At 34.2% G+C, this 72089-nt stretch overlaps 4 protein-coding genes and 1 long non-coding RNA gene across 6 annotated transcripts; 2 read left to right on the top strand and 3 right to left on the bottom strand.

Moving 5' to 3' along the window:
* Window positions 1-10769: 10769 nt before the first annotated feature.
* Window positions 10770-13834, bottom strand: LOC126702819 (uncharacterized). Its single transcript, XM_050401679.1, has 4 exons — window positions 13481-13834; window positions 13105-13250; window positions 11123-11241; window positions 10770-11036 (listed from the first exon to the last, which is right to left on the bottom strand). Exons 1-4 carry the CDS (start codon window positions 13693-13695, stop codon window positions 10935-10937), a joined length of 582 nt encoding a protein of 193 aa, XP_050257636.1. The 5' UTR covers window positions 13696-13834; the 3' UTR covers window positions 10770-10934.
* A 15876-nt stretch (window positions 13835-29710) lies between these two features.
* On the top strand, window positions 29711-32504 carry LOC126701374 (UV-B-induced protein At3g17800, chloroplastic). Of its 2 annotated transcripts, none has more exons than XM_050399429.1 (4): window positions 29711-29873; window positions 30024-30169; window positions 30687-30985; window positions 31494-32504. In XM_050399429.1, exons 2-4 carry the CDS (start codon window positions 30032-30034, stop codon window positions 32329-32331), a joined length of 1275 nt encoding a protein of 424 aa, XP_050255386.1. In that variant the 5' UTR covers window positions 29711-29873; window positions 30024-30031; the 3' UTR covers window positions 32332-32504. The 2 variants fall into 2 exon arrangements, with proteins under 2 accessions (XP_050255386.1, XP_050255385.1); XM_050399428.1 differs by having other exon boundaries at window positions 29718-29928.
* Window positions 32505-34976: 2472 nt separating this feature from the next.
* On the bottom strand, window positions 34977-36837 carry LOC126701376 (purple acid phosphatase 3-like). The gene is made up of 7 exons (XM_050399430.1): window positions 36606-36837; window positions 36370-36526; window positions 35948-36055; window positions 35723-35850; window positions 35498-35626; window positions 35337-35408; window positions 34977-35246 (listed from the first exon to the last, which is right to left on the bottom strand). Exons 1-7 carry the CDS (start codon window positions 36789-36791, stop codon window positions 35037-35039), a joined length of 990 nt encoding a protein of 329 aa, XP_050255387.1. The 5' UTR covers window positions 36792-36837; the 3' UTR covers window positions 34977-35036.
* Window positions 36838-37512, top strand: LOC126701377 (uncharacterized). Its single transcript, XR_007647309.1, has 2 exons — window positions 36838-37017; window positions 37132-37512. It is a non-coding gene; the product is annotated as an uncharacterized LOC126701377 (long non-coding RNA).
* A 15929-nt stretch (window positions 37513-53441) lies between these two features.
* LOC126702133 (purple acid phosphatase 17-like) lies at window positions 53442-56098 on the bottom strand. Its single transcript, XM_050400779.1, has 7 exons — window positions 55775-56098; window positions 55163-55319; window positions 54960-55067; window positions 54715-54842; window positions 54169-54297; window positions 53931-53998; window positions 53442-53854 (listed from the first exon to the last, which is right to left on the bottom strand). The coding sequence occupies exons 1-7, from the start codon at window positions 55967-55969 to the stop codon at window positions 53641-53643; spliced, it is 999 nt and encodes a 332-aa protein (XP_050256736.1). The 5' UTR covers window positions 55970-56098; the 3' UTR covers window positions 53442-53640.
* Window positions 56099-72089: the final 15991 nt, after the last annotated feature.

Here is a 72089-nt window from a genome sequence, read left to right as displayed (position 1 = left end):
CTTTTATGCTGAGAGATGTTTTGAGAGCTTAACATGTTAAGTGGATTTTTGGTTGAGTTGCTTGCTTGTTACATTTATCTCTTTTTTTTTTTCCCTTGAAAAACTCCTTTTCTTCAAGCTCGACAGCTTCTCGACAGATCCTCGACAGTTTCCATTTCTATCGAGCTTTCTTTCTTTAGCCTCTATAGAAACCTTGACAGATCTTTGATCCATTGAGGAATTTTCCTGTGCTCTCTGCCTTCTCGATAGAATCTCGACGGATCTTCGATCCATCAAGATTTTTGGGTCGCTTCTCGATAGAAGTTCAACAATTTCTCAATCTAACAAGAATTCTGGGTTTCATCTCGACAAAAGCTCGACAGCTTCCTTGATCCATCAAGCCAAATTTCTTTGCTCTCTGTTTTCTTAATAGATTCTCGATCCATCAAGACCTTCCTTTTGTCGTTGACAAATCCTCGATAGCACCTCGATAGATTCACTTCTATCGAGATTTAAAGCTCGACAGATCCTCGATAGAAACTTCGATCCATCGAGCTGCATTTTTTTATTTAAAGGCAAGGTGCAATTCAAATTTCATTTTTCACTCTCTTTCTTGATAGAAATCTCTCTCTCTCTCTCTCAACCCAAACTCTTCACTCTCACTCGAATCTTCACTCCCAAGTGTTTATCGGCCTAGATCTTGCTTCAAACACTTGGTAAATGTTCTAATCTTCTTTCTTTTCATGCATTCAGACCTAGGTTTTGGGGTTTTTGAGTTTCTCTTGAATTTTTTGGGATGGGTGTTATAATGTTGTTGCTATATGATCATTCATTGCATTCCATTAGCATTATAACAATGTTTCATGCATTTGTTAAATGTGTGCTTGATTATTGTTGTGAGTGTTGTTAGGTTTGGATTGGGTTTTACCTATGATGCTCTTTGTGAGAGTGCCTTTTTTCTGTGACACTCAGGCCCAAGGATCCCGGGCCTAAATAAAAGGTTTGGTGAACCGGGCCTTGACTCACCGTAGCTAACACGTTGTTTAAGAATCAAGTGATATACAGGGGATGCTCCTGACAATAAAAAAAAATGACAAGCAAGGATATTCGTATTGAAGAATGCCAAAAAACAACAAGGTAAATTCAAAAGGAAAGAAGTAGGATTAGCAAAGTGGTACAAAATTAATGCTAAGGGGATCCTGGGATTAATGAGGCATATTTCATTAATACGTTGTCTGTTAAGTCACAGATAGCTCACTAGGACGTGATACAAGGTTCAATCAAGCTCAAAAATTACAGTCTTGAGTGGCTATTTCAGCCTTCAAAACTTGCAAAGTTTGATTCTCTTTGAATCCGAGTATGTGCAATAGTGGCTTTTACAGGATACCGGGAAGCAATATTCGTTTTCCCTTAGTGTTTTCTTTCTCTTCACCACAGATTTACTGATAGTTTTTTCTCTAGAAAATCTCTTCTTTTTTCTCTCTTTTTTCGCTGCCCTTTCTTCGCAACCCATCCCTTCCTTTTATAATGGAGTTCTGGTCTTCCCGGGGAACCGTTGGTTCCCCTATTTTGCCTTCTTGCGAACAGAGCATGTTCCGTACCTATTACTCGGTAAGTCCCATTTCCTGTTTTTCTCATTCTTTCCATCTTTCAACTCTGATTCTTTTGAAAGTTCCTGGTTGGCCACCTTCTTTGAGATGTGCTGAGGTATGCCCTTCTCGGCATCCCCGTTTTTTGGCAATTTCCACTTTTCCCTTTTCTTTCCCATCTAGGCAGAATCCTGTTCTGCCAACTTGAAAGCCACTTGTTATCATTCTTTTTTTTGTGCTTCCCTGTTCTTGTTCCCCGAGGTTTTTTCTATCTGTGCCATGAGAGGTCGCTGGGTTCTACTGGCGCTTGTGTTCTTTTCCTTTTGTTTCTTATTTTCTTCTTCTGTCTTTTTCTTTCTAGCTGTCCTAGTCTTCCTTTGTCTTTGTGTCTAAAAGGATCCGAGCCTCTTGATGGTTGCTGAGGATCCTGACTTCTTATCCCTTGCCGTGGTTTTCTTTTTTTTCTTTTGGATGCTTCTTCGTCTAGGCTTCAAGTCTCCTGGGCCTTTTTATTCCTTCATGGTTCCCCTGCATCTCCTACTTTGGACTTAGCTTGATTTTTCCTTTTGGGCCTGACTCATTCTTTTGGGCCTCCTTCACTATGATCCTTTTTAGACCTCAACACTCTTAAATTTTCATGTCACATGTTCATGCACTTTTCATGCATACATACTTCTCTTTTTCTCTTTTTATGGTTTGAGATTGTGTTTCTGTTCTGTCCTCTCTCTCTCTCTCTCTCTCTCGAATAGAACCGCTTTATGGCACCCAAACAGAGAAAATCCATTCCGACTCGAAACCCTCTTCAAGGCTCATCCTCTTCGTCTCTTCCTTCTATTCCATCTCACATCCAGTTCCATGATGAGAAGGCCAAGACGGACTTCTTTGAGAGCTTCCAAGCCCATGGCGTTCATTCGAAATGCTAGGTCATTCTGTTGGATTTCTACGACACTACGCTACCCGATGTAATTCTACTCAGGGATGGGAATCTCTATCGTGCGTTGTCTTGTCGTGTTTATACAGGAGTTCTACTCCAACATACACGGCATCAATACCTTTGTGCCTCAGTTACCTACGCAATTCCGAGGTACATGTATAGTAGTTACCCCAGATCTTGTTGCCAAGGTACTATAAGTCCCTAGGGTAGCACATCCTGACTACCCTGGTTGTGATCGTCTCTGGATCGTGTCTAGAGACGAACACGTCTCCCATTTTTGTGGGACTCCTTCCATATGGGGTGGTATGCTAAACACTCCATGCTTAAGTTTCGCAAAAGGCTCGAGATTCCTTAACATGTTGATGACATTCATTCTCACACCATTGTCTCACTATAACTCCATCATTGAGCCGCGTGCTCATTTTCTTCTTTCTTTGATGGAGGATCTTACCATTGATTTTCCCTCTCATTTCATCACATCTATTATTGATGTCTATCAAGATACCGCTACTCGTGATAAGCTCATCTTTCTTTCGACTATTATGTGGGCCCTTTAGCACTTCTCCATTCCTATTCCTCTCTCTCCTCTCTTCACTGTCATGGATGCCATCAGCACTAGTTCTGCACAATGAGGCTTAGCTTTAGTCAAAGCGGCCACGCATTGAGACGACCAATCTTGTGGCTCCTACAACTCCACCATCTTCGGCTTCGTCTTCTTCAGCCCCTTCTACTTCCGTGGCTGGTGGTGTGACCCTCGAGGCTATCATGGAGTAGCTCTAGAGGATGTAGGCTAACTTTGGTGGTCATCTAGACTATCTCACTAGTGAGATATGTCAGATGAACACCTGAGTGGGTCGCATTGCTCGCCAGCAAGCTTGCATGGCTGGTTTTGCTCCCTTTCCTTCTCCAAAGCGTCCCACAGCTTCTCCTTTTAAGGACGACAACAATGATGATGAGGATGGTGCTAGCTTTTCTGATGATGACAAGATGACGACCTCTCAGTGACTTGCCCTTTGTCATTCGTGACAAAAAGGGGGAGTAGTTTTGGTTTTTAGAGTAGTCTTGTACTTAAGGGGAGAGTTAGTGTAGGGCATTTTTGATAGGGGGAGTGTTCATAGTTTTTGAGGGATGTAGTGAGGATGCTTATGTATTTTCTTTTTACATTAGCTTCCTATACCTTGGTTTTGTGACCATTATATTTACATACATTGTACTTATTTTCATATATGATGATGACGTATGTTTCTCTTCACCTACCTTTACATGTGTTGTTTCTTCTCTATCTTTATACACGTGTTTCTTTATGTACGCAATCTTTATTTCTGTTTCACACATGATGCCTTGATGAGTTTTGTTTAAGTATTTCAGAGAGATAGGTTGTGAAAGTCTATCTTGCCATAAACTCTCTTCTTACAAAGTTTTTCAAGAGTTTGTAGTAGTGATAGATTTATTTTTGTAATACAATAAGTGGTTATGAGTTTAGTGATTTAAGACTTCTCTCATGATTATTTGTTTTGTTGTAGTTTTTTCATGAATTGCCAAAGGGCAAGATTGTTAGGAAAATATTTTATGTAATTGGCTAATCCTTTGACAAAATGCACTTTACTTGTAATTGGGTAGATCTAGGATGGGTTTAGTACTTCAAGAAACAAGAGTTCAAGTCAAGTGTTAAAGCCATGAAAATCTGCCCAAAAAACAAGTGAAGAAAGAGCTGTTCACTAAAGCTCGATAGAAATCCTGACAGAATCCTTTCTATCGAGAATTAATGTTGAAGCTCGACACAAGCTGTTTCTATCGAGAATTACGAAATCAAACTTTTCAAATCTGATTGAGTGCAAATTCTTGTATATTTGTGTTTCTTTTCTTACAACCCTAAACATATATAAGGCTTATTTTAAAGGCCATCACACATGCAAACAGTGACCTAGTACCTTATTCTCTCTAAAAGAAGCTATTGCGTTTTTATGCCAAAGGGTTTTGTAACCAAAAAACTTCCTGATCTTCATTCTGCATAAAGTGAAGAACTTTGCAGTTAACAACCTTCTTCAAATTGCTAGAGTTAGTCACATACTGGGATTCGTGCATTAAACGAAAAGAGTGCCACTACAAGATCAAGTCCACTTGGGTATTGGAGTGAAGATTCAACTGTAGGTTGGTAATTTAGTTGGTAAGATTCCTTTTACTTGTAATCGCTTGATTATTGATTAGTAGATTCTTAGAAGTGGTGATCTTAAAATCACCCAATGAGATTTTTGCCTTGGTGGTTTTCCCCATTCGTAAACAAATCATCGTTTCAAATTTAATTTCCACTGCATTTAGTTTAGTTGGTGACTTGTTTGTGCTATCACGCCATTGCATGTAATTGAACCTAATTAGTTAACTTGGGTAATAAATTAATTTGTAAGAGGTCAATACATTTTTGCCCTATCAAACCCAACACAGGGAAAATTGGGTTCAAACTGGGAAGAACCCCTACAAAGTCAAAGAATACACACGAGAATGAAGTTATTGTCTAACAACTATGAATGAGATTGATCTATCTCATTCATGGAATGTTGAGCACTAGTAGTTATATATATATATATATATATATTTAAACCATAGTAGTTTTATACTTTTATTAGTGGTATTTGATGGAATGAGAATGTTAATTAAATAATTATTGAATCTAACAAATTAATCTTAGACCAATGTTGCAAGTCTATTTTCAAATAATGGTAAATTTGTCTATTTAAATCATTTCCTCTCCTTTTCATCATAATTTTTAAAACATCCAAATAAGAGAAAGGGCTAATTACTCCCTTTCCCTTTACTAATTTTAAAAATATCCAAACAAGGTGGAGAATATCCATTCCCCTCTACTCCCCTCTACTCTCCTCCCTCTCTAAACTTCCAAACAGGCCATTAGGGAAGACGGAAGAACTTCGGAAACCTTTGGAAGGGCAAATGAAGCCGGAGTATTTTCAAAATGATGCCTCTTATTTTGAAAATTAACTTCAGGTTGTACTTCCTTACCTCCCCTTTGCTTTAGCTCTGCGTATCTATCTTTGTTAAATCTGGTAGTCATCCTTATATATGAAAGATATCATAAAGCAATCATCGTAAATACGTTCAAAAACAAAAAGAAGAGGAAAAGGATTAACTCTTTTTATTTGTCTCAAGACATTTCAAGACAACACCTATAGGGCCTAAGAAGTGAAGGGACTAGCTATTGGGACTGATTAATTCGTCAAGGTCCTTTACTTCACCAACATAGTCCAAGGCTCTCTTTAGACGATCTTTATAGCGACTATTCAAGTGAGGATGAGTTTTAACTAAAAAAAAAATACAATAAATTTATTATAGGTACAATATGAAAAGACAAAAAAAAAGGGGCACAAAAAGATGCACTAGACACCAGAGTCCCCCACTAATGAAGAAATTTGGGAGCTTCGTCCAGGTTTTCATTTTGAAGGAATTCCCAACCTTCACCCGAGATGAAGAAAAAACGTTCTTTCCAATCTCGATGAGAGGAAGGAGAATCCAAAACCATTTTTAGCTTCATATTCCAAGGCCTAAATTCCCAATAACCCTTAAGTTTCCATTCCATCAAATGATACAAATAAAAAAACTTGTCCACCTTAATGAAATCTCCATCATTCACAGTAGACCTAATCACCATACAACACACCATTGTCCTCCAGGCATTCGGAACAAGTTGTGTCGGAGAAATTTTTAGACGAAAAAGGACTTCCCTACCAAATGGATGGACGGGAAAATGCAACCCACATTGGAAATATGCTTCGTAGAAACATACCTCCTTAGGAAGAAAAGTGCAAGCCCTTTCATCTAACTCAGGGAACCTAATTATAGCAGAAGAGGGAAATTGGTAGTTATTGCTAATCCTATCCCTAATTTTGTCATAATCTTTTGTCGAATACCCATAAGCCTCTTTCCAGGCTTGAAACGTTAGGAAATGAGATGAAGCAGTATCCATTTCTTGAACAATGGTTTTTTCACTAAAGGATAAATCGGTTTCTAAATCACTAGACCTCACTCTATCCCAAGACATTACCCTATTTTCTAACGATTAAGTGAAACCTATAGAAAAGTGAACTAAAGGGTATAACGACAATAAAATTTCTCTCAAAGGAGTTTCCTGAGTAACACACACACCCGCTTGAGGACGTTTTCTATCAAAAGTTTGAAGTAAGAAACACAATTGATTAAAGAAAAAAGAAATTGAAGGGGAATTGAGTCAAACAAGAGAGAAATCAACCATTAAGATTGAAAAAGAAAAACTCACCTGGAAGTCAAGGAGGTAAGTGGATTGCTCGAAGTTAAAGCCAAAAAGAAATGAAAGAAGAAAGAAAAAAAGACAAAGGTTTAAAGAAGAGGCAGACGAAAAATCAAACCCTTGAAAATCGAAGAGTCACAATGCATGAACAACCAATCAAAAAATGACATGTGACAAAAATTGGACCAAAAAAGTTGTGCATCATAAGTGCAATATAAACAGAATTTGAAGCTATATGGCTGAATATAATATATTCCTAAAAAATTGTCCTTTTCTAGACAGACAATTTCGGAATAAGGGGGCAACAAATGAACCAGAAAATATATCGTCCAAACAATGATAAATGAGCATTACATCTAATGTATGTGTGTTAGAAACGAAAGAACATTACCATAGGTTCTGTAACTGCTGATCATTAAAGATGATTAGCCCAAGCAACTAATACTTTACAAAGGTAATAAAGCCTGGTTAATGACATAATAAACAACAACCTATATGCAGGGGAGTCAATTTCATACCGTACCGGCCGATACGGCCGAAATTTATCGTACTGGCCGGTCAACCGGTATTGAAACACCTTTGTTTCGTATCACTCAAAATACCGGACTATACGAGACCATACCGGATATACCAGCGAATACTGGACATATCGGCCGGTACAAAATATTGAAAAAAAAAAAAATATATATATATATATATATAAAATAAGTTAATGGCAAATAACTCATGATCTCTGCCGTTGTCACTACATTTCTAGTCATCACTCCCACGTCGCCGATCATCTGCCCCGCTTGTTTTGTTCATCTCCCTCTTCTTCTTCTTCTACTTCATCTTCAACTTTGAGATTTAACTATTTGCCTTCCCTTCCCTTTCATTTCTTTTTATTTTGGGCATTTTAAGTTTTTGTGGCTATTGTTTTGTGTGCCATTGGCAACTCATGTGAAGTTACTGTGCAGTAAAAGTAATAACTTTTGAATTTCAAATTTCAACTACACCACTTTGGTTTTAGAATCTTATGCGCCCATCTGTTAACAAAAAGATTTTATGTATTATTATTATATAAAATAGTAGTAAATCCGAAACGGTACACCGGTATTGACCGGTATCCGAAATATATCATACCGTTGGCCAAATCGGTACAGTCTCCGATACGGTATTGACTTCCTTGCCTATATGAGTCAACCCCTATAAAAGGGAATTAGACAAATTAAGGAAAGGTACACAAAAAACTCTAGAAACCCAAAGAAGCATTGATTACTTAATTATTACGTGGTTGAGCTATAATTCTAACTTTACAATCAGAGGGTTTTAAAAAAACACCCCACTAGTGTTTTCTTCACCAAAATCTTTCTTTCCTTTTTTGCAGGCATTGGAAGAAGGTGTTGGCTCCGTTGGATGAATAACAAACCAAAGACTTCAGACATCATCAACTACATCTTAGAAATTTGAAAGAGCAAAAATCTAAGGTTTTAAAATTAAGGGACCAAAAATTAAACATCATATTCGCAAGAATAAAAGTGCATAAAAATGATAACTTAAGTCAAATTTTTTTTTTTAATTATCTTCATTTTGTAATTGAATTACACACAATAAACCTGTAATGTTGTGGGCTTGGGAACCCATGAACAATTAGAGACTTTCACTATTTGGTGAAGAACGAAGATCCCAAAGTCTTGTTTCTTATGGATGTTAGACTTGTTCGAAATGTTAATAGACTGGAGCTTTTGAATTCTTGGACGTGCGTAATTCAACTCACCCACCTGTTTGCCTACAATTTTACTAAATCCTCCATCCTAATCTTCAATGATGAAAATTAATTTAGCAATTTCAAAACGGAAAAGGTGTTCAAGTTTTGGATCTGGGATATGTAGTCAAAATTAGTAAAGGTGAAGTCATGGTTACTTTTTGTGGTACTCTTCTTTTGGGACAAGATTTTCTATGGTTTAGATTCTAGAACACAAGCCTCATGTAAGCAATCACAACAGCTTTTGCAAAACTTTGTAAAATACAAAAGGCAACCAGTTTTATCCATTTTGCTCTAAAAAATTTTTGCATAAATTTACACAGTTACTATAATAATAATAATAATAATAATGTATATATACATAATTACTGTAATTTTGTATTTAATATTTTATTAATCTCTCTCTCTCTTCTCCTCATCTCTCTCTCTTCTTCCTCATCCCTCTGCTTCTCTTCGTCTTTTCTTCGTCTAAACAACAAAGAACTTTTCTACAAATCTGCCCACACTGTCTAACCACCACAACGCATTATACTACATGATAATCAAATCACAAAATCAACCCAAAATTAAAGTGAAATCAATTCCAAAATCAATGGAAAATCAAAAAGTAGGTTCTTGTAATAGACTGATGTGGGTAATTTTGAAAAATATTGTGCAAAAAAAAAAAAAAAAAATAGGTTCTTGTAATAGACAGAAATTTTTAAACGGACCATGGTGATTGCTTATGCGATTCCGATTGGATTTCGGAATGTGGCTTTGTACAACTTGTGGTTAAGACTGTTAAGTGCACGATTAGCGAAACTTGTGGGCCTGCTAAGTGCTAAACTTAGACAAGACATGTACTTCAAAAAGCTTGCTTGAAGTTCTGAAAGCATACTGCTCTTTCAACAATTTGGGCTAGTCTAATTGATAGTTACACCATGTTGTGTTTTATCTTTAAAGTTAAAATAGTTAATCAAAAAATCTTTAAAGCAAAAACAATGAGGTCAGTTATAAACACCACAATGCTGCTCTATATTTAGAACGATGTTATCTATTGCCATGAGTTTTATAGCTCAACTAATTGATACCTCTTAGTGTTTCTGATGGAGACATTTTAAGTTCAAATCTCTCACCCTCAACTATTATAATAAGAAAATAAAGAACAATTTTAGCCGTTAAGTCCACTTGATCATTGTCCAAGCTTATTATTATCCTTTTTGTTTTTTTATTGGTTAATCACAAGCGAATTCAATAAGTCTTGAACGCACATGCCACAACCTTACCCAACACCTAAACACTTATAAAGAGATTTTCAATAACTATCCATTATTTTTGAAACTCCTATACCTTTTCAAGTACCAAAAAATATTCAATATAAATAAATAGCATAAGATTTATTTGTCAATTAATACTAAAATGCACCAACAAGGGGCTTTGCAAGTTGAGTTGGAGCTCATTAGCTTGATAGTATCCTTTAAAAAATAAAAAATTCAAATTAAAAATTTTTTTAAAAAAATTTGTAGTATTTTTGTCTAAGCTACAATAATGTTTGGATAAATAATAACGAGTTTTGATCTTTTTGTGGAAAGGGGTTGTTGGCTTCTCTAATTATGGCTATGGTCCCTACTGACTAGAATTGCTTGGAGATTTATTGCATATAAGACGTCTTTTGAAATGGTTTTAGCAACGGAGGAGCGAAAAGAAAGAAATTTATTCCTAAGAAGATCGGTCATGGACCTCGTGGTTGTGGGTGCTCAAAATCAAATAATTTGATTTGAAGAAATTCAAAAGAAAGTTCAATATCCTGCAGAAGGCATTGCCTGTTTTTTGTCAGAATGTTAAAAAAGAACAGAATATTAAAGAGCAACTCAGCTAGCAAGAAGAAGAAGACTAAGAATAGACGACAGTAGTTTTATTATGTCATGTACATACGACTTGTAGTTGTATCATTTCTGTTAGTATGTGATAAGTGTGCTACTGCTAGTCAAGTGATATACACATACAGAACGACAACTTTTTTCATAAGCCTCAGTAACAAGCTGCAAGGTTTTAAAGGAATTAATGAAATTTCTTGTGCCCTTTCAAGAGCTTCCAAATATTTTCCCTACTCCATAAACACTACCAAGAAGTTGATTGCACTACTGTTTCCGTACTTTGGAGTAAGCACTAACAACTTATTACAATGCACAAATTCTGGACATGAAATCATACCTGCCACCTATCCTCTAACGGACGCAAAGTAGAACAAGATCAGAAACTTGTAAGTTTCATGCAAAACAGAATATGGAATTTCACTGAAAAAGGAGTTAATACATATATTTTACAGGATGTAAAAGTTGGAGGTTAATGACAAACATTAACAGCAGGAATGGAATTTGTGGTTAAATGATTTGATCAAAGCATAATTCTACTTGTGTATTCATGACAGTCTCAATAGAAGGAGATGCTATACAATAGCTTTCGCCGTTGCTGTTTCTCAAAGGTAGCTATTATATCATCAATCGAGTCTTCCCATGATTCTGCTGCTTCAATCTATGGATAAAAGAAACCCATAGAAAGCATAGTATTAGTACATAACAAACCAAATATCACTAGTATAAAGCATAGCAGACACAGACCTCTTGGCACAAATCTAAAGTAAGCCGAGCTCCTATGGCAGCCTCCTCATGGTTATCCTTTACCTCCAAGTTTATCACCAGTACAGTTTTCATAAGAGCTTGATCCCGGCTGTGAAGATCTGCGCATTTTTCCATAATGGTCAGACAAGCATAAGAAGAAGACTTATTTCACAGGTGCTACAGGGACTTTGTATGTATATAAACTTAATTTTCCACTACAAAGAAATTTGCATCCAAAAGATTAATAAGGTGCTACTACCTCAATATTTTCTTTTAGAGCTTGGACTCAAGTTCAAAATTACCACACAAAATGCACATGCTTTTTTTTTTTTTTTAATTTTTTTTTTTATAGATGCAAACCACAAAATTCTAGCCCAGAGCATTTATAAAGTTGACATTACCCAAAGCACATCAATAACTCCTTTTAGTGGAGAGCAAGAGTAGCCTACAATCCCAACACAAAGGTGACCAGCCCACCAGTTCAACAAGTTATAGACCTCTTAATCTGTGTGCTTCATAATGAATGGAATCAGCACATTAGCACATAATCTTGTTTCATCCATAAATTTATAATCCTCTTTATTGATAAACTTTCAAAGACACAGACTCGTCTATATAATATATAAATGAAGAATCCATAAATTCAATAAACTATATGTGCAAGTGGGTTTCACAACATATTAGACAGAGGTCTTCTACAAACCCCAGATTGGACAACTCACCACAAAATTTCTAGACTGAAAACTATACCGTGGCAAACACATCCAAGCATGCAAAAACTTCTTTTATCTTTTATTTTGTAAGTAAACACATGACAAAAACACAACAAAGGTTAAATACCAGGTATCTCAATGAATATTAGTTTGCAAGACCAACCAGAAATTTTATCACCAGAAAACTATGAAAAGAAACTAAGCACAAGATATTAAATTACTTTTTTTTTTATAAGTAAAAAAAAAAATGATATTAAACTACTAATATATACCTTGGATCACAATACACATCCAATAATAAACACAGGATATTTTCCTTTGTTATTTGGTCTTGAAAGGTGAAAGTTTTATCCAACAATATCCACGGGGATTCAAGTCACAATGTATACAAAGACAAACCCCATAAATGCTACCAAGCACTACAGCTTACAAAAGAGAATCTTGAAAAAAATCAACAAAAGAAGAATTGGGAAAATTGACTCCCTTGGAGGCATAAGCCTTCTCAGAAAAATTAGAATTAGAGAGATAAAAACACTGGTCAATACCTTTGAAATTACTGCCAAAAATTTACAGGGCACCTTAGTAGGGGATTGAGTATGCCAAATCTCCTTTTTTGATAAGTAACTAATAATTTAACTATAGAAATACCAGAGGGATACACTTATGGTCCGTTTGGATTGAGGGGGAGGGAGGGGGAGTAGAGTAGATTTAGCAAAAATTTAGCTTATTTTTAGGCAACTCTACTCTACTCCCCTCCCCTCCCCCTCCTTCCCCCCTCCATCCAAATAGGCCATTAGGTACACACTATACAAGGAGTATACAAACGTAGCTCCCTAAATAATAAAGTGTGCCAAATCTCCTTCCAAGGAAGATCCCGACTATGTTGTCCGTCATATGCATTATAGAAAAGGCTCTCACTTCAAACATTGGTTCACTAGTCTACTGCCTACCCAATCTATCTACACCTACCCTACACACCTTGAACCTCTTGAGAAGCTCAAAGAAATTAATCAGAGTCCACAACCCAATCATATTACTGTCTATGAAATATGTAAACCAACTGCATTATCCCCCACGACATTCTATCAAGTCCTATACCAATCTACTCAATGAAAATGGTAACAATTACAGTTGAAAAAAAAAGCCAGTAGTAGAAGCAATAGACAAAGCTTTAATTATTTCATCTTTTGCATTATCATACAATTGATCCATATGATGCAACAAACAACAAAAAAGTGAAAAAGGGTGGAGGGAATGAGATATACTAACCTTCAACAACCATATCAAACACCTTTTCTTCAAATGCAAAAACCACATCAAAGGAACCATCAGCAGCATTCTCTTGCCACCGCTGAGGAGCCAGCTTGACTGATGAATTTCTCTTTAGCATTGGCAAAATGCCATTTCGCTTGTAGCTGTGTACACTCATTAAGGTTTCACTCATTAACATGCTCTACAATGCACAATAATTAAAAGGGACCCACTGTGAATGAAATATATGACAGTAAGCATGGACATAGGCGGAGTTAGCTACATTAGTTAACACAGAAGCACTACCACAGGTTTTTGTTTGTTTGTTAAGACCCAATTGCAATTGAAAATTAACTAGCATATAAAAAAGGGAAGAGGAAGAGGAAGAGGATACAGTTCGGGGTCTTTGCGCCTGAGATCCTCGAACATGTGCTTGTAGGGAGTACCGAAGTCGTAGACGTTGGGTTCTCTGAGAGAGGGTCCAGGGAGCTTAACGTGAGCCCCAGTACCGTACGAAGACACGTCGAAGCCCTGCTTTTTCAGAAGCGAGTGCGCCTCCATGCTCCGATTCTGGTTCGATGAGCACACCATGGCATACCGGAATTTCATGCTTCCGGTTATGGTATAGATGATAAAATTTATATTTAGAATTTAGAAATTAGGTGCTAGGGTTGACTGTTGAGGATGAAGAAGGGGAAAAAGAGCAACGTTCTAGTGTCTGTCTGTCTACTTCAGATGCTGAATAATTTCACCCAGTTTGCTTTAGAATGAAATGTGATGGAGCGATGTGGGCCCCAGTAAAGTACTGGACCATTTCATAATCACTTTTTAGGCTCCACTTCATAAACAACGTTTCATATTTGTTCGCTTTAAATTTGAGCTTTACTTAGGAGGTATTTGATACATGTCATTAAAAATTGAAAATATATATTGGAAAATATGTATGAAAATATGTGTAAGTAAAAAAATATATAAAATATGTGTAATATTGTTTAAAAACTAAAAATATATGTTTGAATGAGTATACTAAACGAGGCGATTTTTTTAACAAACAAGCTAAACCCAAGGAAAAAAAAAAAAAAAAACAATTAAACTTGTTTTTCTATTTGTTTGTTTATAGACAAATTAAATTTAACCTTTAAGTTTTAGATTTCTTTAATAAACAAGTCGGAACCAAAAAAAAAAAAAAACAATTAAACTTGTTTTTGGGCTTGACAAATAAATCTATATCTAAATCTAACTAAATATTTAGTTAATTGGGAATTAAGAACACTTGTAAAAACCAAAACTAAAAGGTTGTAATGAGTAATCACTCTTCTTCCTTTTTTTTTTTTCTTTTTCCTTTTTTATAAATTAAGCAAGTACCACACATCCAAGTCCATGAGTCCATCCCCCTCTTTGGTTAGGTCTTTTTTCTCATTTCTCATTCCCTTTTTAACATACCCCTATTTGAACTAGATTTGCCAACCCCCCCCCCCCCACACCAAATTACTATCTATTTTGTTTGTTTCGATTGCAGTTTCGAACTTCTCTTCACCCAATCACCTCAATGTCTTCGTCAAATGTCTACCTTCAACAACCTAAAGCTCTAGGCTTCCTTAAGAAGCCTTATTTTCCCTTTCTCACTTCAAATTTTTTTTCCAACGTTTCTCAATGAACTTAGAAACTCTCTCTCTCTCTCTCTCTCTCTCTCTCTCTCTCTCTCTCTCTCTCTCTCTCTCTCTCTCTCTCTCTCTCTCTCTTGTAGATTAAGAAATTTAAACTAATCTACCCTAGTTCTCAACAATCTCACCTCATCTGTTGCTAAATGATACATCTTTGGTGTGCAAAAAGCTCCCGCAATGACTCCTACTAGGATTCCACACAAATAGAAGCTTCTGGTAGAGTCCTCCTTCAACGTCATATCATAAGGCATCCTGTTTAAACTAAAGTGATTGTTAAACAACAAACTGGAGCAAACAACAAGAGGAAGAAGAAAATGATATCAATTAGTTCAGCATAAGTTGCATGTGCGAAGGAAAAAAAGAAGAGCAACTAGGAGGTCCAGCTGTCAAGTTTTGAATGGTTAAGTTAGGGAGTTTGTTAAGTTGTTGAGAGTTAGTTAATTTACCTGTTTTGGCACTCTTTTCTGTTGCTTTGTTATGTTGTATGTATATAGATTAGATTGCTAATTAATTTGTATTCTCTGATATATAAATAAAACTAGAAGTTTCCAATTCAATCTTTGTGTACTTCCTTTCTTTACATGGTATCAGAGCAAATCGCTTATGCTTAGGGTTTTGTTCCTCTTTTCTTTTCAATCCCTAGAATTTTCAATTCCAAGTTCTTAAAGCATCTTCAATGGCTTCCAAGTTGATTCCTCACAATCTATGCATGTTTCCACAGTTAATTACTCACATTCGGTGCCTTCTTCAAGCACAGCAATGGCAGACGAATCTACCAACAATCCTTACTTTCTCCTAGCAAATGAAAATCTTGGAATTATTCTCACCTCGTAGCCTTTAATTGGTCCTAAAAACTACATGAGTTGGGCTAGATAAGTTTTCTTGGCCTTAAGTGCTAGGAACAAATTTGATTTCGTGAATGGTTCAATCATTGAGCCAGATCCATCTTCTCCGTTGTTTAATTCTTGGAGTAGATGCAACACCACAGTGCTCTCATGGCTGACCAATTCTCTCAGCATGGAACTCAAAGCAAGTGTGATGTATATCAACACTGCAAGAGACTTGTGGATTGATCTTAAAGATAGGCTTTCATAGGGCAATACTTCAAGTCTGTTTGAGTTGCAGAAGGAGATATACCATCTTTCACAAGGATCGCTCTCAGTGAGTTCCTATTATACCAAGTTCAAAACATTGTGGGATGAATTTGCCAACTATCAACCTTTCACTATTTGCACTTGTGCTTGTACTTATGGATCCAAATCTTCTTAATTGGATGTCTAGCACAAGGAGCATGTTTTTTGTTTCCTAATGGGGGTAAATGATAGCTATGGGAACTTTATTGGTCAAATCTTGTTAATTGAGCCTTTTCCTTCACTTAGCAAAGTTTGTTCTTTGATTCTACAAGAAGAAAATAGGAGGACTATAGGTCATGATATCAATATGGTTCATCCAATGGAAGCTGCTGCAATGTATGTGAATAATGGCAAAGGTTTTCATGGCCGTCAAGGTCTTAATCAAGGCTACAATGGTGATAAAGGAGGTCATTCCAAGAAAAAAGAAAAAAAGGCCTATCTGCATTTATTGTGATCTCATTGGTCATATAGCAGACAAGTGCTATAAGTTTTATGGTTATCCTCCAGGGTATAAACCAAAGGGAGGTAACAAAGTCATGGCCAATCAAGTGTCAACAGTGTTGCCTTCTGGAAATTTTGGGGGTTAGATGTTTTTGCTACTCCAAATCCACAACAGAATAATGGTACTTAGTTTGAAGTTGCTGCTACATCACATAATGTTCTTGGTGCTCTTTTTGGTGGTGTTTCTTTGCAAACTAGTCCACAGACTTCCTTGTCCCAATGTCCCATATCTCAGGCTCAATGTGAGCAGCTACTTAATTTTCTGAAAAAAAAAAAATTTAGCTTCTAGATCAGGCAATGGTACTCAGTCTACTCATCAGGTTGCTTCAGTAATGGCACCTACTTCTTCCATTCAACCAATCACACCTTCCACTTCTTCTTCACCTTCCCACTCCTCCAACTTTTCAGGTAATCAACATTGGATTCCACCAAATTTCTCACATTCCATTTTTTCTACTCAAGTAGTTGATAGGCATGCATACAAATCTAATGATTGGATCATTGATACTGGAGCTACAGACCATATGGTTCATTCTATGTCTCAACATACTTCTATTACTTCTATTGTTCAATCTTGTATCTATTTGCCAATGGGGAAGAAGCTTTAGTCATACACATAGGCATTGTGCAAATTTCTTCAACTCTTACACTCACTGGAGTCTTGTGCGTTCCTTCCTTTAGTTTTAATCTAAATTTTGTCAGCAAGCTCACCAAGAAGCTTTATTGCTGACTTATTTATTTATTTATTTATTGGAAATTGTTGTTTCATCCAGGACCTTGCTCAATGGAGCACGATTGGTCTAGGTAAAGAATGCAAAGGACTATATTTGCCGTAAGATTCTGCTTCTCACACTACTCTTGCTGTCAATGATGGTCACTATTTTCCTTCAAAACTATGGCACAATAGACTAGATCACCCTTCCTTTTCAAAACTTACTTTGTTGAAGCAAATTGTAGACTTTGACATTTCAAATAAGATAGATTGCTGTGATATTTGTCACTATTCTAAGCAAAAAGGCTCTCTTTTTCTCCTAGTACTCATGTATCAAATAAGCCTTTTGAGCTAATTCATTGTGACCTGTGGGGTCCTTTTGCTACTTGTACTCTTGATGGATTCAAATATTTCTTAACAATTGTGGATGATTTTACTCATTGCACTTGGGTTTATCTTCTTAAACATAGTCTGATACTTAATTTTTACTTCTTGAATTTGCAACTATGGTCCATACTCAATTTGATAGTAAAATCAAAACCATTAGAATTGATAATGAGACTGAATTTTACTTAAAATATTTTTTTCACTCAAATGGCATTTTGCATTAATTATCATGTATTGATACTCCTCAACATAGTGCAATTGTTGACAGAGAGCACCAACACATCCTTAATGTTGCAAAAGCCTTGAAATTCCAATCCAAAGCAAGGGAGTCAATTTCGTTCCGTACCGGCTGATACCGCCGGAATATACCGTACCGGCAAGCAAATTGGTACATATAACCCCCTTATTTCGTACTGGAAAAAATATCGGGCGTACCGGCCATGTACCGAGCGTACTAGCCAATTTCGAGCAATACCGGCCGGTACAGAAAAAAGTTTTTTTTTTTTTTTTTTTTAAGTTTTGTAATTTTTGAATTTTTTTTAGAGCAGAATGGTAACTTATTTGCATTAACTTATTAATATTATTTGTTTTCTTAGTATACAATGGTAACTTTTAAGCTTTCTATTTTTTATATTGTGTTTTTTTTTTTCTTTTAATTGATACTAAAGTCTAAAACCATAAATAATTAGTTCTGAATTGAGGAAATTGTTTTATGGTAAACTTTTATATTTATTATAATACACACACACACACACACACACACACACACACACACACACACACATACATACATACATATATATATATATATATATTTTTATTTATTTATTTATAAATATAAAAAATAGCGGTAAACTCAAAACGGTACGCCGGTATTGATCGGTATCTGAAATATATCGTACTACTGGCCAAACCGGTACAGCCTCCGGTACGGTATTGACTCCCTTGATCCAAAGTGTCTTTATGTTTGTGGGGTGACTGTATCTTGACAGCAATGCACTTGATTAACAGAATTCCTTCAAAATCATTAGGAAACAAAAGTCCTTATGAACTTCTTTTCAATTCTCCACCTTCTTATAATTATCTAAAATGCTTTGGTTGCTTATGCTTTATTTCTACACTGACACATAATAGGCACAAATTTGCCCCTAGAGCTAGAAAGTGTGTGTTCTTAGGCTATCCCTATGGCATAAAAGGTTCCAAGGTTTTAGATCTTGAATCTAATACTATTTACATCTAAAGAGATATTGTTTTCTATGAGCACATATTTCCTTATGCTACTTTTGTTCAACCCTCAAATTCCTATCTAGATGACTTTGTTTTTCCTCATTGTGTATCAAATACTGCTCCTAGATTTCCTTCTTCTCCTTCTAGTCCAAGTTTTGTTCTTGAAACTGTCATTGTTCCTATTCACACTTCCCTTACCTCAATCAGTAATTCTAATCAAATTACTTCCCAAACCACTACTATTAAAGCTACTAATGATTCTGCAGAACCTATTTTAGATTCCACCACTTTTGCAGATCCTATTCCCTTCATAAGCTCATCTGACCTCACTACCCCTCTACCTACAAATCTCATTTCTGAGCCACCTGTCTTAAAAAGGTCTGTTAGGCCTCATCACTCTCCTACCTATCTTTCAAATTACTCTTGTAAGTCTGTCAGTACCAAGCCTGTCTCTTGTTTGCCATATGATATTTTAGAGAACTTAAATTACTCTCATCTTGGCCCTGCATTTCATTCACTACAATTCCATTAGCACTTGCTTCTTTTCATCAAGCAGTTCAATTTTCTGAATGGAGGGATGTCATGGACAAGGAAATTGCTGCTTTGGAACTCAATAATACTTGGACTTTGACTTAGTTACCACTAGGCAAATTCCGCATTGGATGTAAATGGATGTACAGAATAAAATACCATCTTGATGGCACCATTGAAAGGTATAAAGCACATTTAGTTGCCAAGGGGTTTACACAGAAACAAGGCTTGGATTATTCAGAAACATTTTCAACTGTTGCCAAGTTAGTCTCAGTTAGAAGTATGCTCTATTTGATTGTTGTGAAAGGGTGGTTCCTGCATCAAATGGATGTTAACAATGCATTCTTGCATGGTGATTTAGTAGAAGATGTTTATATGTTTCTACCACCTAGATTTCATAGCAAGGGGGAGAATTTGGTTTGCAAATTGAACAAAAGTCTTTATGGCCTTAAACAAGCTTTTAGGCAGTGGTTTGAGAAATTCTCTACCATAATTCAGCAGATGGGCTTCATTCAATCAAAATATGATTATTCATTGTTTACTCATACACAAGATTCCTCTTTTATAGTGCTCTTGGTTTATATGGATAACATATTGCTCACTGGGAATAATCCTGTTTGTGTTAATAGTTTAAAGAAGTTGCTTGATGATAAGTTTGGTTTAAAAGACCTTGGATCACTAAGATATTTCTTGGGACTTGAGGTAGCCAGAATTGATGAAGTAATCAGCTTGAACCAGAGAAAATATGCTCTTGAGATCTTTTAATAATATAGGTTTCATTGGTTCTAAGCCAATTAAGTTTCTTGTGGAGCAGAATTTGAGGTTGTTTAAGTATGAAGGTAAGCCCCTAGCAGACCTCGCACAATTCAGAAGATTAATTGGAAGACTTCTTTATTTGACCTTGACAAGACCAGACATCACCTATGTTGTGCATAGATTAAGCCAATTTCTATCACAGCCAAGAGAACCTCATTTTCTTGCAAATCACAGAGTGCTTCAATATATTAAAGGTTCACCAGGGAAAGGAATCTTTTTCTCTAGCAATTCAGATTTGCATATCCAATCCTTTTATGATGCAGATTGGGCTGGATGCCCTGATACTAGGATGTCTTTAACAGATAATGCAGTTTACTTAGGAGATTCCTTAATATCTTGGAGGTCAAAGAAGCAGGGAGTGGTTTCATGGTCCTCAACTAAAGCTGAGTATAAAGTAATGGTCAATGTGGCTTGTGAAATCACTTGGGTGTTGCGATTGCTCAAGGATTTGAAGATTTAGCATCCTAAACCAGCTATCTTGTTTTGTGATAATTAAGCAGCATTGTATATAGCTGCTAATCTAGTCTTTCATGAGAGGATTAAGCATATTGAGGTGGATTGCCACCTAGTAAGAGACAAGATTATGGAAGGCATGATCAAGACCTTTCACATTGCAACCAATTCTTAATTAGCTGACATATTTACAAAGGCCTTGGGATTTTCATCTTTTGCAAGACTTTCAGAGAAGTTGGGCTTAAAGGACATTTTTGTTCCAAGGCAGTTGAAGGCAACTTCTTCTATTCAAGTTACAGAACTTGTAGTTCAGGACTTGAGGGGGAGTATTGAAATTGAAGTGATGGCTAAACGACAGACTGGAGAAAATGACAAGAGGAAGAAGAAAACGGCATCAATTAGTTCAGCACAAGTTACATGTGCGAAGGAAAGAAAGAAGAGTAGCTAGGAGGTCCAATTGTCAAGTTTTAATTGGTTGAGTTAGGGAGTTTGTTAAGTTGTTGAGAGTTAGTTAATTTACTTGTTTTGGCGCTCTTTTCTGTTGCTCTGTTATGTTGTATATATAGATTAGATTGCTAATTAATTTGTACTCTCTGATATAGAAATAAAACTAGAAGTTTCCAATTCAATCTTTGTGTACTTCCTTTCTTTACACATCCTAACTTGGCTTCTCTTCTTTTGGGATTCTACATAGAGCCAAAGGGTGAAAAGCTTCTTGTTCATCTAAATTATAGGTGTGGCAATTTTGGCAAAATTCATTAGAGGTAAGCTACATATCTTTTGGTGCTCTCAACTTTTATATGCTGGAAAGGAAAAGAAAAAACAATCTAACAAGTTTGTTTAGTGGAAAATATGCTTTCAATTTTGCTACAAGTGAAACAACATAAGATATAATCAAAATCTTTATCCTCTTATTTAGTGTGTTATTTTGTTTACTTGATTTTTGGAGATTTAAGCATTTGATAATGTACTTGTGTTTAATCTCATGCTCAAGAGTTTGATATTAAGCTCAAGCTTGGCTTGACTAATAAATCAAGTCGAATTCAAACTTTTAGACTTTTTGACAATTTTGAGTTCAAACATTATTTGTAGGCTTGGTTTGAGCTCGAGTAGAGCTTGAACATTTTACTTTTGTTTTGAGCTCAAATATTTATTATTCGATAAAACTTAACTCGTTTATCGCCTTAAAGTTCAGACAAAGAATTTGAAAGTTATGAAGTCGTGCTCTAAACTTCTAATGATTGTTCTTTACTATATGATTAAGATATGGTGAATTTTGTTTTTTTAGTGCAACTTATTTGACAATAAGAGACTTTATAGGTTATGTTAATTAGAACCCATAAATCGAGTTTAAGCTCATCACTACTTAGACTACAAGTTTAAACATAGATTTTTTTATAAAATTTAAAAAAACAAAACAAGCATGAGTTTATTTAGGAGCTACTTAATTGACTAATTATTTCCTCATATATAGTAAATATCATAACTAAATTTGTTACTCATTCTCAAATCTATACTAATAGTTTATAACTAATTATACTTGACATCATAACGTTTGAGTTGATTAGATAGAATTTTCAATTGTAAACTTATAAAAACTAACTTAAATCCCCCTACATAAGCCTTAGTGCAATAAAAACAAAATCACAATCAAAGATATACACATAAGAAATGTTTCAACTAAGTCTAGTATTACTATATTTCTTGTAAACACCTAGCCCCTAAAATCATCAAAATGATAAAAATACCCTTGAAATGTTGAAAATTATCAAAATGCCCCTACATCCACCAAAATAGCATTGGAACCTCCAGAATACCTCCAAATCAACCAAAATGACCAAAATACCCCTAAAAATGACCCAAAAAAACTTAAGGACCACCAACATGATCAAAATACCCTAAAAAACTCTAAGATGACCAAATTTGAGAGTATTTGTCCAAGTAAAAATATTGTGAAAAAATTAGATTGGTTAGAAGCTTATCAACAGCTTTGTAGGGACACGATTTTTAACGACCTAAGGATAACATTGGGTTCGTAGGTAATGGGCCCGAACAATATAATTTGTAGAGAGTGGGCTTGAAAGGCTGGACCTTGGTCGTTGGACGGTGGTCTAGTCGTGATTTTCATGGAAGCTCCTACGAAGGTAGGTTTGGCCTGAATAGCTAAGCCTCACATCAGTGTAGCTCGGAGGGTTTGAGTCCTCGGACTTAGTCCAAGGAGCATCATATCCCTCTCATTCTCCTTTTCTTAGGATCTCCCTCCCCCCTTTTGCTTTCTTTCCCTTTTATACTAGTTTTTATTTCCCCTCTCATGTCCACGTGTAAGTTTTGCTTTTTTAGGTATAGACTCGTCCAATCAATCCATACATCCGAGTGGTTGGGGGTGGTTGGGAAAGGTTAAATAGCATGGTCTAGAGTATGGGCCTGTCAGGTGCGGGGCTCCATACTGCAGTGCTGGCAGCTTTCTCCCTTGTCCTGCCTTTGTACTGAGTCTGTCCTTTTCTTCAGGCATTTTGTGAGGTGTTGAGCGTGAGATCGTCCTCGGCAATAGGGCTCCTCGGCCTGGGCTTTGGGCCCTGAATGTAAAGTGGGCTGGGACCTCAGACTTCGGGCCCCATAAGCTTAATTGACCAACTTGAAAGTATATAATAAGAAAAATATATTTAAAAGTGTGTAGTCCTTTACAAATATGTTGGTCATTGTAGTGATTCTTGGGTTATTTTGGTTATTTTTTCATTTTAAAGATTCTAGAGGTATTTTGGAAATCCAAAGGTATTTTAGCCAATTTGGACTTTTTGGCCATAATTTCAATCATTTTAGATGTCTAGTCAATTTGAAAGTTCCAAGGGTATTTGGTGATTATGGGGGAATTTTGATAACCTTGGATGTTTTTAGGGGTATTTTGGTCATTTTGGTGTTTATGATGAAAGTATTTTGGTCATTTACTTTTCCATATTAAAAAAAAATTTATGTCATGCCAAACATTAGAAAAATGTTCTTTTTTTAAAAAAAAAAAAAAATTTTGAGAACACAACCAAACACTGAAAAATTAAATATTTTCCTTGAAGATGTTTTTAGCTATAAACATTTTCCGTTGGAAAAAATTTTACACCAAAAATAAAAACACAACCTTAGTCATCATCTTGATTACACTATCAAATTGTGAATGATGTGGGTTAGTATCTGATAATGGTTGACTAAACATAACTAGGAGCTCCCCAAGGAATGGCCCTTGAATGCCACCATTGTTTGCCAACTAAATGGCTATCTTGGATGTTTCTCAATATGAGTCCATCCTACATATGGTCCCAAGAGAATGCCACATGCCTCATGGACCAAGGCTCAGAAGGGAGTCATCACATAGTTCTAGGTCCAAGAACCAACTTTGAAATCCATTTGCAAATGAACTCTAGTCAAGATTGAGTTTGAAGCTAGGGTATGGGCTTAGGAAGTGGGCTTAGGGAGGTGTTAAGCACCTAAGCTTGCATAGTCATATGACTTCCTTTCACTCGTATTATTAGGTTGTAGTTAAGGAAACTTTACTAAGAAATTAAGAATATCTTAACCTAATAGCATAAGTTTATACAAACACAAGGAAAGAATTAAAAAAAAAAAAATCGAATCTGAAATCAAATAAGGTCAACATTTAATTAAAAGATCACACATTAAACCACTAAGACAAACTCCCTAAATTATAGGAATCGAAATAATGCATATAGTAAAGGCAAAGAGTAATGTTACAATTACAAACTAATTTATAACATTTTTACAAACTGTTAATGTGACCAATTTTTATTGATATATATATATAAGAGGATTCCCTTCTTTCAACTGGACTTTTATGTGGTTCAAAAATACTCTTATTAATGAAGGATAACTTCATTTAGAAATTGGGTCATAAATATCAAATAACAAATTTCATTTTAAATTCAAAAAGAGAATTCCTAAAATTAAAAATTTTTCCCCTTCACGTTTAAAAAAGAAATTACAGTTATTGTGTATCTCTAAAGTTTATATTTTTTATTTGTTTGAAAAAAAAATATTTCTAAATTATAATAGATGCAAATTATTAACATTTACAAAAAAAAAAAAAAAAAAAATAGAAGAGTCTCTGAACACGCGTGTGATCGCATGCTTAAAGGCTAGTATATATATATTTATATATATATATATATATATAGGTATGTATGTATGCCTTTGATTATATCCAATTGAGTAATGTCACATACACAAATTATTTTACAACATTTTTACAAACGGTCAATGTTGAAAATTCTTATTGGTTTTTATACAGGGATACCACTAACATCACATTTTTACTTACTAATAACTACCTACCATATTATCCATTTTTAAAATAATTTGTGACTTTAATATTTTCTAATTTCAATTTTCCATGCGAGAAAAATAAATTCAAAAATATGTTTGGTTGTTTTTAAAATGATTTTTGTGATTTGAATCCTGAAAATGGGGTCCCACAAAAAATTGTTTGTTTGGAAGGGTGTTTTCACAAAATATAACTTAAAAATGCAAATTTTTTGGCTTAATTTGGTAGAGAATCTTAAACACATGTTTTCAGTTTTTAAATAACATTACACGTATTTTCACATATTTTTTCACCTATACATATTTTAAAACAATACAAATAATATTACTCAAACTCCTCTACTAAACAATCCATTTTTCACCATGTAATCATGATTTCATTTTTTTGCTTTCCTACTTCTCTCCTACCGTATTGTTCTTCAGCTCTCTTTCTCTCTCTCTCCCCAAAGAACAATAACATTATGACCCGCGCATTTCGATGCAACCGATACATGGTGCGACGACAAGCATCGTGACGCAAGCTAAGCACAGCAAGGCTCAAGCAGTGCAACTCAAGCACTGTGTAGGAGTTCACGTGGGTATATGGCATTCAAATTTAAAAAAATAAAAACGTGAGAGTCAACGTGGAAGCCCAGGAGGCATAAAAAATCTTTTTTTAATCTTTTTTTTATTTCATTGCTAGTCACATTAGTTTTTTGACTTTTTCCATAGGAAGAAATGCAAGATTTCTATGATCTAATTATATATCACTGAGTGTTTAGCAAGATAACAAAGACACAAAAATCAGATTGAAGAAAAGAAAAAAGAGAGACACGAAAAATCTTATTAATCTTGCTTAGCCTGAAATAATACACATAGACTAGTATTTATACATAATTACTTATCAAAGTAAGTTTGAGAGATGCGGTAACTAATTCTGTAAAATTTGGAAAAGCCTAAATTCACGCTTTTGCAACGATTACTTGAATACAACTAACAATTCATCAGAACGATGCTGTTTGGATAAGTGAGTGCATAGTTCAATTATTAGAACGACACCGTTTCCTTTATAACACATTAAGTGAAATGACGTTTTATCCTTGTTGTGTATCTTTGGATTTAACCTGAACATCGTTGTTTGTATTGTCTTGTTTAACACCATATACCACTTAACAATAGAGACTATTTTGATGCAATACCAAAATATTAAGAATTAAACTAATACATTTAGAATGTTAGAAATTATTATAACACATATGACAAATGTTAGGGATTAAAATGACAATTGAACCTTTTTTTTATATATTGTTTTATTATTATAACAATTGGAAGAGGGAAGATTTGAACTTAGTTCTCTCTTTTTAGCAAAGACTTGATGCTTCTAGGACAAGAAGAGAATATCAGTTTAAAATGATCTTGGACGAAATTTATGTAGGAGACTAGGAGTCACCTTCCTGACAAATGGTTATCATAATTTTGTGGGTATGAAAAGTATTAAAACAGTGACTTTGTAAGGAAGAAATTATGAAGAAATTTCTCTTCAAATAATATTACACATTACACAAAATATCAAAATTTTTTTTAGCTGAATAATATCAATATCTTTGATAGGTAGGAAAGAATGATATTTTTTTTTTTTTGAGAAAAGGAAAGAATGATATTGATTGGGCACTCATGCGATGACACAAATTGACTGAGTGGAAATGTAACAGCCGAGTGGCGGCGACTCGCATAACTGCATAAGCAATTTATTAGATTCTAAAAACCCGAAACCACACGTACAAATGTTCCATCTAAAATGAGACGCGTAGACCATTCCATATTCATTATTCAAGGACCAATTTCAATTTTTATGGCTACCACAAGCGTCAGCCACAACAACAAGTGAACAAAGTACATATGGGTCCAAAATCCAATCCAATCCAATTACACAACCTAGAGATCTCGCGAAGACTGACCCAATTTTGTTCCCATCTCCTTGTGCTGTCCGCAATCTAAAAGATCTTTTACTGCCAGCCTTAAATGACCAAACAACCCCATCCTAATAATTGCTTCTTTTCTTTTTTGGTTAAATGAATGGTACAAAACATAACAAAACCCATATTTATTGAGCCATAATATTATCTTTTACTAGTACCTCCAATTTTTGAGCCATTTATTATAACTTATTTACCTTATTCTTTATCTTCTTCTTATTTTTATTTTTTTTTAAGAAGAGAATTTCAATTTATGAAAAGAGACTTTACAAATCGATCTAATTGAAACTTACTTAAAAAAAAAAAAAACTTTCTCCTACAATAATAGTGAATATTAATTTTAATTATGATGAATTTATCTCATCAACAAAAGGTGAACATTCAAATAAGTAGTCTTTTCATAATAAAAAAAAAAGTAGTCTTTTCAAATTGCATTGCAAAATGCTTGTTTTTATAACATAATTTTGTATCTCTTATTCTTTAAGAAAATTTACTAGTTTCATGTTTAGTGATCTTAGCTTCCATTTCATATTTGTCAAACTCCTTGTTTATTATTTGAGGATGTTTTAATTTTTTGTACCACAAAACTAGTTAATTTATCAAATAAAGTTGTTGTTCAAACTTCAAATGATTGATAACGCACCAATTAACTCCACATGACTGAGATATATATATATATATATATATATATATATATATGTCATATGTGTGTGTGTTTAATTATTTTGCTTACAATAAGTGGGGAAATCATTGGAATAGAATTGAACAATACTATAATTATTAAATTACAATGCTCTTGAGTCTTGACCATATAGAGCTTGTTTGAATAGGCTATTCATAGAGTCATAGACCCTTAGCATGCATTTTAGTCAAAAAGTGATTTTGTAAAATGTTTTTTTTTTTTTTTGGAGAGGAAAGACGTCAAGCTTTATTAAGAAAACCTAACAATGTCAACTAGGACAACAGGAAGTAAGGGTGGTGGAATAACCTCCATCCACATCGAAAAGCTTGAAATACAAAGAGTATGTCTTGCTAACTTATGCGCAACCTTATTACCCTCTCTCTTTTCATGAGAGTAAAGTAATTGATTAAAAAAATTAGCATTAAATCTGATATACTCAATTAACAAACCATTTGAGGACAAAAAGGAGCTGTTATTGATCAACGTCGTAGCCAACACCAATGAGTCTCTAGGACACTGCGATAAAATCCCAAATCTGATGCAAACGCCAATGGTGGTGAAGCTGCCAGTGCTTCAATCTCCAAGGCCGTGTGTATTTTGTGGTAATTGTTTAGACATTGAAGCCAAAACCATGCCGTTATTGTCTCGGATCACCACACCATGCCGTGTGTATCTTGGTTCCTTGTCAGATAGTTTAATAATATCATATATTATTGCAACGAGAGGTCACATAATTATTATATTTCCAAATGCAATACGTTATTATTTTTTTTTTTTAAATTTTTTTTTTGCTTTTTATTCTTTATGTTTGTACCAACTATCAAAGAGTTAGCCCCACGACCCTAAAGTAGTGAAGAACAAACTAAAGATCATATAAAGGTATAATAGTTCAAAATCATTTGTGAGTTCCAATTAGTTTAATTGGTAAATTTTTTGATAGTTAAATAAGAAATATGAGGTTTAATTCCCGCCTACATAAAAAACTGACTGGTGTCTTGGTCTGAATGTTATAGGTTGAAACTTTATAAAAAGAAGAAGAAGAAAAAGTTCAAATGGTTCAATAAATGTATTCAAATGTGCTTTATGGCTCATTACTTATAAAATAATTTATTATAATATTTTTATAAAAAATCGTAAGTGGTTGTGTAAAAAAATTTAAAATATAGAGATGTGATTCTTTTAATTAATTAAAATATTACTCTATTGTTTTTAATGATCATATTAATAAAATATATATATTTTCAATTCATAAACAATCTTTAGTGTGTAAGTAGTAATTAGTAAGTTATCATTTTTATTTATTTTGATGTGCAAGATGTAAACTGCAAAAGCAATGCAACAGGATTCGAGTTGTCCAAGATCTACTCGACCTGATCAAGCCATTTGATTTGTGGTGCATTGATTCAAAAACTCACTCGATTTGACAAGAGCAGTGATAAATTGGTGTAAAGCTTCAAAACTTGATTATAGCGGGTCTTACTCTCTAAGAATTGATTGAATCGATCCCCTGCCATCTCTATTTAGATCTTCGTTGTCTATGGTCAGAATTGCTACTATTCTCCATGTTCAGATCTTCGAGAAAGATTGGCCGAAATCTTAATTACTGCGGCCTCTCTCGATTTTGACCAAAATCAACTTGACCCAAGAAAAATCTAATTTGATTTGATTTGTTAATGCTTTCGGTCTGTTCAAATATCTTTGGTATAAAAAAAAAAAAACAAAGTGAGATTCCTAGTTATTCAAAACTTAATCGAAGGGATCATTGTAATTTAATATATCCTGTTATTCTCTACGAAAGTTTTTATTTATTGGCAAAGAGACGAAGAAATAGATTCATCATTCCATTACGATTGATTCCAGAACGAGAAAAAGGGCTAATGCCTCCTTTCGGTGTTCCGATTGAAATACCCGAAAATGGTATTTTTTTGTAAAAAAAGCATTCTTGCTTATTTTGAAGACACATCCTTAATTTTTCTACTAGATGGGATCGAGTCAAGCTTGAGTTGAGCCCACACCCAACTTGACCCGACCTGTAGACACCCTAAATAGAATTACAAGATCAGAATTTTTGTTTTGTTTTTTTTTTTTTTTTGGGTTTTATCCTGAAAGCAAGAAATAGTGAAGTTAAAATTGGAGAAAGCAAGAAATAGTGAAGTTAATAGAGGCATTACCGTAATAAAGCGAAACAGCAGGGGCCTTAATCTAGACCAAGTCACAAACGCGGCAATAAATAAAACTTTGTTCAGCCGGCCCACAGAACCTCTGAATTCCGCCCAACACAAAACGCAGAGATCAGACCATCATATTATTGTGCAACCAATTCCATAAACACAACACAAATTCATTTTGACTCCAACCTTCTTTCTTTCTTTCTTTCTTGTTCACTCTTTACTCTCTAGGGTTGGTTTATCTTCCTCACCTGCCTTTCTCCTTCCTATCCTATTCCTAGCCCTAGGTTTTCATTCTGTTCTCCGATTTTTATCTGCTTCTTCTTTTTTATTTTTTTTGCTGTTAGTATTTGCAATTAAAATTTTTATATTTGTTTTACAGAGCTGGAAATGGAAGCAATGAAGGCTACAATGGTCCGATCTCACTTACTTAGCACATCCGGACCCTCCAATATATTATCCAGGTCGTCGCCAGCCAACGGCCCCGATTTTGTGCGTTTCGGTACCAACTTCCACTCCTCAATTAAGGTACAATCTGCTTTTATTTTTTCTCTCTCTTTTTTTTGGGTTAAAATTTATGCTCGCGATGATCTCTGAAGTAAGATTGTGAAGAGTGAAACCCTGTTTTTAAAAAACGGAAAAATAAAAATTGACCCAAATACACCTTTTTTTATTTATTTATTTATTTATGGGTTTCTTATTTTTTGTTTTTTGTTTTTGGCTTTTTCAAAGTAACAATTAAAAAAACATGGTTTGGGAGTCATTATGTGCGATTTCTATTATTAAAAAAAAAAAAAAAAATCCTTTAAATCGAATCGATTGCTTTACTTATGTAAAAAAAAGTTTTATTATTAAAATATATAGTTGTGTGCGTTCATTTTAATATGAACACACAAAAGGCACAATTTTGAATCGTCGAGTTGTTTTTGATTCTCATGACACTACTTTACTGTCTACCATTGTGACTCTAGACTAGACTTATTGCTTCCTTTGTGTGAGAAAATAGAGTTTTGGCTTATATATGATTGATGTCTTGTCTTGGCAGCATTACACTTCAATTTCTCACTCAAAGTTGGCGCATAAGAGATTGGGTTTCGGAAATAGGAGATGCTTGGTGGTTAGGGCGTCATCGTCTCCAGACTCTGTGGGTTCGACTGAGTCTCCAATTGCTCCGCTTCGGCTGGAGTCTCCAATTGGGCAGTTTTTGTCACAGATATTGATGAGCCACCCGCATCTTGTTCCTGCTGCAGTTGAGCAGCAGCTTGACCAGCTCCAAACTGACCGTGATGCTGACATAAAGAAAGATGATCCTTCTGCTTCTGGCACCGACCTAGTTCTATACAGGTTTGTCAACCTTTTCATTATATTCTAGGAATCAATTTGCTAGGCTCTGTGTGATGGTTGTTAAAGCCAGGGGATCCAAGAAGGTATGACTATGATTGGGAAATCTTAAAAGTAATTAAAGAGTGAAGCTAAGGATTGTACAAAATTTTGCTACATAAGAGTTTATAAATTAACCTGTCAACTTTTAAACATAGTACAGAAAGCTAATTTACAAATTTATTTATTATGTTATTGATGTGGCACCAATCACATCCTTTGCCACACCTGTTTATAAAGTTTTTGTAGTAAAATTACTAGTACTATATAGCATTTTCCAAATACTTAACTCACTCATGAACATGGCACCAGCTGTAGTTAACTTAAATTTTCAATTTTTGGTGAGAAGTAAAGAGAGAGAGAGAGAGGGGTTTGTTTTTCTTTCTGTTTCTTTCCATTTATCTTTTTGACAACTGAAATGAAATTTTGAGGATAATCATTTATTCTTGTTTTGGGTTATTGAAATTATCAGGAGAATTGCTGAGGTTAAGGCTAATGAAAGGAAAAAGGCTTTGGAAGAGATTTTGTATGCACTGGTGGTACAGAAATTCATGGATGCCAATGTTTCTTTGATACCTGCCATTTCACCCTCTTCGTCGGATCCTTCTGGCCGAGTCGATGTATGGCCAAGCCAAGATGAAAAGCTTGAGCAGCTTCATTCTCCTGAAGCCTATGAGATGATTAAGAACCACTTAGCTCTGATTCTGGGGAACCGTGTGACTGATTCAAACTCTGTAGCACAGATTAGCAAACTAAGGGTTGGCCAAGTCTATGCAGCATCTGTAATGTATGGCTACTTCCTTAAGCGGGTTGACCAGAGGTTTCAGCTTGAGAAGACAATGAAAATCCTTCCAAATGTATCAGATGTAGAAGAGAGTGATATTCAGCAAGTTGTGGGGGAGAGCATGAGACCCAATGGTGGTGAGGAGGGCTCTTTCCAAGCGGCATCATCCCATGCTGAAGTCTCTTCCTGGTCTGATGACATCAGTCCTGGGGGGTTTGGTCAGGGAATAAAGCCATCTCGATTGAGAAATTATGTGATGTCTTTTGATGGGGAGACGCTTCAGAGATATGCAACGATAAGATCAAAAGAGGCTGTTAGCATCATTGAGAAGCACACAGAGGCATTGTTTGGTAGACCTGAGATTGTCATAACACCACAAGGAACAGTGGATTCTTCGAAGGACGAACTCATCAAGATTAGCTTTGGTGGTTTAAAGAGACTTGTCTTGGAGGCAGTTACTTTTGGTTCTTTCCTCTGGGATGTTGAGAGCTATGTGGATTCAAGGTACCATTTTGTTTTGAATTGAGCTATGTTTACTTACATCCCTGCCAAAGCAAATTGGTGGTGGTGCACAACTGACCACCCTAAATGGAATAGGTGAGTGTAATTTGGTGATAAGTACCGAGTATTTGGCACTAATTGTTCTGTATATAACAATTGTTATTCTAATCTTCAGTAATGAATAAAGATGGTTTATTGGGATTATGCAGTTACACAGTATTCAATCTGAAACTTATCTTAATGTTTGTGACCCTTTGTATATCTATCTATATATGCATGAAGGAGTTTTTAGGGTATTAGGATATATTTTGGCCTCAAGCATTTTTTAAAAAAGTATCTTTTTATAGCAGTTAGCTGAATTTGGTTGGTATTATGCAATGTATATATTGCTAGGAATACTATCTTGCTAAATACTGTCTTATTGAAATCGCTATTGGGCAAAAATATATGCTAGAAATTTATGAGGGAAAAAAAAATTAATATAAGTACAATAGAGATAGTGTTTACCTTAAAATCATCAGGAAAGAAGCCATAAACAGTGAAAATTTTAAGCTAATCTTGAGACATATTACTTGTAAGTAACATGTAACTGTCAATACATGCTTCTTCCTTGATAGTTATTTGATGGAGTCATCAGTCAAGTTTGCTACGGAGGACCTGATCTTTGCATAAGGTCTGTATATATTGATCTAACAGGTCTCTCTCAATATGAGAGGGAGAAAATTATGAAGGAAAACTCATCGGGCAATCTATTTTGCAACATCCACAAAACATTGTGAGGTCCCCTACCAACCAAAAAAGTGATTCAATACTCAAAGATATAAAAAAAGGTCTAGCAGTCGGTTGTAGAATATAATTATGCTTTGATTTATCATAACTGTAGGCTGTTTTAGGACTGGAAAAAAAAAATTCAATAAGAATTGAGTTTTTGTGATGATTTTATGCCATTTATGATATGAAAGAAAATTCAGTTTGATTCTCTGAATTACTGATTGTTTCTTTTATTAGGTTTCCAGGATTAGTCATGTGTCCTTAGTTTTTGGACCCATATGTGTTGCCTATTTAGAGGCTGGGCCTTGGTGTGATGGCAAGTGTCTTCCACCAAAAGCGACGAGTCGCTGGTTTGAGTTCGAGAATCTGCCTCTCCAAAAAATATTTGGGGAGAAGATGCTAAGGTTGTCTATTAACCACCCTCTTCCAAACCCCGCAAACATGCGAAGTTTTGTACGTTGTGCAAGACCTCTTTATGTGTTGCCTATTTTTGAGACGGTGGAAGAAAAGAAAAATAGGTCCCTTGTTCCTTTTCTAGTAAATAATATTTATGTGATCAGTGATCCACCCTGATCGCTTAAATGGACCTTGAACCCATTCCTGATGGAGGGAGAAAGTGTCAATTGAGCTAGAACTTATTGGCATTGTGCTTCTAGATTATAGAGGTTGGTTCTTTCTGTTGGCTGTTTCTGGTAATTGGTAGAAATCTGCACCATATTCTGTTTCCTATTGAATGTCAATAGTGCCATCTTGGAAGGTTTTACCATTTATCTTTGTCTAAAGAGCGTAAAAAATCCAGTCCAATATTTTGCTTTGACATCATTGAACCACAAGGCTAATGTTCCTTCTTTCGCCCCCTCTCCCTGTAGATATCTTTTGACTGGGGTTTTTATTTTTGGCTTACATATTCTTTTCTATCTGTTAGAATTACAAATTCCAGCAGTTAAGATATACCTAAATTGTACTTTGGTTGCTCCCTTGAGATGTTTTTAATAATTTATTTGCTTACAGAAGAAATGAATAAATTTTACTGTTAGCATTGTAGCCATCATTTTGTTGTTACTTCTTATGATTAGATTAAGCTAGATCTGCCAAAAGCATGAGTTCCATTGCTTTTGGAATGTGTTGTGTGATAGGTAAAGTTCAAGATGGTGATATGCACCAATGGTGTAAATGGACCAAATTTCAATTCCAAGTTCTGATTCCTTACTTCCCTGTGACTTGTGGTGAAAACTGAAAAGTCAAATGTTCGATTAGGCCTATATATATCTTGGAAACAACGTATGTTGTTTCTCATGGATGGAAACACCATATGAAATACATTCCAATGTGGCAAGGATGAAAATAGATTTTATTATTTCTTCAACGTTATTGATAAAGAGATCTTAGGTTATTGGTAAAGAGATCTTAGATTTTATTATTCCTTGGCTTAAAGCCTTAAACACTGTTCATTTGGAGAGATAGAAGGTGGATGGAAGAGGGGTAAAAACTAAATTGGGAAAAGTAAAGGGGGGAGGGTAAATCCCTTTATATGAGAGCAGGGGAAAATGGAGGAGAGAGAGAGAGAGAGAGAGAGAGAGAGAGAGAGAGGTTGAAATGACTGAAATCCTTCCAGGTCTGTCAAAACTTATGTGTTCTGAAGTGAAATCCGCGTTTACTCAAATTTTTAACCATTATGTTAGATTCATTTTATGTTCTCTTTCTACTATTACTGACAATACTAGCAAATTTGGGGGCCCGTTATGTTAGATTCATTTTATGCTATCTTTCTATTATTACTGACAATGCTAGCAAATTTTTATTTATTTATTTTTTGGGGGCGGGGAGGGGAAGGGGTTTACCTCACCAGTGTGTATCTCTTGAAAGAAATGACAAGTTGGTTAACATCAAGTCAACGAGTAAAATAATATGGGAGATCACTTAATAGAGGTATGATCGATCAAAATTTTCAGAATATCTCTACATGGTTGAGTAGAGCTCCTTGGTAAGATCCAAATTATGCAAAACTTTGCCAAAGATATCATAGAATACAATTCTTGCTTCAGTCTGCGTGAGTTCAGCAGACATAAAGCCCTGCCCATCATAGTAAAATTTCAATCCATCTTGGTTCAATTGGTCTATATCACCATTCCATGCCTTTGAACCGCCTCCAGTGGTTAAAAACTGGATCTTCCTGCAGCATTAAGATCTAGTCATTAGTAATTTTGCTAAAAATACTTTTAAGATTCTGTAATATATATAAGTCTTGGTTGCTTATACATGCCTTCTAGTGCTACTTATGTGTTCCAGGCAATGGTCATGCCCATTTATGTACATATCAACGTCGTGTACCTGGAAATATAAGAGAAAAATTCAAAGTTGTTTGAGAACCTGCATCTTCAAAACATGTAGTTAAATTTTCCTCTTAGTATGAGATTTACCTCTAGTATTGGTAGAAGCTGGACTATAAGCTCTGCTGTGTCACGATGATGCCCTATGCTTCGGATAGGATGATGTCCAATGACAATTTTCCAGTTTGCTGTTGAAGCCGTCAATGCCAAATCAAGATCCTGATAAAAGCCAACTCAAATCTTTTGGATCTTCTACATAACAGAAACTTTGTTATTATTATTATTTTTGGAACAGTGTAGATTATCATGAGTTACCACTAAGAGGTTTGCTAGGTATTCGTTCCTGGGAAGTACACCTCTCCAATCGTAAGTATGATGCCCTGGTCTTAAAAAGTACTTGTCGACAAATGGAGTTGTGTCCACGAAGAAAAAATCCACAATTCCTATGAATTGCAAGAATCGAAGAATCACAAATGTCTGTTTTTGGAAGTAAATGGAAGACGCATCAAAGTGGGAGCTCAAAGGGCGACTTTTACTTACCTGAGCTAAGCACAAAGGATCTTAGACAAAGCCATCTGCGATCGATCTTCCTAAGATTTGGGTTCAATTGCGCCTCAACATTTCCTCTATAGTCGTGGTTGCCTAAAACTATAGTATATATATATATATAATTGGTTATTATTATTATCATTGAATAGGCTAACGTGATAAAAAAGTCATATGATATGGCTAATTATTCTCTCCTCGAAACTGACTCGTTTGTAACGTCCTTATAAATTTTGAAACTGAAAAATGTTCTCCTAATTATTGATGATAAGATATTTTTTTTGCTAAAGCATTAAAAAAAAGCTTTTTATTTATTTATTTATTTATAAAAGTTTAGCCGAACATTACTACTGCATTTGAATTAATTTTCTCTGTAACATAACGTATGTATTTATTTATATAAGATTAGAACTTACCACTGTACCACTGCTTTTGCAGGCTCTTAGCAGTATAAATTTTGGCAAATGACTTCTTAAAAGAAGGGTCATGTATTCTGGTTAGTCCATTCTCATAAAAGTTGTCTCCAGTAGAAACCACCAAATCTATGTTCAACTTCTCCCCTATCCTTCCCATCTACAAGTATTTATTAAGAATTTAAAAACTGAAATCTTCATGATAAATATTCATGCACATTATAATCCTAAGAACATACCTGATCAGCAACTAGAGATTGATTGTAATGTCCTCTTCTTCCCCAATCTCCAATCACCAATAAGCTAAGCGACCCATTAGCTTTTATGGGGTGTTCAAACCGCTGAAGCTCAGCTGATATAGAAATAATGCAAAAAGAGAAACAAGCTAATACCCATTGAAGGCTATGGTTCCATAAACCAGCCATGACGTCCAACAAACAAGTAAAAAGAGGTTTTGGTTGTGTAAAATCATGCTGGTTTCACTTCCTCTTTTATAGGCTGAAGACAAATGTACTGATCAAAACGACAACATATAATTTAGTGCAACCTGCAAGAAGATTCACATGCTTTAGTTTTGATGTACACAAATGGACAATAAAAGGTTTTGTAATGAAATTTGGACTGCCTCAACAACACGTGACCATGGGATCTGTAGGCTACTATCTATATCAATTTCCTGGCAACTTCCTTATTTTTGGATAATTAAATGTGATTTCCCGGCAACTTCATATGTTAAGACACCGTGTTTTTTTGGCATGATTTTAGGTTCTCAGATCGAGCAGGTAAATTGGGGAATGTAGCGTGAATCGTGATGATATGCAAAGAGGAATGCCATATAGGGATGCGAAAATGCAATGGGCACCATACAGTCCACCAAATACAAATAAATTTACTCCCCTCTCATACGGGTAACATTAGTGGAACCCAATTGATGCGATAGCTGTGAGATGGAAGTGAATTTTTGGGTTGGTTTTTTTGGCTGCAGCAATTAAGAACGCTAGTATCACAATAATTTATGTTAGGAATGCAATAATTTACACCACTTTTGCCACAAAACAGGTATAAATTGTTGTGGTTCTAGCATTGTTTAGCAAGAATACTATGGATAGAATTATTTTTACGTTCAATTTCACAATTTGTTGACTTGTGCGATTGTGAGTAATTAATGAAAAGTGATAGATCCATATGGATAGAAAGTCAGTGTTCACCACTCATAGTCGTATAGATTAATAAGTTGTGAAATTAGGTGTGTGATTAGGTGTCTCTATAGAATTTTTTTTCTCTTGTTTGTGACACTAAAAGGATGATAATTGGTAAAACTCTCATCTAGTGTTTTAGTGCATTAGATGGGACACGATGCTGACATATAGTCAATTTTGAACACATGTCCATATATTATTAGGTCCAATGCATTCAACCTAAGCCAAATTTAAATAAGAATGTATATAGTACATTTTCTATATGTGATAGGAACCAAGAATATGTATTTGCAGGGGTTGTGGTTAATTTTAATAGATGTATAAACATATTAAGAATAATCTTATTACATGTTTATAAGATATTTGATACCATAAGTTTAAGGAAAAAAATTGATGACAAATGGTAAAGTTGTAGGATAATTGCAATTATCACTCTGGTAATATGTCGTTAGAACTTGGAAGTATTGTGTGGTTTGGTCTTTAACATTTTACTCACTTGGACTAAGTCATCATTTAGTTTGCTTATTTTTAACAAAATATAATGGTGTGTGAGGTGTCGATATTACTTATTGATGCATAAATAAAGAAAAAAGACATTTATCCTCTGATTTATATCTTCTCAAAGTATACTAGTTTGACACACTCTATCACACCTTTTAAAACTTAATAAAAAGATAACAAGACTATATTATGAGCTATTAAACCAATTTTGTATGTTAAGAGTTGTCAAAGGTGACTATGATGGGTTAGAATAGTTTTTTACCAAGTTGGAGAAATGTGATATTGTGGGTCAAATGGTAAACTTTGAGAAGGTATGAGTTAGAGGTTTTTTTTTCCTGAAGTTCTGCATCGACAAGTGATGCAAATGAAGACATCATATTTTTTATGCCCGCAATTTCCTTGCAAACACTCTAAAGTAGGATTGAAAAATCTCGAAATGACAAATCATTTTCTTAATTTGGAAGCCAAGGGATCACAAGGGCTAAACTAGTTTGTCCCAATCGGATGGTGGATCAACCAATTTCTTGAATCAAAAACCAAATTCCAAGAAGAACCCTCTTTGACAGAAGTTTCTAAGTGTTTTGCAATTGACCATTGATACAAATAGTTATCATCACCTATGCACATGATATGGGGAATATCATTGTGGCATGATTTGAGTGTTAGTGGACAACTCAGTAGCACACTCACACACCATGTGGGTAGGAGCCATGGTGTAAAGATATGTCTTCAGGCTTAGGTCAACTTAATTAAGCTAGTGATTGCCTCTGATGCTTGGATAGCAATCGAAGATGAGACGTGGTGTTCTTTTGCACCCAAATTTATTTTTGTCTCCTTAGTCAGATTGAGATGAGGTCTGCATTTTGGAAATGAGATTTGTGTATCATGTAGCTTGGTATAAAAATCTGATGAGAGGACTTGGGTTAGGCAGTAGGAGTACTCCTCACACTCAGATTCTTGTGGTGGACACACTCTCACACTCACACATTAACACATACCCTCCTCTTAAAGATAGAGAAGAGAATGAATCCATGTTTCTTCATCGTGTGAGTTCGATCTTAGGCACACTGCACAATGTGACCTTAGAATGTGTTAGAAGATAGACGCTCGACTAATCTCTCTTTGGCATGCTACCTACATTCATGGATGATTCAGCTCTAAGGGGCATGACCATGGGCATGAGGAGCATAAGACCAAAGTAAAGTGGCATTAGGGCGAAGGGAAGATGACTTGATAACACATGATGGTCTTGTGCCTACATCAGAAATTCGTGTTGACTCCGAGTGTCTAGTGCTTGAATAGGGGTATATGAGGGGGTAATTTCCTCAAGTAAGGTTGAGTGTGGCTTTGATAACTAATGAGGGATTACAAGAAAATCAAATTTGATGTGATCAGAGGTTTGGGGCAAAACAAGCCCTTATTTCTTTCTTGAGAGTTACACTATGTTAGAGTTTAGGATCCTTGGCTGTAGTGTCCTCGCCATGCAGGTAAGGATTGTTGTCATACAAATCTATTCCATTATTTGTGTCGGACAAGTGGATGGAAAGGGATGAAAGATGTCTGTTGGCTTTGCATGGACTGCCCACTACGGGCGAGTGGGAGTCTGTTGGCATATGGGCCTATTTGGGTGGGCCCAAGTAGGCAACCCACCAGGACAGAAACCCAATTATTAGGATTTTATTGTGAACACTGATGATGCACAAAATTGTCAATGGGCTGATCGTCCACATGTGCTCCAATTATGATACTTGAAGAACAAAGAAGCAAAGAACCAACAGAGAGCACCAGTGGGAGATCGGCCAAAAATCCTCCGAAGGTTAAGTAGTGATAGAAGAATTCTCAGAAATTTAATAATATGAGAGTTAGAAAATTTCACGTACCTTAAGGAAGAGGAGTTTTGGTACTTATATAGTGGTGTAAGGTTGACCAAGATCCTTTGAATGTAGAAGCTTTTCCTTGTAGAGAAGATTTGGAGTTAAGGCCCCGAGATTTTAGGACTTCTCTACAATCGTGTAGTAGGGTCTTTGGATGTAGTATGCAAGTTATTTCCATATAAGGATTCATGTGTGGAGAACATGTAAAAGTTAGTGGGGTCCAGTGTGCTCAGGTGTTGGTATGCAAACCCTTCGTCGGGATCACATGTTGGCCCCAAGTAGAGCCGTCGTAGGGCTCACATGTGTGCTACCTGACTGGTCTAAGGGAGGCTGACGGGTCTCAGGAAGGGTAAGATGCTTGTGCCATCGGGTCCTAGGGAGTTTATATGAGATACTTGTCCCAACGGGTCTTTTTAAGTTTCATGGAGATTAGGTGAGCCATCTTCCCCCGACGAACCTTGAGTGAGGTATTTTATCCTGATGGGTCAGAGAGCCAAAGACATTTTCATAGGCCAAAAATACCCTTATCATAAACTATATAAGAACTCTCGATACAAAAATCAAGAGAGAATCACTAACAATCCAAGATTGAGGTAGTCGTCACACTCTCATCAAGCTCTTGCTTGTCCTATGTTTCCATCATCTTGGCCTATGATCTTTATTGTCATTCCGACGTATCAGTAAGCAAGAAAAAAGGAGCATGGAGGTTGTGTGGGGGCTGAAAGAGTCATGAGAAAGAGCTTGGTTTGTTCACTTTAGCTGCATAAGGTTTCGAACGAGGTTTCTTATTGAAACCAAGAGGTAGGTTCTTAGACTTTGACTTTGATGTATGAAAATATGAAAATAATGTTTGATTTCACCATACCACTGAGTTATAATTATAAGGTTCTTCGTGTTACAATTTGGACAAATGTGGAAGATCCTTGTGTGTTGCATTGGGATTCTTAGCATACAAAGGCTGGCAATCATCAAAGAGGAATAGTTATCAATTTGGAAAAGGGATGGAGGCGGGCACATCTCCAGAGTTTAGTAGGATTATTAGGTGAAAAGAATTATCAATCACTAGTCGTGAACCTGTGTGTAGCGTGTGATAATCATTTTTGTGGTGGTTTTATTATTATTTTTTTACAATTTAAACTAATTTAATAAAGAATAATGTATTTCATATTATAGGAACAATTATAAATATAATATAAGAACAATCATAAATTATAAATATAAATTTTGTTGTACCAAAATGAAAACAATACAATTTTTCTCAGAAATTCAAAAGGCAAGTTAACGAAAATATTAATTTTTAATAAAAGTTATTTATAACATTTTTTGAATTATTAAAAAGAATATAAAATTTGAAAATTATTTTTTTAGTTTTAAACAAGCTTTCTCAAACCTTATTTTTTTCTGTCTACAATCCAAAACACCGAAAAACGTAACTAAAAAAATTAATAAACTTGACAATGATTAATTGGACCAATTAGGAAAAACAATTTGTTGTTGATAATCTATAAGGCCATTTTCTTTGTAGAAATTGTAATTTCATCCACCTAAAACATATTATCAAATATACAATTATTAGCAAAATCTAAGAATTAAATTTCTATATATGCATTGTTATAAAATAATAATAACAATTAAAGTAAAATTGCAAAAGCTAAAATTTGTCACCAATTTGATTATTTTTGTTTGGCTAACCTTTGCTTTTCTCCAAATAAATGGCATTATAGAATACTTCTAATACAACTATTAAGAGTACTTTGTCCATCACAAAAGATTAAAAAATAAATAAAAATGAGTAAAGTCTCATAGTTTAACATCTAAATTGAGCACTATAAAAAATCATGATGTGTAATAGAATAAATTCCAAATTACAATAAATACCAAATTATTCAAATCATGCTATGTAATAGAATAATATTATATTTTTATATGTTATATTTAATTCTTATAACGCAATAGGATAAAATTTAACAATCAAAGAGAACCAAAAATATATATATTTATATATGTAATTTATTAGACCCCTTAAATGCAAACAGATTAACCTAGTTATTTAACCAAGCGATTAACTTAAGTAAATTATGCAGATCTAGGTTAACACATGTAAATCATATCATTGAAACAGTAGTGCGGAATATAAAGAACACAATGATATGATAACTTAAGAAAACCAAATCGGTAAAAAACCTGGGGAGAATTTAACCTAACTATTCTCAAGGTAAAGCAATTCCACCATGAAAGAATTGAAGTTTTACAATTGCAACTTAGACCACTAACATTCTATTGCTACCTTGAGTAGAAAACTTATTACCACGACCACATGATAGCTCCGAGTCCACAGATTACTTCTTTATTGGATTCACAACAACCATAAGTACTCCCACTTCTGTTTCTTTTTAAGCTCTTTGTGCAGCAACTGAAACGATCACCAGGCTCTCGACATCAATTTTGATCTTGATAACCCTAAGCATGTATGAAGGCAAACACCTTTAGATCTCACAAGAAATTCATACACACAGCATAAACAACAACAATAAAACATGGTTAGGGTTTTTCCTTTTATACTTAAGGGAAAACATAAAACCCTACACGTTATACGGGCTTGGGCTGAGTTGGAAAATTCTGCAGAAAAACAATCTGCACGAGCTTCGATTGATCAAGTCTAATTTTCGATAGATCGAACATTGCAGATTTACACAATAAATCCTGCAGTACACTCGATTCCAACTTTACACAAAAACATACTTTGAGCAACCTAAATTTAGACTAAATGCATTGATCATGGTTTGCCAACATTACATATTGAAGTTCTAATACATTAGTTCCTAATTCCTTAGAACCTAACACAATAAATACCAAATTATCCAAATCATGCTATGTAATATAATAATATTATATTTTTATATGCTATATTTAATTCTTTATAATGCAATAGGATAAAATTTAACAATCAAAGAGAACCAAAAAATAAAAAAAAACAATTTAAAAAAAAATCAAATTATCCAAATCATGCTATGTAATATAATAATATTATATTTCTATATGTTATATTTAATTCTTTATAACGTAATAGGATAAAATTTAACAATCAAAGAGAACAAAAAAAAAAAAAAAAAAAAAAAAAAAAACAAACTAAATCACAAAGATACAAACTAAAAGAATTAGTGATGAATTTTTTGGACCAATTAAAGTATAGTTTTCAAGAATATAAAAAATTATCAACCTAAAGCAAAGATATAAGAAAAATAAAAAAATCCACCAAAAAATTGAGAGAGAGAGAGAGAGAGAACTTTTTTTTGGAAAACTATGCATAGAACAGAAGAGATAGTGATAAATTTATAGTAAGAGGGTGTGAATAAGAAGTGACAAAAATAAAGGAAGATGAAGGGAAAGAGAAAGAATGATATTAATGTAGAGGGTAGTGGGGAGATGAAAAGGTAAGAGAGCGAGAAAGGTTGGAGAAGTAGTGGGGAAATGAAAAAGTAAGGGAGGGAGAAAGGTTGGAGAAGTGAAAATATTAAAAAAATAAATGTTAAAAAAAATTATAGGAAAATTGAAAAGAAAAAAGATAATGAAGTAGATACTAATGTGGATCAACTGTAACGTAGCAACAATAAATGTTACGCTTTAACTTTTAGATATATATAGATTACTCCTAGTCTTTAGGAATTGATATGTGATAGGATTAAATTGTTGTTTAATTGATATCTTATTACTTTGAATTTCATTATCAATTGTATTTTCATGTTGTCGACACTATATTGGTTATTTAAGGCAAAAGAATGAATAAAGGAAATGAAGCAGAAAATTAACCCTCAATTTCCTTTCTCACTCTCACGTAAAAGAGAGTAGTCACCTTGAATCAATTAAGTTGTTTTTCAATTACTATCACTCACGATATGTTGATACCCACTTTTTGACAAAAGGCCCAATAGCAGAAGAAGCCCAATAATATGAATAAAATGGGAAGAGAAAATAGTAGAGCAAGTCCAGCAGGACGGAATGGCAGGAATAAAGGCCAACAGACCCATTAGAATAATAAGAGGTAAAGAGGAAATAAATGGGTTGAGGAAGCCCAAGCAATGAAGTAGTAAACCCATAAGAGGTAAAGAAGAAGTAAATGGGCCAGGAAAGCCTAAGAAATGAGTTAGTAAATTCATTGGGTTGGCTTAAACGCTAATAAGCCCGAAAAGTAATAAGAGGTAAAGATGTGGTAATTGGGCAGAGGAAGCCCAAAGGATTTAGCAAAAGCCCATGGAAGTAAAAGAGGTAAGGAAGAAGCAAATGGGCCAAGGAAGCTCGAGGAATGAAATGAGTTGGCACAGTAGGAATGTTGGCCCTTAAGACTCAAAAGAGGTAAGCGTGTGGAAAGTGGGTTGACACAGTAGGAATGTTGGCCAATAAAGCCCAAAAGAGGTAAGGGTGTGGAAAGTGGACTGGCACGGCAGAAACATTAGCCCGTAAGCCCATAGGTAATAAGTAATGATATAGCATTAGCAATGCAGTGGCGTGGCAGGGTTTCCAGCCAATAAGCCCATAGACACAAGAAAGAAGATGGGCTAAGTAGGAAGGAAAGGGCCTGCATCCAAGCAATGTCCAATCTAAAGAAGAGATGGAAGACAAAGAATGTAAGCCCAAAGGCCCATATGTCTTTCATGCCACAAGAGTTAAACACATACCGGAACATACAACAGAATCAAAAAAACACGAAGGAAATAGCAAAGGCGTGAATGCCAGAAAAGTAATGGATCCAGACGAAAGTGGAGCATACACATAGGGTCCATGCATCACCTACTTGTACGTAGTCAATAGATGGGACGTGGGCCACAGGTCAAGGGTATAAGAGGGCATGGTCTAACGGTAGGGAGAAAGAGGGAGTTTATTTTGGGGTTCCCGCTTAAAATTTTTTAGGGAAAAATGTCCTGCTAAGATGACATTTCACCCAAAAGAAGTAAGTATGAGTTGGAACCACTGAATGTATGCCATAGAGGTAGGTGAGGGAGAGGATTAACCCTTATCTAGGTGAAAATAGTGAAAAAAGAGAGAGGTAAGAGACAAGACAAGCCATTTTTTTCTAGGAATGAGGCGTGGTATAGCTAATACAATGTAATGGTAGTGGCTGGGTAGTCGGTAGGCCAGTGTGCAGTCTTGGAAGGACACCCACAATGAGCCAAAAGTGGTTGAAGGGTAAAAAATGGTAAATCCTACCATGGCAGACAGTATAAAAGTTAATAGTTGTGAATAGTGAAGGGGGGGAGGAATAGTGACGACAAGAAATAGAGATAGACCAAGGAAGAAAAGGAGAGAAAAGAAAAAGAACACAAAAATCAGGGAAAAGCATGAGTGATAAGGATAGAGGCATGCATCAATAGGCTGCCCATTTCTCTCCCTCTTGACAGACCCACCCTTTAAGCAGTTAATAATCAGAGTTTAAACCATCTAGGTCCTTTTTCCAAAGTGTGTAATCTCTATGGCAGAAGCATTCTCTGAGATTACCCATATTGGAGATCGGCGCCCGTTTTGGACTTGTGTTTGTTGAAAAAATAAGTCAATTTCTTTTCGCAAACAAGTTTCATATTTTCAATTGATGAATGACTAATCTATCATCTTATTATTGAATTGTTTGCTGCAATCTTGCTGTTCGTGGTTGTATTATTCTACCATAATCTTACTAGATTCTTTGGTTTTGTAATTCAGGTGTTAGTATTATTTAAAGTGTTATAGTTATCCTGTTGCATTGTATTTTCTATTGTAATGTCTGTAATAGTTATTCTTGCTGTGAGCACACTGTACACTTAAGACTCCTGCCAAGGCGCGTCTAAACTAGGATGGCCCAATTTGCACACAAGCTGGCCTAAGGTGTGTTTCACTTAGGCCAGTCCCAACTCTCCTACCTTAGAATCATGGGCCGTGGTACAGCAGGAGAGATCAAAGCCCAACAACACAAAAGGCCCACCACACAATCCAATTCACATCATTTGGCAATAGAGCCAATTGCGATTTGTTTGAAGCATCATCATTAGTCAAACTAAACCAATAAAATAAAATAAAATGAATATCCTTCAAAATCATTGATCCAAATCTACCATGCACAACCCCACGACTACCAATCCAGAATCCATTGTTGTTGTCATGATCCCCACCAAAAGTCCACTCAAATGCATTCTACTAGGGAACAAGCCTTAAATAATTTAGGGCATGTCAATTAAGACATGTTTGCAGAGTTCAAATGATTGAAAATCCTATATGAGTCAACAGCAAAACCAATTCCATCAAGTGTTGCTTCAATATTTGTCCAATAAGAAGAACCTACTGTAGAGCCTAAACAACAAGAGAAGGTTCTATAAGAGAGTAATACATTAGAGGGTGCACATGCTACAACCAAACAACTACTAATAACAACCAATCTACACTTATCTCCTCCTACATAATAGGAATGGCTTAATAAACAACTCCTAATTTATTTAAACTCCTAAACTGCTCCTAATACTTATCATTCCTAATCTTTAATTCCAACTACAACTTCTTTATCCTTATCCTAAGTCTCTGCAAAAATTGATGTGCAAGTTGAGAGTCCAAGTGCAATTACACACATATGTTGGTCTGCTGCTGTTGTTTGAATCATAACATTCCCTTTCCCTTGAAGGCGAATTTTGTCCTCAAGATTCAAGTGAGGAATCTGGCTTTTTAATTCTTCAAAATGTTCCCAAGTAGCATCGTCAGCACTAACACCCTCCCATTCTACAAAAGCTTCCTATATTACCTTACGCCCCTGTTTAATCCAACGAAAAACAATTAATCACTTTGGCACTAAAACCACTGTGCCATCATCAATAATATAAGGTAATTCTGCCATAGTACAATTAGATTGTCCAAGTTGTTTTTTTTAATTAGAAAACATGGAATACCAGGTGTAACCGAGAATGTGGCAGTAATTCCAGGTGATAAGCCACTTTACCAACTCGTGCTAAGATGTGGAAAGGGTCATAGAACTGTGGTGACAACTTCATATTGCCTCACACTCGGATTGACATTTGTCAAAAGGGTTGGAGCTTGAGGTATACTAAATCACTAGGTTCGAACTCTAATTCGCAGTGATGTTGATTGGAATTGAGCTTCATTCGATCTTGCGCTGCTTGTAAATTTTTCCGCAATGATTTCAACAAGGCATCCCTTTCACATAGATTATTCTTAACTTGTGCTACTGTGGTGGAGCCACTTTCATAACAGTGTACACTGGGTGGAGCTCTTCCATATTCAACTTCAAATGGAGTCATTTGAGTGGCTATTTGATAAGAGGTATTATACCAATATTCAGCCCAAGGTAGCCAACGACTCCAGTATTTTTGTCGAGAGCTTGCAAAACAACGCAAGTAAGTCTCCAAGCATCTATTGAGGACCTCGGTTTGGCCATTAATTTGTGGGTGATAAGCTGAGCTCATTCGCAATTCAGATCCTTAAATCCGAAAGAATTCTTCCCAAAATTGGCTGGTGAAGATTGGGTCTTTATCTGACACAATTGTCCTTGGCATGTTGTGAAGACGCACGATTTCCTTAACAAAAATCTCAGCCACTGACTTAGCAGAATAAGGGTGCTTTAAAGCCACAAAATGTCCATATTTTGATAATCAATCGACCACTACCAGTACTGTGGAAAACACATTAGAATTTGGCAATTTGTCAATGAAATCCTTTGAGATATCTTCCTAAACTCTCTTCGGAATAGGTAACGGTTGCAATAATCCAGCTGGCATCATTGTGTCATATTTATGCTGTTGACAAATGTCACATTGCTAGATGTAGTTTCGAATATCTCTCTTCATCCCAATCCAAAAGAAATTTGATGAAATTCTTTTATATATGCGCAATATTCTTGAATGTCCGCCCATTGGTATATTATGAAATTCATGTATTATCTGTTGCTTGTATTTAGAAGTGAAGGGATGGACTAGGCATCCCTTGAACCAAAGTAAGCCATCCTTTTTAGTGAATTTTATGGCAGTGGTATGATCTTGTGCTATTGATTCTTTGAGAGTAATCAGGCCTGGATGGTTGCATGCTTCAATGTGGATTTCTTCCAACCATGTTGGTTTGGGACATGAGATAGCTGCCAAGTCGCCATGTAACCTAGAGAGAGCATCGACAACCTTGTTTTCTTTGCCAAGTTGATACTTAATCCGATAATCTAACCTAGCAGTTTCACAATCTAGCGTTGTTGTTCCATGGTCATAACCTGCTGCTCAAGCAAATATTTTAAACTCCTGTGGTCAGTGCATATCAAAAATTTCCTCCCAAGTAGATAATTACGCCACTTATGCACGGCATGGACGATTGCCATCAATTCCTTCTCATAAATTGAGCAACCTAACACATGACTAGAGATGGCCTTACTTTAGAAAGAAATTGGATGCTTCTCTTGCATAAGGATTGCACCCAAGCCTCTACTCATTACGTCAGCTTTGACAATAAATTCCTTGGATAATTCTGGTAGAGCAAGCACCGATGAATGTACCATGGCTTGCTTTAATTGTTGAAATGCATTCTCGGCCTCTAATGACCAAGTGAACCCATCCTTTTTCAAGAGTTGTGTGAGTGGAGCTGTAATAATACAATAATCTCGGAAAAATTTCCGACAGTGCCCTGTGCAGGTCGAAAAATATCATTCATCAAAGATTGGAATGTGGCTGGAGCATTGGTGAGTTCAAATGGCATCACCAAAAATTCATAATGTCCATCATAGGTGCGAAAGGCCGTCTTGTGAATGTCCTCATGTTGTACTCGAATTTAATGATATTCGGATTTGAGATCCAATTTGGTGAAATATGATGCTCCATGTAATTCATCTAACAATTAATCTATCACCGGAATTAGATATCAATCTTTGACTGTAACTTTGTTTAAGGCTCGGTAATCAACACAGAAATGCCATGAGCCATCCTTCTTTTTCACTAGTAGTACTAGTGAAAAAAAATGAACTAGAACTTGGTCTAATGATACCAGTCTCAAGCATCTCCTTTACAGCCCTTTCGATCTCATTTTTCTAAATGTGTGGGTTGCGATATGGTCGCACATTAACAGGTCTAACACTTGGCTCCAATGGAATGTGGTGATCATGCACTTTTGGCGGTGGTAGTGCGGTGGGTACTTGGAAGATAGTGTTGTAGTGGAACATAAGTTGTTCCATTTCGTGTGCTACAACATTTGTCATGGTAGTCCCTCCTTTTCGTTTTGACATACTCACCATTTGCATGAGAAACATATCTGACCCATTAGCCATCAAAGATTGCATTGATTGGATTGACTCTTGTACTACTCCTTTAGTGGTCTCACCTTGAATAAGGAAATTCTTACCCTTCACACAAAATTCCATTGTTAAATTTTCCTAATCATTCAACACTCTACCAAGGTTTCGCAACCATTGCATTCCCAAAACAATATTGGAGCCTTGTAAGTCCAAGGGGTAAACATTGGTTTGAAATTGGTAGCCTTGTATTTCCATAGGTACAGATAAATAAATTTCATCACATTGCAACTGTTCTCCGTTAGCCACCATGACTTGAAATGTCGGGGCTGGCACCTTGTAACAACACATCTTTCTTGCAAATTTAAAATTGACAAAGTTGTGGGTACTGCCACTATCAATGAGAATGTGTAGTGGTTTACCTTGGATCATACCACGCACATGCATGGTTTGAGGAGTATCCACTCTGGAAAGTGCATGTAAAGAGATCTCTGGAATAGTTTGTTGTGTTTCCCTTGTTGTTGCTTCTTCATTCTCTTCCACTTCTTCTGATTCCAGCATGGTTTCCAACATGTAAACTTGTTGATTCTTGCATTTGTGGCCTGGTACAAACTTCACATCGCAATTATAACACAATCCCTTATCACGCCTTGCTTGCATTTTAGTCCAAGACAACCTTTTGAATCCAGTTCCTGGTGGAAGTTTGGGATTGGTGGAGGTTGCAATAGCTTATTCAAGTGGTGGTGTTGGCAAGAGGCCATATCGTGGCGGCGCTCGCCTTTGTTGCTGTAACTTGCAACCGAGCCAGGCTAGTAGCATGGACTAGAGTTGTAGGATGAAATAGCTTCACCTCTGATCATATTTTGTCTTTCGATCCACCTATATAACTCCCCATCAAAGCTTTCTCTTGCCATTCTTGCACTCGTGATGCTATCCGCTCAAATTGGCCTTGGTATTCTCTAATTGTTCCCGTCTGTCATAATTTGGCTAAAGCCTCATCAAAGTCCTCATAATTAGAGGGTTCGAATTGAACACACAAGGCATGTGTAAATTCTTCCCATGAAACATCTCTTCGTGCTTTCTCAAACCACTGATACCATTGAAGTGCCTCATCCTGTCGTTCTTTGATATCTAAAAAATTTCTCTGCCTTGTAAATCCATCTGGTGGGATCTTCCCCATTGAATTGAGGAAAATATACTCGAGAAAATCAAGTTTGTATCCCTTCAAAAGTTCCTTCGTTTTGATTGGCTGAACCACCATTTGTCTCATGATTGCGGCTGGCTGATCCTCCTTTGAGGTTGTTGTTTTGGTTGTCCATTCGTTCCATTTTTTGTCCCATCTGTGCTATAGGGTTGGAGAGGGCTTCCACGCTTTCCTTTATGTTAGTAAAATCCTTGGTGAATTCTTCCTTCTGGATGTCAAATTGTCTCCGGATAGAATGGTTGCTAACTTCCAAGGCTATCAAACGATCATCATGGGTTGTTGAGCGTGCAGGTGGTGGGTTGTTCGTCATCTGGCTTTGATACTAAATGATATAGCCTGATGTTTGTAGAGTTAAATGAAGGATTGTTGGTTGTATTTGAGATAACCACTCCCCTAAATGGGGAGTAAGAAAGAGAATTTAGGATAATTTTTTGCTTACCTTCATTAATACGGTCTGCCCTTTAAAATAAGGCATACGACAGTTACATCGGAAATTCAAATTACAAATACAAACAACTGCTGATAAAAACCAATCTACACTTATCTCCTCCTACATAATAGGGATGGCTTAATAAACAACTCCTAATTTATTTAAACTCCTAAACTGCTCCTAATACTTATCATTCCTAATCTTTAATTTCAACTACAACTTCTTTATCCTTATCCGAAGTCTTTACAGAAACTGATGTGCAAGTTAAGAGTCCAAGTGCAGTTACACTCATATGTTGTTTTGCTGCTGTTGTCTAAATCATAAGAGTGCTATTAATTAGCCTCTAGGGTGCATGAAGATAAAAAGTTTGATAAAGTGGAAAAGATATATACAATAGTTCTTCATGTAGTTCCAAATAAAGTTGTCTCAATTGCAACGTTCATTTCACTCATTGATTTTGTGATTCTAGAAGAGTTTAATGTTGTGGTGGAGTGCAAGGCTTTTCTATTCTTATCTTTCAACACCTCAAAACTTCAACACTTCAAAACTTTAGAAGTCTTATCCTTCAACACTCCAAAAATGAGTGAAGAATTGGGGCAAGTAGCCAACGTCAAAAGTTTTATGTTTCAACACTTCAAACTCGAGGTTAAGTTTTTTTTCCAAGCAAGAGAGGATGATGCAAGAGACACAAAGAGATCTTTATTTTAGTTTAATGTTATTTTATTTTATAGGACAATTGTTTTTATTCGTCAATTGTATTTTTTATTTTAGGTCCTACTATTTAATTACATTTATTAGTATTTTTTTTTAGTGTGCATTTGGCTTTAAATTAAAAAGTCAACCTATTTTACTATTTAGCTTATTTTTACTATTATTCATGGGTCTCATTGCATTTTTTGGTATTATTTATAGGTCCTACTGTACTATTTCAGTTAACTTTTACCTTTATTTATAGTACTTTCAGTAAAAAATTTTCAGTTTCAGCAAAATAAACAGATTCCAAACAGACCCTTAGTGGGTTGATATTAGCAATGATGACACCACTAGGGAACCATACAAGGAATTACAACTTAGTGTGCGTTTGAATATCTTTTATTTTGCTGAAAATTGAAAACAATAAAAAAATATATTTTGGTTATTGTTCGCTAATGAATTTATTGTTCATTGACCTGATTGCACTGTTCATGGACATGAACAGTGTAACAAGCGCAGACTTAAAAAAGAAAAAGAAAAAGAAAAAAAACCAAAAACGCAGAACAAAGCAAATGCAAACATGGGTTAACCAAATGGACCTATAGGCCCTGTTTGGTTGGAAAAAACTGATCACTTATCGCCCATCATTCAAATATCATCATTTATCACCCTATAACTCATTTCCTACCACTCAAAAATCCCCGAATATCACCTTAAATCGGTTTAGGCACCTAAACCCGGATATTTTTTCAAATCCAAAAATTCAAAAAAGTAGGACCTACACTGTTACAATAAAAGAAAAATAACTCACCCTATGCTTCTTCTCTTTGCCCCTGAAACCTCTGTTTTTCAAATTTTTGGATTTTATGATATTATTTTCTTCCTTCCTTTCCTTTCCTTCCTCTGCTACCATGTAAAACCATCCATGAAAGAAAGTTGTGTTGATTTCGTGATAAATTTTCCAAGCCCTCCCACAGTTTCAGAAATCCCAAACAAGGGAAAAAAAGAAAAAGAAAAGAATACCTAACACACAAACACCATGGTGTTCTAAATATAGAAGCTAGAAAAATATAAATAAAATCTAAACAAGTAACCCCAACACCCATTCATGTATTTTCAAGGAAGAGAAAGTCGTGGAGAAAGATGGAGGTATGTGGCTTTAGGTAGACGAGGCGTAGGTGTGGGAGCAAATTTGGTGGGGAGTACGAAGTCTGTCGTGGATTTGACTACACTATGACCATACGGCCTGCTTATGTAAGGGATATTACGAAAATGCCATCAATCACTCTGTTTTGCTTACTCAAAAACACCCAAAAGTTGTTTTCAATTTTGCTAACTCATCACTAAAAAATTAGAGAATTGAGTGATGGAAACAAAACTTGAAAACATAGTCAAACAGACTTTCTTATCGTGGGTCCTATCATTTTTGAGTGATGAGTGATGAAAACAAAGTGATAGGTGATAGAAACACCAGTTTTCTCACTCGAATCTTGAGGACAAGCTTCGTCTTTAAAGGGAAAGAAATGTAATGATTTTGCAAATGTGGAAGATCCCTATGTATTGCATTTAGGATTCTTGAAATGCAAAGGCTATAGGCAATCATCAATGGGGAATGGCTATCGAGTTGGATAAGTAATGAAAGCGGACCGATCTTCTTATTTTCGGTAGGATTATTAGGTGATAACTGATAAGAATTATCAAGCAATGATCATAGTCTATATGAAGTGATATGTGACAGGATTAGGTTGTTATTGGTTTGAAGTTCGTTATCAATTGTATTTTCATGTTACTCACACTGTACGGTAATGTAAGGGAAAGGAATGAATAAAGGAAACAAAACAGAAAATTAACCCTCAAATTCCTTTTTCCCTCTCACGTTTAATAGGCTAGTTCATATTACATTGCTTCATAAACAGCATGTAGAAAACAATTATAGTTCAGACCAATATTGTAGAGCTTGATGATATTGGGAAATAAGAACATGATACTAACTTTGGGACCATGAATATTTCATGTACATAAGCCATTATAATAATAATAATGGGGAAAATGGATTGAGAAGTTTATAAATTAATCACCAAGGAATACACTAATTTTTAACGAGGTAAGTTGAAAATAACATTTATTCCAGAACTTTATATGGATTGGTGAAGCTGCTTCACCATATTCCACCTATGCAAAACCTTTCCAATAACGTCATAGAATACAATCTCTGCCTCCGTCTTGGTAAACTGCGCAGACATGAAACCCTGTCCATCATAGAAGAAGTTTAGACCACCTCTGTTCAGTCCTTTAATGTCTCCCCTCCATGCCTTGGACCCAGCTCCACTAGTTAGAAATTGTACAGGGCTGCAACAACTTTCGGCATTAGTGAAACACACGTCTTATAATTTTAAGAAACATCGAGAAGTAACATTTTGTTTACCTGTCTGAGTCACTGATATGCTCAAGGCAATGGTCATGCCCATTCATGTAAAAATCAACATTGTTGGCCTGTCAATTTATAATAACATTGATAAATTTAGGTTCAATTAAGTGGTTTTATTACTTTATTTACTTGATAAGGCAGGAGGAAACAAAAATAGAAGAAATTTTTAGACCCTTATACATAGTAATACCATATAAGAACTGATAGTGCAATGTATTCTGAAAATGAGATTAACCTGAAGAATTGGGAGAAGCCACTTTGTAAGTTCGTTTGTATCACCGTGATGTCCAACACTTCTAATGGTGTGGTGACCAACAACAATCTTCCACTTTGCAGTTGATTCCTTCAATGTTGATTCTACCTCCTATTACAAAGATTCATAAAGAACATAGTTTTATGTATGGTCTTCACCAACATTGTATTGGAAACATACTGTATCACCGACCACGGGTATATGGAAGTTAATGCAATTTCATAGATAACTTGTGCATTAAGACGTAACTTTGAAATTACTCCTGCATTTTTAAGTTACTTGAAGAAATATTCTCAATCACTTATTTCTTTGATGAAAAAGGTATAAAGATTGCACCATTGAAGATTCCTTGGAATATTAGGATATTGTTTTAACCATTACAATTTACACTCCATAGGTTTATAAAATCGTAACCGTGAAATGGAATTCTTAACTTTAAATGAAATGTCTTTTTAAGCAGCTAATTCATGTCATACTGATACATGACTCGATTGATCACAAATATTCATGAATTCAATTATAATATACCTTTAATAGGTTTGAAATGTAAGCCTTGCGAGATTTGATGCCTCCCCAATCATAAGTATGGCCCTCCGCATCAGTGAAGTATGCTTTGACAAAAGGAGTGGTGTCTACAAATAAAATCTCAGCTAATTCTGAAAAAAAAAGAGGATGACTTTGGTTGAGTTTAAATATGGTTGTGTTTCGAACTTTTTAATTTCCATTAGACAAGCCCACACAGAGCAATTCTTGAATGTTTACGAGCTACTTACCAGAGTTCACGATAAAAGATCTAAGGCAAAGCCATCTACTATCAATTTTCCTGAGGACTGGGCTCAATTGTGCCTCTGCATTGCCCCTATAATCATGGTTTCCCAATACTGCACAGAAATTAAATCAAATAATCAATGTTTAACAAATAAGTATGGATTTAAAAAAAAAAAAAAATATTTATCAAATTAAAGTTGGAACTTGCCGCTGTACCACTGCTTCTGCAGGCTCTTGGCTGTGTAGATCTTGGTAAATGACTCCTCAAATGCTTTGTCTTCTTCACTAGTCAATCCATTATCATAGAAATTATCTCCGGTGGATACTACAAAATCGATGTCTAGCTTCTCTCCAATAATTCCCATCTACAAACCAAGAATCATCACAAAAATCTTTAGCGGGCTAGCTCATTAGTTTGCAAAACAGAATCATGTTAAAAACCATAAAGTTCGTTTATTTTTTGGTTGGTTTTTCTCTAAACTATATGATATTTAATAATATTACTTGTGCTTACGCCATGGTCTCCTAGGAAGTACGTATGTTTTGGTTGCATACTTGCATCCCAACCCAGGTGGGGCAACACACAAAGAAAAATCATTGGTTGTTAAGAGAAACAAAACATGAATTCAACAATAGCTTTTGTCACACATGCAAGTCTTCAAAAAATGAAACATGGATCACCATGTAATATTGCAGGACATTCGAATGTATCAAACTTTGGTTATAATTCACGAAGTTATAAACCATAAAATGTCGGATGACTTTGACTTTCATAATCAGAAGATCATTAAAGAAAAACATTAAAAGAAAGATTTAGAACCTGGAAAGCAACTTCAGATTGATTGAAAGCCCCTCTTCTTCCCCAGTCTCCAACGACCAAAAAGCTAAGCGATTTATCCACTTTTGTGGGGTGTTCAAATCTTTGAAGCTCTGCTGATGTATAGAAGAAACAAAGGCCAAAGGTGTAGGCAAAAAGAAGGCACCGAGCCATGGATCTTTGATTGAGAACTGCCATGGTTCTTCAGAGAATTTCAAAGACAAACCAAATGTAGTAAAGAGAGGATGAATGATAAGATAGTTAAATAATGGAAGAGAGGATGTCTTTCTCTATCACGAGGACTGGTAGTTGCCTCTCAAAACAGTCGAAGCAGACTACCCCTTTTATAAACAGGACAGGTTGGTCATTTCAAAAACAAGTTGCGGTAACAACTAGAACAATTTTCACAATACTAAAACAATTTTACTAGAACACTATTACGAAACAGAACCTAAATAGTTGGTGTATGTCAAACTCTAATGTTTATAGGTTTTGTTGACGTATAGAGATAAAAGTCCTGGAATAAACAAAAAAGAATTATAAACTACTCTAAAAAATTAAAGAAAATATTTTCTAGTTACTAAAATTTTAAAAATAAACCCTATCCAATACCGTCGGTTTATGAGATAATCTAATGCTGATTGCTGAAAGCTGCACTAGTCTTTAAAATTTTCTTGATCGACTACTTAATCAGAAGTGTAATTTTTCTATTATTACCTGGTCAATCAAGCATTACCTCAAATTGCTTAGGAAAAAAAAATGGTATAAGTGTTGCTTATTTCGATTTGTCCTCCTAACTATTAATAAGGCTATAACTTAGAATTTATTTTTTTTATTATTATTTTTTTTAACTTATAAAGCACGTATACTAAAGAGAGTGTAGAATATAGGGATTTGTTGGCATTTTGGCAAGTTGGCTCAAAACATAAACAGCTTTGTTTGATTTTAGCCAGGAACTGGGTTTGCACTGACAAATAACAAGGGGGCTGTATATATCGTTTGCGGTGGACTGGTCATCAAATTCACCATTATGGCATATGTAATCATAAGAGATGCGAATATGCTATGGGATAATTGCTGGGGATACGAATCCTATTACACAAACCTTCGAATATTCTTTAACCAAAAAAAAAAAAAAACCTTCGAATATTCGGGGGTACAAACTTCAATGTCACCATATCTGAATTTCAATTTCTCCCACTTACTGAAATTTAGTATTATTAATATATATCTTCTGGTTGACAAAATATCAATTTTCTTATGTTTGGTAATAATATTTTGGAAAACTATTTCATTTTTTTTTTTAGTGCTTGGTAGCCTTCTTAAAAACCAGATAGATTTGTATTCAATAATTTTCAGATTATCTTTGAACTTCTTTTATTTAGTGTAACATTAAATAGAGTTATTTTCCAAAAAAATTTACCGAAGATATATATTTTTTTGTTTGACATATTTTTTATGATGCTATCAAACATGGGAAAATATAGAAAACTATTTTCACAAATTTTTGACACAAACAACCATTATGTATATGTTAAAAAATTTGTACAATGCTCTGTTTATTTCGCGGTAAAATGTTTTGCAGAAAACATTTTAAGCATTTCACCTTGTTTATTTTGTTATAAAATTTGGTCAAATATGAAAATATTTTCTAAAATCGTTTGTAAATGTTGTAAAATGTTTTACCTTTAAAAACTTGTTAAAATATTTTACAAAAATATACAATGTCTCTTTCCTCCATTTGGTGGTTAGATTGCTAGTCCAGTGGGCTTTATTAAAAAACATTTTACAACAAAACAAACAGAACTTTAATTAACACCTCTTTATAAAACATTTGTGGTTTAAGTGTGTGTTTGACATCTGATTATAAGCTGGTTTTTCTGCTTATTTATGTATTATTTGCGGGTTCCACATTACTTTTTGTCTCACATTATAAAAAAAAGCTATTGAAAATAAAAAATTCCAACATAATTGTCTCCATTTTATTATTGAAACTGGTGAAGTGCATCAGTTGCACAACACAAGGTAAACATGTTGGGAAATTGCCTCAAGTTCAAATTGTAACCTAGAAAGCTAATTGGGTTTCCTAGTTGAAGAAAAAGAAATTTTAATTTGATTTTTTTGGGGGAAAAATTATTCTTTGGTGTGGAAGAAAAGTCTATTCATTGTCAAAAAAGTATTGTATTCCTTGTCTACAAAGGAGTATTAAATTAAAATTTTATAAATAGACAATGTTATAAAGAAATTTGATGATTTTGGCCTAAGGGTCCTCCCTATAGGGAGAGGGAAAATAATGTGTGAAACAAAGATATAAAAATTTATTTTCACTTGAGAGATAGCACAAGGAGAGAGACAATAAGGTTTGAATTTTTTCGACATTTTTTTTTTTTTTTGGTAAAGTACACAAATCGATCAATATATCTATATATTACTAAAAGCTGAAGCATAGCGTTTAATGTTGCTGCTCTCACGTTGCGCCACATCAGCTGCCACGTCATTTTTTTTCTTTTTTAAAATATAATTTGTCCTACAATTTTAAAATGGTTTTTACAATTTTCAGCTCTATAAATGCAGCCCTCTACTTATTTATTTACTTTTACTATCACCCTATAATAAATCCAGTCTACTATTTATTTATTTACTTCCACTATCACCCTATAATAAATCTATATAATTAATCCAGCCCATCTCTTATATATTTAGTTCCACTATCAAGTCCAACTCAAAACTTTTTTCGTTTAGCTTTAGGGTTTTGTGTCACCTTTTCAGCTTAAAGGAAAAAAAAAAAAAAAAAAAAAAAACCCTAAAACTTGAAGCCTTTCAAGTTTTAGGGTTTTTTTTTTTTTTTTTTTTTTTTTCAATTTTCTTATAATTGTTTTTAACATTTTTTTTTTAATATTTACACTTCTCCAACCTTTCTCTCTCCCTTACTATTTCATCTCCCCACTACCCTCTACATTAATATCATTCTTCCTCTTTCCCTTCATCTTTTTTTTTTTTTTTGACTCTTCTTATTCACACCTTCTTACTATAAATTTGTCACTATCTCTTCTATTCTATGCATAGTTTTCCCTCACAAAAAAAAAAAGTTCCCTCTCTCTCTCTCTCTCTCTAAATTTTTTGGTGGATTTTTTTTTTATTTTTCTTGCATCTCTACTTTAGGTTGATAATTTTTTATATTCTTTAAAACTCTATTTTGGGTTAATGCGATTTAATTTTTTTTTTAAATTGTGATTTAGTTTTGTTTTTTAAATTGTTGTTGTTTTTTTTTTTAAAATTTTTTTTATTCTCTTTGATTGTTAAATGTTATCCTATTGCGTTCTAAAGAAATAAATATAGCATATAAAAATATAATATTATTCTATTACATAGCATGATTTGGATAATTTGGTATTTATTTTGTTACATAGCATGATTTTTTATAGTGCTCAATTTAGATGTTAAATTATGAGACTTTACTATTTTTTTTTTTTAAAATTTTCTAATCCTTTGTGGCGGACAAAGTACTCTTAATAGTTATATTAAAAGTACTCTATAATCCCATTTATTTAAAGAAAAACAATGGTTAGCCAAACGAAAATAATCAGATAGGAGACAAATTTTAACTTTTGCAATTTTATTTTTATTATTATTTTATAACAATACATGTATAGAAATTTAATTCTTAGATTTTGCTAATAATTGTTTATTTGATAATATGTTTTGGGCGGCCGAAATTATAATTTCTACAAAGAAAATAACCTTAATAGATTATCAAAAACAAAATTTTATCCTAATATTGGTTCAATTAATCATTGTTAAGTTTTATTAATTTTTTTAGTTTCGTTTTTTTGGTGTTTTGGATTGTTCCTATATTACATTTATGATTGTTCCTATAATAAATAAAAATATAATTACGAAATACATTACTTATTATTAGATTAGTTTAAATTGTAATTTTTTTTTATAAAACTACCATAAAAATAATTATCACGCGCAACGTGTGGGTTCGCGGCTAGTATATATAAAAATAGAGACCTCGTGTGGAAAAATATGAAATTTTGCCAAGTGGCGCATTCTATGCAGAGAGAATTGAAATATTTTCAAGATAAGAACAAATTAAATATTGACTTTTTGTTTTATTTAGTTTAATCTTTCAAGACTTTTCTAATTAAAAAATAAATATTCTTTGTATCTTTTGGTTCAATGTTTCAAGACTTTTCATCCTTCACACATACACATAAACCTCTTGCATTTTAATTCACAATTTTCACCTCTTGCACTTTTATCCCTTTATATATACCTACCCATAGCCTTCATACCATCCCATGTCAAATACACACAGACCAAAAACGATGTCATTTACCTTCAATCTTTTGATGAAACTTATCTAGCTCTAATATTGCTGTTTTATCTAATCCTAACCCATATGAGTTGGTTACAACCAAGAAAGGGGGGCTTGCATTGAGTGACAATGACAATTACTATTTTGATGTTAAGGTCGAACGTTGTGGATTTGTGAATCTTGTAAATGATGTGATTGACTATGGGTATTTAGGATGTGTATTTTGTTTTAGAATTAAGGAGAAAGAGAACAACACATTCTATATCAACTTTTATTCTTTAAAATTCCTCCAAAAATTTTTTATTTATTTATTATTTCTTATCACTTCAATTGAATAATTATAATGGATATGTGTGTACAATTTATAATTTTTGCTTTTTTTGATGAACTCATTACAAATAAAGTTTTATAATAATTATGCTATAATAATTATACAACATTCTCCAAAACCATCTTACATAAAACATTACAACATTATCCATGCACCACATGGGTAACTTACTAGTTAATGAGAATTTGTGAAATTTTGTTTGATGTTGCAAAGTGAAGAAAGAAGAAGAGCCACGGAGAGCAGCCAAGAGATAGAACTATGCATGAAGAAGAAAATAGAGAAGAGAATGCAAAGTGTTGCCACCTGTGAGATAAGTAATTAGTGTATGTGAGAACAAAAGAACAAAGATATTTTCTTTAGATTTGAGATATACACAAGAGAATTGATCATTGTATTTAGTAGATCTTAAGTAAGGCATAAACTTGAGAGAGTTATTGTCATTGATTTAATAATAGTGAATTGATTTGAAGTTTTTCCTTTTAAAAAAGTCCAACAATAAGGAAAGATGGAAGAAAAAAGAAAGAAATACAAGAGGTAAAAATAAAGTAAATAGGCTGGGGAAGCCCAAGGAAAGAGGTAATAAGCCTATGTTGGGGTTTATGCCCTAAAATCTAATTTAATGGCATGTCATAAATAATTAAATTGTTTAATTATATGAGACTATCTATAAATGAACTAATGGGACATTATCTTAGTCCATGAGATGCATAGTATGTGATTTATATGAAAAGTCACAGAAGATATAAATTACAAGTTCTTTGTAAACTCAGAATTTTAGTTTGTAGTCAATGATGAAATTAGGCATTTCATCTGCGAAGACTATAACATATTAATTAAGATGATTTGTTTTGATCATGGAAGTGGAGACTTCTACTTGATGTGTTGATATGTCTTAAGAGTTAAAATATATTGAATTGGACCGCTATGAGATTAATTATTCAGTCAACAACTGTCACCTGAATAATTAATCTCACAACTTCTAATTTCATAGACTCTTAATCCTAAGAGGGTAGTGAATAACTAAAAGATTAAACTGGGTACTTAAGGATAAAATAGTTGTTTACAAAGTGACAGTTTATTATGACTTTGTTCACCATGGATATTAGTTTTTAACCCGCACTATGAGCGGGAACCTTTTTATTTACATTTATTAGAATTTTTTTAATAATATTTAAATACACTTCTACCACATACTAAAGGGACAAATGTTCTTTTAAAGTGTGTCATGATTGGCTGATCTCTTCCTCAACATGGATTAAAAAGGTAAGTATAAGATACAAATTCATCTCGGATTTCAATTGTAACCTAAAAGGAAATAAGATGGAACTAATATTACTTCACATTTTGGGTTGGGCTTGAGATTAAGATCACATCTTCCTATCTCTTCTTTCTATAATTGCATAATAATGATGATGATGATGCATCATCACACCAAGAAATTCAAACATGCAACACTGTTTGTGAGATTCGAGTAGAATTTTGTTAGTTCTTTGGTTTCTTTAGTTCGAAATAGGAACATATGAATCACTGTTTCTTGTGAACACTGAACATTCCTCCAATATTTTCTGACCTATGGTGGTATATATAGGTTTTTTTTGAGTGAGATTAACTGTTTCTCTAGTGCCTAAATCAAGTTTTGAAGGAGTTTGGTTATCGAGCTATGAGAGCTCTTCAACTTTTGATCACAACTACACTCTTTTAGCATTCAGCCAAAAAAAATAAAAAAAAATAAAATACTCTATTTGCACTCGTTTCATTTGTTCCTGCTACCTTCCAATCAGCCAAAAATTTTTTCCCTACTTTTTTATGCCTGTCATGTCCCTTTCGTGAGGAATGAATATAGACCTTTGTAGATTTCGTTCAACCCCAACATTTATATACTGCACAAAGTAAATGTATCTTAGAAGCTTTATAAGAAACTAAAAAAAAAAAAAAAAAAAAATCATAAATACATGTAGACCACAAAGTTTGATAAGAAACTATGTTTTGTTTAAGCTACTTTAGGACACAAATTTTCTCAGCCTCATTAATTTAAGACACATATTCTCCATACCCTATCCATTCAATAGAAGGTTAATTCAATTTCACAACTCCTACTAAACCATACTAACTAAAAAAGAAAAAGAAAAAAAAATCCTATTGAAGTCTAAACATATATGCATTTTTTTAACACATGACATACATTCCAACCAAAAAACTACACACAACATATTGTTTATAAACCAAATTATTAGTTGTATGTTAGTGGACAAAGAGAATGCTAATTTTGAGATTTTGCTGAGAAATTATACATGAACACTTTTAGTTTCTATTCAAATGCATGTTCAGTTACAAAAATGATTTCTTAATTCTTTACTATTAAGTGGCTAAAGTAAGATTCTACCAAAATTAAGCACAAATATTGAAGAAAGAATCTTGTGCTCAATCTGAACTCCAAATCATAGTGGTTTCCCCCTTTAAGCCATAGTGGTTCGTACTTCTCTTTACATAATTCCTAGAGTTGCTTACCATGGGAGCAATCAACAACTTCATATGAAGTCCCCTACAAAAGGATATAAAAGAGTCAGACTACAAAAAAATTAATTTATACCTACATGTGATAGCATTTTCACTTATTTTAGAAAACTCTCTTGGTGGGAAGCAAACAATCTACTTATGATTATAAATGCTTACTTATAAATGAATGCCCTAAGAGAGGAAAGACCATGGCTCATTAACGTTTGAAGATTTACAGAAGAAAAAGCTATTAATATTGGATTAGATATATATATTTTTTGATATGTTTGGTACCAGGCTGAGGGCGAAGGGAAGATTTGAACTAAAGAATGTGGGTTCATTCCTGCTACCCACTAATAATGTATCCCTTAGAGTGATCTTACAATTGTTGCAAATTTTATTATATTGTCCTTACAAATTGATGTGCCAACTTTTAAACAAACAACTAAGCAATTTAGGAATTTATTATGTTATTAATGTAATGCCAAACATATTTGTTAGTTTTTAGACCCCTTAAAAACACAATTAGATTAACCTAGGTAATTAGCCAAGTGATTACCTAGTCCAAATTCCAAGTCTAGGTTATCACAATCAAACAATCATATCATGCATAGCAGCGGAAAATAAATAAGACAATGATATGATCACCTAGGAAAACCAAACCGGTAAAAAACTTGGGGAGGATTTAACCTAGCTATCCTCAAGGTAAAAAGCAAATCCACTAGAAAGAATCGAAGTTCATACAATAAGACTTACAAGCCCCCACGTTCAACTTCTTATTGCTACCTACCAGTAGAACTTACTGACACGACCACGTGCAAACTCCGAATCCACGGACTCCTTCTTTCTTTGGCCTTTGCAAAACACAAACACCCCTGTTTATGATTTTGAGATCCCACTCAAAGGTTTAGCAACACAAACTCTCTTGTTCGTGACTCCAAGACCACCCTTGAAGGTTTAGATCATCAGCACCTTTGATGACAAGAGAAGGCAGCAACTTCTACAATACTGAATCTTGAGATTTTTCAAGGAATAACACCGGTAGAAGATATAAGAGAGCTTTTTAGGAACAAAACTCTAAATACAAAAGAGGCACACTCTTTTCTCTCTAAAAAGCCTTATAAAAACGTGCTTAGGGTTTCCTTTATATATAGGGAGAAGTAGATTAGAAACCCTAATCCTAAATGGGCTTGAACTGCTGCTTGGACTTAATTAAAATTCTACAGATACGACTTTTGATCGATCGAGCCTGTCTTTCGATCGATCGAACCAGACAAATTATGAAATCTTCTTCCTGCAGCTTGTATGTTCTTGAATCTTGACTTGAATCACCTTGAGCATTGTCTAATAAAATCTATAGACTTTAAGATCTATATCTAGACAAGTTTGTATTCACGATTTGCCAATTGTTCTAAACATTTAGAACCTAACAAACTCACCCTTTGGCAATTCGTAACAAAACTTTCATACAAAATGAAATGGTCAAATACAAGAACAACCCAATACAATAAAATGCCCAATTACATCACAAATCCCAATCTAAAACTCCTAATCTAGAAGTTGCAAGAAGAGGTAGAAGGTCTTGATCAGAATGCACCTGTCTTTCCTGAAACACTTAACAAACACATCACCGCATGTGTAGAAAGAAAGACATATAAACAATAATATGAAACAGAATATAAAAAAACAAAAGTAAATTCTAACTCTCCCCCTAAGTTAGATACATCAAAAAGTTTTTATATTCTCCTCCTTTCAAAAACAATTTCAACTCCCCCTAAACAAAACAAACAGAATTCCCACATTTCATTTATTTCTCCCCCTTTTTGTCATGTATGGACAAAGACAACTCAAACAAAGAGTAACAAAGGTCAAGAAAAAAATAGACAATCAAGGAAACACAAAACAATTCAACTCTATATAAAATAGAGACAACTCCCCCTACAAAGAGCAACAACTCCCCCTATGAACAACAAGGGTTAAAAACAAGCTTCTCCCCCTATAAAAATAGGAAACACAAAACAAGTGTTGGGAAAAACAGTTTTGCGGAAAAATAAAGGGGGTGGGGATAAATAAAAAGACACAAACCAAGTTTAAAAAAAAAAAAAACTAAGTTGAGGATACACATGAAGAAAAAATGTTCTCTCTTTCAATAAAATGCAAACTTGGCACTATGTGACCCATAAATAGTTGCATGAGTAGAGAAAATATTTGCACATTGATTATCCATTATATCTCTTAAGAAAAATATTTTCTACAATTCACACATAAAAATAGCATATACTAGAAAGTACATAACTTAAAAATTAATCAATCAATTTTTAAAACAAGTTGAGTACCCAATGTAGCAAAGTTTATGCATGTTATGTGTGAAAACAATAAGAGACATGACTGCAAAATTGCAAGATGGATATAAAAACAATGCAATGCATGTGAATTCTAAACATAAATGATGCATGGAAAAATCAAATTTTTGAAAAACAGAATAATTTAATGCAGAAAATCCTCAAAGCACAATATTTCATGAATGAATTACATGAGTATGAGATTAAAAATTTTTCAAAAAACACTTGAATTTAACCCAGATCTTCCAAAAACAAGTTTTTTAATCAATTTGTCCTCAAAGCGCAAACATTAAACACATTTTGCATTAAAATCAAGGAACTTTTAATCTTGGATGACCACAACAAGATCACACACAATATAATGTACCAAGTTTAGCAAAGAGTAACTTGTGTAGTGTGTGCAACTAGCAAAAGTTTGAGATACATGTGAGGTGATATGTGAAAAGCAATCAATTACAAAGTCTACAAAATTCATCACATAGAATTTAAAAGAGATTTTCACCTAAAGAGTTACATCATATAACTCCCACATCTCCTAGAAAACAAGCTTGCAATCATGTAAGTTTCTTGATTTGCCTCATATTGTACGCACCAATTTTTATTTGATTGATTTAACATTAAGTCCAATAATGTACACACCAATTTTAAGTATTAAGCAATTAAACCGAGGCTACACCTTATATTCTTTTTGTGCATGTGCTACACTTTCTCGAGCACAAAATCTTACGATATGCACTAAGGTGTTCATGATTGGTTAGTAAACAGTGGTGAGATGGTTATTTATGCCTTTCTCAAAAGGTTCAAGTTCGACAGTCAAAGACATGTGACTTCAAGATCAAGACAAAGTGATCAAAAACTATAAACATCTTCCACACAACATACACTACAAAGCTCAAACTAGTAAAGTGCAATACAAGAAGCTCATCCAAGCTAAACAAGGTACATAAACTTGTTATGTAAAGATAATACGACCAATCTTTGATTATAAATCCAAGATGTGAAATACAAAACACAATAATCTTTTTGGTTTAAAAAAATTTATGACCAAAAACAAAAAGCATACATTATGTTAAATGAACAATGCAAAATCAATGCATGACAGTGCTTAACTAAGCTATAGAGGGTACATAAACAAGAAATATCAATTTCTTAATTAACCCTTGAGTACATGTACAAACTAGTACATATTCACATAAACTCAGAAATAACTTAGCACTTATTTAACACATACTGTTTAAGTTTCTCCACAATGTCAAGCATGTTCTAAATCAAGAGAGAGATATCATAACTCATGTAATCCTCAAGAAAAATAAAACTAGACACAAAATAAAATATTTTTGTCTTTTTTGAAATTTTTCAATGTTTTTGGAAATTTTTTTTTATTTAAATAAAAAACATTCTAAAAGAAAAAAAACAACCAAAAACAGAAACAAAGCATGTCCACAAACAATTGAAAGAATTAAATTAGGGATAAGTCAGCAACACTCACCTTGGAGAATCTTTTCTCACCCATATAGCACAAGTCTTCAGCTTTGTAGGTGAAAATCTATGAGAAGTAGAGTGTATTTGAGGAATTACACTAATCTTCTGAGAAAGAATTAAATCCTGCAAATTCCTTTCACAAGCCAACAAGCTCAAATTTTTCAAAAAAATATGAAACAATTTATATGGACTTATGGCAGGAGAAATATCATCACAAATCCTAGACTGAAACATAGAATGCTTAAATTTCAGTTTATGACAATTAGGACGAATGTGACCATGGACACCACAAAAGTGGCAGACAGGAACAAATTTAGGAACGTCAGTATTCCTAATAACAAGTCTAATCTAAGATTTTGGTTTTTGACTCAACAAAGAACAATTTGGTCTAATATGACCAACAACACCACAAAGGTGACAAGTAGGCACAAAAACAGATTTATTATGCTCTCTAACAGTAGGTTTAGACATAGGTTTAGAAACATCAGCGTCAACATCAGAACTTTTACCTTTGTCTAACCTAGCAAAATAAGCCTTTTCTTTATTATTTCTGAGAAACAGAAACACTTCTGTAAACAGCAGGCTTGGTACTAGTCAAATTTTCAATTTTGGTCCTAGATTCAACTAACTCTTGTTCCAAGCTTTTCATCTTCTCATCTTGAGAGGAAATTTGATTTCTCAAAAATTCATTTTTTTTATTAGATTCATCTAATCTAACAACCAATTCCTCTTTTTCAAGATTAGCCAATTTTAACTCTTCCTTGAATTTCTTAGCAATTTTCATAGATTTTAATAATTCCTTACGAAGAGTTTCACAGGCATGAATAAAATCAACAGAAGCATGAGCAGAAACATGATCAGAAAGACACTTCAAATTATCCATGACAACAGGGGTCAAGGATCAGCTCTTAGATCAAAAGATCTAAAACAAAAGAGCAACCCGCTCTGATACCACTTGTTAGTTTTTAGACCCCTTAAAAACACAATTAGATTAACCTAGGTAATTAGCCAAGTGATTACTTAGTCCAAATTCCAAGTCTAGGTTATCACAATCAAACAATCATATCATGCATAGCAGCGGAAAATAAATAAGACAATGATATGATCACCCAGGAAAACCAAACCGGTAAAAAACCTGGAGAGGATTTAATCTAACTATCCTCAAGGTAAAAAGCAAATCCACTAGAAAGAATCGAAGTTCATACAATAAGATTTACAAGCCCCCACGCTCGACTTCTTATTGCTACCTACCAGTAGAACTTACTGACATGACCACGTGCAAACTCCGAATCCACGGACTCCTTCTTTCTTTGGCCTTTGCAAAACACTAATACCCCCGTTTGTGACTTTGAGATCCCACTCAAAGGTTTAGCAACACAAACTCTCCTGTTTGTGACTCCAAGACCACCCTTGAAGGTTTAGATCATCAGCACCTTTGATGACAAGAGAAGGCAGCAACTTCTACAATACCGAATCTTGAGATTTTTCAAGGAATAGCACCGGTAAAAGACATAAGAGAGTTTTTTAGGAACAAAACCCTAAATACAAAAGAGGCACACTCTTTTATCTCTAAAAAGCCTTATAAAAACGTGCTTAGGGTTTCCTTTATATACTGGGAGAAGTAGATTAGAAACCTTAATCCTAAATGGGCTTGAACTGCTGTTTGGACTTAATTAAAATTCTGCAGATACGACTTTCGATCGATCGAGCCTGTCTTTCAATCGATCGAACCAGACAGATTATGAAATCTTCTTCCTGCAGCTTGTATATTCTTGAATCTTGACTTGAATCACCTTGAGCATTGTCTAATAAAACCTATAGACTCTAAGATCTATATCTAGACAAGTTTGTATTCACGATTTGCCAATTATTCTAAACATTTAGAACCTAACAATATTCATTGCCATGTCAGTTGTAAGCTTTTGTGGAAAATTGGTAGTAGCTTTAGCATTTTTCTATCTTTGAATGTATAAATAACTAATGTAGTGTCACTGAATTGAATGTGCAATTCCCAGAATTTCCTCACACTTTTTTCCCCCAAGAAAGAGACATGAAAATAAATAGAAGAAAAGAAAACTGGAAGACACTCTCTTTCTATACTGTCTACACTCAATTCTTTTGCTTCTTTGACTAATTATTTTATGATCCCTCTTAAGATCAAAATGGACACATCAATATAAAATCCTCTGAAATAATGGAACATGGAAAATGTGTTAACCATCCAAACACTAATTTAGAAAATGTGTTAATAATCCCTAAGTTTACTCACTGAGCTGATGAAGGGTGCTACAAACACTAATCTAAATCCTTATCCATCATAATTTATCCTCAAAACTAACCACACACCACTTTGACTCCAAGAAAAATTATGAAAAGACCAGGGTAAAAGTTCTAAAATTTTAAACCTCCCACTCATATCAAACTTATAAATAACCTAAAATTTACACATGCAAAAATGTTGCTTTATTATTAGTGGGGAAAATTAGAGTCAAAGAATATCTGCATAGATCAGACTATTTCAAACCCAAAATAAAACTTCCACCTTAATTATTTCAACAGTATACCAAGTATGTTTTAAATGTAAGTTTGCATTTGACAGAATTCAAGTAGCTAAAGACATTCATAAAACTAACATCTTTTTATATTATAAGTGTTTCCAGTCGTCTTATAAAAAAAAAAAGTGTTTCCAGTCACATTTCTTTGATAATATGCAATCATAATTAAGTTTATGACAATTCCTTGTTGTGTTTGACTATTATTAGGTCTAGCAAGATGAGTGGGATATTTTGGTCTAACAATTCATTATGAGACAAACTCCGTAGAACTGAAGCCAAAATTTTCATAAATAAAGTCATCCCAATTTCCCGTAAACCTAAAGTAGAGGAAATGGATTTGAAATTCAAATATTGTTCTATTTGTAGAATCCTCACTCTACTTTAATGGTAATATGAAACTCACATATCTTCACCTAATATTGCAAACATAAAAAAATAATGAATGAAGTTGCATAGATATAAAGAATAAAATGCATGGTTTATCATTGTCAACCAAGTTCTAAGGGAAAAAGTATTGAGAAGGGGGCAAAAATTTTTTTTTTTTTTTCTTTTTGTAATTCATTTAAAATAACGTATGTGTGTAGGAAAATCAAGGAAGAGAGATTATCTTTTGCTCACTATAATAATTTCACACAGCAATAGAAGATAGATGGCAAAGTAAAACACCTTGCATCAAACAACTGAACTTATAATTCTACTTTAAATGTCGTCTAAATATTTAAGCAAATTTAGTATAATTTACGTCAAGGGCCATTCATCTCTCAAAGAATACACGAAATTAAAACCATAAGAAGAATATAAAAGTATGAAACTTTATATCCAACTAAATTGAAAAATCCTTAAAGAATACGAAATTAAAACCCATAAGAAAAATATCAAAATTCTTGGGAATGCCTCTATAGATTTTTCTTTGCCTTTTGGTTTCTTAAACTGCTTCAACATTAATGTTGGCAATGGAAAAGAATACTGAATACACTAGATTATGCAATTCCACAAAAACCAATTCTAAACAGAATAGAAGAAGAAGATTAAGAAAGAAAATGTCAAGCACATAGGTAAAGAGAAATTGCCTAAACTTTAATAAATAAATAAATAAATATATATATATATATATATATAAGAAAGGAAAGAAACAATGTTAATTTATGAATAGCATACTTACTTGGTTATGAACTCTTATCACATAAAAGAATATTCCACTGTCTAACAATGGCTGTAGGCTAGTGGAGACAACCCTCTGTTCTGTCTCTCCACGCTTTACAATACCCATACCCTAATAACAACTCAGGTGGTAGTATTTGAACTTCTAGGGTGCTTCCTTCACTTCAACCAAAAAATAGAATAGAGGAAAACGGGTTAGGAATCAAAATTCCAAAATTGATAGCAAACATAATTATGGACAATAAGAAAAGAAATTAGTCATAGATTAATTAAAAATTACCAATAGAGAATGGTTTGATACTGAGGTTGGGTCAGAGATGGCAGACATAGTCATGCCCTTGCAGGGTATTATTGTGTTGGGTTTGCATATGAGAGAGGGGATAGGTTATGCGCAGCGTATTAATAAATGCAAATCGTGAAAGGTTGGTTTTAAAATTTAAAAGCAAAAAAGCACTAAATAATAAAAATGGAAAATACTACTGGAAGATTGTGTATGTGAGATGAACTAATAACCATTGCTCTAATCAAAATACAACCAAAACTACAAATAAATAACTAAACATTCACACTGGAGTTTTGAAAATATTTGGCTACATATTTGTTTGAATCTTTGAGAGAGATTAAAAATGTTATCTTTAAAGAAGTTTTTTATAAGCCAAACATTAAAAAGGATCAATTGAGCCACAAATATCAAATAAAACGGAACATTGAGAGGCATAGATATCAAAAATTCAGTGAATAATAAACTGTGAATTTGTCAAAACTCTTCTCATAAAATAAAAAGAAAAAAGTTACTTTCCCACCAACAATGAAAACCCAACAGGAACTCAATATGCCACACGCACACACACACACATACACACACAAAGAAGAAGAAGAATTTTTATAGGTATCAATGATGAAACAAAATAATAACAGAGCAAAACCACAACAGCATTAAAACATTTTGTATTGCTTGCCTAATACATCTATCTATATATTACTAAAAGCTGAAACGTGGTATTTATTGTTGCTAAACTCCTGTTGCGCCAACTCATCGCCATGTCATTCGCCACATAATTATTAATTATTATTTATTCCTTTTAAAAAAAAAAAAATATATAAATAGATTATTTACTTTACTTATTCATCTTTATTGGTTTTAATGTCTATTTATATTTCTTTTTTATTTCCAATCTCTCTCTCTCTCTCTCTCAATGTTTTGGTGGATTTTTATTTTTTATTGCATCTCTGCTTTAGGTTGATAAATTTTTGTGTTTTTAAGAACTTTAATTTAGGTTGATACGATTTAGTTTTGTGTTTTAAGTTATAATTATTATTTTGCTCTTTGATTGTTAAATTTTATCCGATTACATTATAAAAAATTAAAGATAGTAGATAAAAATAAAATAGTATTCCATTACATAGCATAATTTGGATAATTTAGTGTTTATTGTTATATCTTTTAATTTTTCTTATTTTTTTCTTCTCTTCTATTTTATTCAATATTGAAATTCAACCACATCCTCTTTATCATTAAATTATTTATATTTTCTCTCTCTTTTTGTTTTAAAAAATAAAAAATGTAATATTTTACTTAAATTCAAATAAAAGAAAATTGTGCTCATCAAATTGTACTCACTTTTTT

The sequence above is a fragment of the Quercus robur genome, chromosome 10 (assembly GCF_932294415.1).
Source record: "Quercus robur chromosome 10, dhQueRobu3.1, whole genome shotgun sequence".
Classification (NCBI taxonomy): domain Eukaryota; kingdom Viridiplantae; phylum Streptophyta; class Magnoliopsida; order Fagales; family Fagaceae; genus Quercus; species Quercus robur.
This window is presented reverse-complemented; position numbering and strand designations above follow the sequence as displayed.

Excerpts from the sequence above, each read along its gene's own strand:
- LOC126702819 (XM_050401679.1), bottom strand. The coding sequence starts at position 13,695 with ATGAAATTCCGGTATGCCATGGTGTGCTCATCGAACCAGAATCGGAGC. Across the intron at positions 11,242-13,104 it reads GTTTGATATGGTTGTTGAAG|ATCTTCACAGCCGGGATCAA; the intron begins GTTAGTATATCT and ends AAAAATGCGCAG. Across the intron at positions 11,037-11,122 it reads CTTTAGATTTGTGCCAAGAG|ATTGAAGCAGCAGAATCATG; the intron begins GTCTGTGTCTGC and ends TTTTATCCATAG.
- LOC126702133 (XM_050400779.1), bottom strand. The coding sequence starts at position 55,969 with ATGGCAGTTCTCAATCAAAGATCCATGGCTCGGTGCCTTCTTTTTGCC. Across the intron at positions 54,298-54,714 it reads ACATTTCAAACCTATTAAAG|GAGGTAGAATCAACATTGAA; the intron begins GTATATTATAAT and ends TCTTTGTAATAG. Across the intron at positions 53,999-54,168 it reads GGCTTCTCCCAATTCTTCAG|GCCAACAATGTTGATTTTTA; the intron begins GTTAATCTCATT and ends ATAAATTGACAG.
- LOC126701376 (XM_050399430.1), bottom strand. The coding sequence starts at position 36,791 with ATGGCTGGTTTATGGAACCATAGCCTTCAATGGGTATTAGCTTGTTTC. Across the intron at positions 36,527-36,605 it reads AATCTCTAGTTGCTGATCAG|ATGGGAAGGATAGGGGAGAA; the intron begins GTATGTTCTTAG and ends AAATACTTGTAG. Across the intron at positions 36,056-36,369 it reads GCAAAAGCAGTGGTACAGTG|TTTTAGGCAACCACGACTAT; the intron begins GTAAGTTCTAAT and ends TATATACTATAG.
- LOC126701374 (XM_050399429.1), top strand. The coding sequence starts at position 30,032 with ATGGAAGCAATGAAGGCTACAATGGTCCGATCTCACTTACTTAGCACA. Across the intron at positions 30,170-30,686 it reads ACTTCCACTCCTCAATTAAG|CATTACACTTCAATTTCTCA; the intron begins GTACAATCTGCT and ends TTGTCTTGGCAG. Across the intron at positions 30,986-31,493 it reads ACCGACCTAGTTCTATACAG|GAGAATTGCTGAGGTTAAGG; the intron begins GTTTGTCAACCT and ends TGAAATTATCAG.